The sequence below is a fragment of the Choloepus didactylus genome, chromosome 9, assembly GCF_015220235.1.
Source record: "Choloepus didactylus isolate mChoDid1 chromosome 9, mChoDid1.pri, whole genome shotgun sequence".
NCBI lineage: Eukaryota > Metazoa > Chordata > Mammalia > Pilosa > Megalonychidae > Choloepus > Choloepus didactylus.
In genome coordinates, this window is record NC_051315.1 from 128154441 (window position 1) to 128226529 (window position 72089).

Here is a 72089-nt window from a genome sequence, read left to right on the forward strand (position 1 = left end):
TCCACACTTCTCTGCAGGAAGGGGAGGCACTCCACAAGAAGTCGTGGGCATGGGAGAGTGCGTGGGGAAATGGGTTGGCTGGTAAGGCTGAGCAGTCTGACTTTCCATACCAGTCTTGGGGTTTTAATTTAGGACTTGACCAGCTATCTAATCACAGGTGGGCATTGGGATTTTAATTGACGCATTGAAGAGGTAACTAATTGCAGGCGGGCATGGGGATATTAATTGAAGCATTGACCAGCTAAATAATCACAGGCCAGCCACAAAGGTGCAGCCATAAATTTCACGGCTCTGAAGCACAACCTTAAGCATGGTGGTTAAGTGGTTAAACTTTGCCACCGCAGCCACCACCACCCCACCCACCCCCTGCTCATCCCTCGACTCCCCTTTCCTTTCTTCTTGTTTTCCCATCTCCCAAGGAGTCTGACGTTCTTGAATTGCACTCTAGCTTCCAAAAATGTCCACTCTATACAGAGCTTCATTCCTGCCTCCATCAGAACTGGTTCCCAAGCCCTAATGACCTTTAGATATTTGAAGGCAATAATTCACAGGAGCCCAGGGGTGTGGCCCTTCTGGGGATATTAGCATCTAAAGGATAGCTTCTTGTCCACAGGAATCTCTAATCGCTAGAACACACGCAAGTGGACGTACTGTCCAGTCTGACCGAGGTGCTGAGAGGACCAGCAGATGTCCGTGCAGAACTTCAAGTCCCAGCAATCCAGCCATGCTAGGAGGTGAGCCGAGGAAGGCCATGCAGAAGCGATGGGCGGAGGAGGTGCATTGGGGGTGTGGAAGTAGATATGGGCTCATCCCAGCAAGACTGGGATGGAGGAGAGCATGGCAAGCCTCCGGAACTGGCTTCCAGGACAAGCTGCCCAACCCCTGGAAGACGTGACTTCTTTCTGCCTCTTTGTATATACGTCTGTATTCCTCTGCAAGAAACATTTGTTATTCATATTATTTTTAAAATGCAAAAGCATGATTTGGGCATGTTTTGCATTTAACAAACAACAAGCTGGTTTCCATGGTATTTCAAGTATTTGTTTTATCTCATGCTTTCATTATTACAGAATGTACATTAAATATATTAAGCCAAATGATACATATTGCCTGTTGTTATTAGGGCAGTGTGTTTTAGGCTTTATATCATAGAGCCTAAAACATGTGTGAAGGCATAGGGCACTCTCAGAAGAGACTTCCAGTTCGACCATCAGGTGACTGCATAGCAGCGTGACGCCCCAGCTTGTCAGCTGTCACATCCCAGGGGTAGTTGGTCCTTGGAATGAATAGAGAGGAGAGTTCGTTCCTCCCAGAGGGCTTTGGCTATCCTGCTTCCACAGCCCTCCACAGGGACCTTCTCTGCCCTGAGTTTCTAGTTGGTGCCACATACTGATTTCCATGCCTTCCCCAAAGAGTGGGGATAGCCGACTTGGATGACATGTGGTACATTTTCACTGGAATTTGCTGTGAAGAGGGGAGGGCTCTCTGAACACTTGGCTAAATACCACCCATGTTAAAGCAGCACACATAATTCAGGAAAAGATCCTGTGTCTTGGTAATTGGCAACAGGTCATTGCATTTGGCAATGTCTGCCTGGTGCTTGTTAGTGGCAAGGTTCTCAAGCTCACTGGCCTGGTGTGGGGGCCACTCTTCCAGAACGTTGGGGGTGGGCAGGCTGGAAACCATGGTGCCTGCTGCCAAGGAGCCCACCTCCCTGTGACTCACATCTGACCAGCCATAGCCGCAGGCTCTTTCTCCTTCCTGCTTCCTTTCTGCACGCTGCTACTCTGCGCTCCGCCCTTGGGGCAGCCTGACTCCCCAGTGTGCCTTGCTTCAATGCTCCTGCCACACTTTCAAGATTGTCAACTCGTGGTTCTTAAAGTGTGGACCATGGACCTGTAGCCCCAGCACCACCTGAGAGCTTGTTAGAAATGCACAGTTCCAGCTGACCTCGGAACAACTGAGTCGGACTTGAATTTTACATTAAAATCCAAGAAATACTAATCCATGCCAAGGGATGGCAAGCTACATCCCCTGGGCCAATTCCAGCTCACTGCCTGCTTTTGTATGGCCCGTAAGTTAACAATGGGTCTTTACATTTTTAAATGTTTGGGGGGAAAAAAATCACAAGAATAATGTTTCATGACATGTAAAAAATACTCAAAATTCACACTTCAATGTCTATAAATAAGTTTTTTGGAACACAGCCCATTCATTTACATATCATCTATGACTGCTTCCACGCTACAGTCCCAAGTCCAGAAGTCATGACAGAGACGACATGATGCTCCCAAAGCCTGGAATATTCACTCTCTGCTCCCTTGCAGGGAAAGTTTGCTGACCTAGACCCTACAGACTCATCTTACCTTATTTCCCATGATTTCTCAGCACTTGCTCCCAGACAAATTAAAACAGAGCCTAACTGTTTGGCCTCCTCCCCACTTCCTGCAACTCTGATAATTTCCATACAGTTTCCCACACTCCCACCCTGCTCTACTTCCCGGAGAAGCTTCTGCCAATATCCCTCGCCCACCTCAATCTCTCTCCTTTTTCTAAACTCTGACCTCAGGTCAACATGCTGCTGGATTGTCTTATTCAAACTTTGTTTTTCTGGATTGCTCATCCTTGAGAGTCTGAACCACTCTATTTTTGTAATCCCAGCATTAGTGGAGTCCTTGGCACAGAAAAGGTGCTCAATAAATTGTTTATTGAGTAAATGACTGAGTAAATGGCCCATGTCATTATTTCTGGGCACTCTTTACAGGCCCAGCACAGCTATGGGCACACAGTTCTCAGAAGAACAAGGGGTTGATTTCCCTTCAACACTTCCAGAATAACTTGTCTGTCTCAGTCACCCATTCCTTCTGCAAAAATACATTAAGCATTGATGCTGTACTGGTTTCTAGGGTTACAAAGATGAAGTTAGGTAGAAGCCACCTCTTTGTCATCTTACAAATTGTATGAGAGAGAGGCAGCTATGGTAAACAGTCCTAGTGTGGCTCTTTCTGCCTATGCAAAGATCACTCCCCCAGCCAAGTATTTCTGGGTGTCCACAGTGTGGTCTCTGGTGTACAGAAAACATGTTGGCATCCAAACAGATGGACATGGCAGGTGAAATTCTGCTGCCACCCTGCCAGGATGCTGTTTCTGGCACCAAGTTCTCCACTGTGGCTCAGGGCTGGTCAACCCACCTGGCAGGACACAGCATGTGTTTCATTGCTCTGTGCCACCTCTTGGGATTCCACAGTCACTCCTGCTCTCCTGCCAAGACAAAGGCCCTCTCCTGGTGGCTACCAGAATTCCCAAGATGCCTGGCGTCCTGAGGCCTGGAATGATGTGATGTGCCTTGTCCCCATCGTGTTACATCATGTTGGAGTGACCCCAAGCACCCATGCCTGAGTCCCAGTGTTTCACACAGTTCAATGACCCAGCTCATGCAGCTGGTACTTGTAGTCGTCTCTCTCCCCAGGACATTGATTCAGGAAGAGGAGCCATCATTGGCTCAGTTAATATCCAGGATGCTATTCTCAGAATCTCTGCTTTCACTGACAACCAAGATTTCATCATGTCAGGCTTATCCTGTCTGACTCCTTCCCCCTTACAAGGAATTCTCTTCCCATGGGTACTTCAGCCCCCATCCCCACCAACTGGTACCTGTAGGAAGTTGCCCATTTGCCAGATTGATCGAGATTGGTCTGATCCCCAACAGGGGAAACAGCATGAGTGTTTGCCCAGAATGTCCCTTATCCCCTGTGCAAAGGCTAAGGGACCATTTCACCAACCTGCTCCCACATGCCCTGGGAAACTGGCAGTCGAGAGAGTAGCTCCAGCTGGGACCCTCCATAGGTGTACAAGGAAGGAGCGAGACAGACATAACAGAAGCATACACAATGTGCAACAGTGGTGCAGAGGAGGAATTGGTAGCAAAGCTTCATGGAGGAGGTGACTCTTGAGCAGGAAGTGGTTTAGGAGAGGAGAGAGAGATGAGCTGTCCCATGGGGAAAGAACTGGTATAAAGAGCAGTTCAAGGAGCATGGAGTCACTTGTTACATAGGCTTTAAGGGAGGTTGGGAGGAGCATAGCCTGAGATGGGGTGCATGGTGATGGTGGGCAAGGCCAGATCAGGAAGGGCCGGGTAGAGCACGCTAGGGGTGTGGGCTCTGCCTTATCTGAAAATGAGAACGAGTGCATGGCTTGAGACTGGAAGCAACATGATTAGAATACATCCAGAAAGAGGAATCTGGAAGGAAGTATGCTTATCTGAAAGATCACAGCCTTGGTTCACGCTTTGCTTAGAATGTGCTTCTTCCCACACGCACACACAGACACACACACTCTCTCTTTTCCCAACTTCTGCCTGAAAAACACTTGCACAGTCAAGAATTGGTTCAAAAGTCACGCCCTGGGCAAAACTCTTTGTTGTTCAGATGGAGCAGGGCAAATATCTTCACCTCTGAGATTTAGCCTCTGCTCCTGTCTAATGGCTTAATGGCAAATATGCTGTATTTGCCTTCAAGATTACTATAAGGGTGAAATTAGATTATGATATTGTAAAATATTTTCTAAATTGGTGTGAATTTAAGGAATGTCAGTGAGGAGGAGGGTGATGATGGTGTGGATGGTGATGATGATGGTGATGATGACAGTGATGATGGTGATATGATGGTGTTGATGGTGATGATGATGGTGATGATGGTGTGGATGGTGATGATGATGGTGATGATGACAGTGATGATGGTGATGATGATGATGGTGTTGATGGTGATGATGATGGTGATGATGGTGTTGATGGTGATGATGATGGTGATGATTACAGTGATAATGATGGTGATGATGGTGAGGTGATGATGGTGATGATTGTGATGATGGTGATGGTGGTGATAGTGGTGATGATGGTGATGGTGGTGATAGTGGTGATGATGGTGATAGTGATGTTGTTGATGTTGATGATGGTGTTGATTACGGTGATGATGATGATGATGATGGTGATATGATGGTGTTGACGGTGAAGATGATGGTGATGATGATGCTGTTGATGATAGTAATGATGACAGTGATGATGATTAGGATGATACAAAGGCCTGGCAAGAGAGTGTTATCTTCCATGTGCATCTCTGGCTATCTCTCTATGGTTTCTTTCTTGCTTCATATTTTAGAGGACCACATAATTTATCATCCAAACTGGGACATTTGGGAGTGCTATTAATATTTACATTGGCAAAACCACAATGAGATATCACTTCACACCCACAGAATGGCTTTCTTTTTTTAAAGGAAAACAACAAGTGTTGGAGAGTCTGTGGAGAAATTGGAACCCATCATGCATTGCTGTGGGAAGGTAAAATTGTGCAGACCTTGTGAAAAGGAGGGTGGAGCCTCCTCAAAATAATAGACCTAGAATTACCATATGGCCTGGCAATGCCACTTCTAGGTATATACCCAAAGAAATTGAAAACAGGGACTCAAACATACAGCTGTACACCAATGTTCACAACAGCATTACTCACAATATCCAAAAGGTGAAAACAACCCAAGAGTCCATCCATAGATGAATGGATAAACAAAACATGGTACATACACATGGCCTCGTATATTCAGCTATAAGAAGGAATGAAGTTGTGAGACATGCTGCAAGATGGATGAGTCTTGAAAACATTATGCTGAGTGAAGTAAGAAAGACATATAAGGACAGATATATGAGTTCATTTTTATGAAATATCAGAAATAGCAAATTTGTAGGGACACAGAAAGTAGATTAGAGGTTACCAGGGGAGAGGGTGGTGTTGTTTGGTTGGTATAGAGTGTTTATAAATTCTGGAAATTTTAAAATAAAAATTAAAAAAAAATTTTTAAATATATTTACACCAGGACAATGGTGCATGAACAGCCCTCACTCATCTTTCCTGCTTCACCTCATGAAATATACTGGATGAATAAGACTGTCAAAGAATCTAGAGACAGAGGTACAGTCTGTGCTGAGTGCCCAACATTTCAGCCAGTTTCAAACTTGGACCTCAAGTACTCAGAGAGGGACTTGGCCAAGGATGGAGAAAGTCAGTGCATCCCACCTTCCAGGCTATTGGGCCCTTTGGCTTGGGGACTATCTTATGCTGCTGGAAGAGCAGCTCTTTTCCCTGGATATCCCACCCATCCCACTGCCAGAACGTGCAGGCCCTGCTTGCTGCTCTCCGGGTCTGCATCTTTCCTTCAAGAGCTTGTGCCTCGCCCTTGAAGGTAGAGTGAGGACCGCCAAGAGCATCCTCCACCTGCTAGGCCCTCGTGTTTCTGAAGGGTCCTTTACTCAGTGGAATCGAGGGGATGGGCACATAGGCTTTCCTTCCTGGTGGGCAAGGTTGACCCCATGTGACCAACTCATGGTCTACTCCAGGGGGCCAAATTCGGCTTGGCCAACAGAAATGGAAATTCTGTGTTCATTCCTTTGAATTAAAAAGTGATGAATGGTCCCCAGCCTTAGTCATATTCTTTCCCTTCTGTCCAAGAAATCTTAGTCTTGGGACAAGGAAAATGCTCTTACTCAACCCACAAAGGCCTTAGGACAAATTCTGAAGACCTCAAGGCCTTATTCAGCAGCTTTCTTTTCCCAAGGACATTGGCTCTTTTAAAGGTTATCACGTGCAAACTGGATATTTTTGGCTTATTGGAACAAAAGTGAACTTCTAGAATGTTCCATATATTCTGTTTTATAAAACAGGTTAAATCCAAGGAGAAGGATTAAAAACAAATGCCCGTGGCCTGAGGTGAGCCATTAGTTAGGGCAAACAAACGTCTTGAAAAGATGACAGGCAGGAGGACGGGCATGTTTCTCTTGCATTGGAACTGGTTCTCTCACCCGTGGCAGGATCCTCAAAGCAAGTGGAATAAATCCTCTCCTAAGACAAGCCCTTAGGGTCCCATGTCGGAAGTCCCACTAATCACTTCCCAAGCTTCCCACCCCCATAGCTGAGCCTGGTCAACAACATTTACAGCTAAGAATGTTATTAAAAGTAAAACCAAGCAGTTCTTGCCAAACCCCGAGGGAAAAGTAGCTGGATATGAATAATTCTGAAAAGATCCTGGGCATCTGTGTCCACTAACCACAAATGGCCAGTAAATCGCAGCAGTGAGGGAAGGGGGAATCAAAACTCCCCCTCATGTGACATGCTGGCTGCCTCTCCCCTTGGCCCATTTGGGAGGTGCCAAGGACTGGGTCCCCACCCACAGTCTCAGCCTGGGGGGCTCCCTCTCTCCCTTTTGATCTCTAAAAAGGAACTAGCAAATTCCTTCTTTGCAGTTCCACCACAAAGCTGCAGCTGTCATTGCCGGGGGCCATCATAAGGCCCTAACAGGACCCCACATGGCTGAGACTGGGTGGGGGGCAGCAAGTAAACACTGCAGAGATGAAGTGGCCCTTGTAGAAAGGGCAAATCCAGCCTGGGCCATGGTGGAGTGTGGAGTGTTGCAATGTGCTCCAGCCTCAAGGTGGGAACAGTTTACCAGAAAGTTCAGCTTTTTTTTTAGCACTGCCCACCGAAGGCCAGTTTTCCAGGCATTGCTGTCTACAGGGAGACAGCCCATGCTGAGCTTTGGAATCCCCCTGGGCAAGTTGCTTAACCTTTCTATGCCAGTTTGGATGTATTATGTCCCCCCAGACGCCATGTTCTTTAATGCAATCTCGTGGAAGCAGATGTATTAGTGTTGATTAGGTTGAAATCTTTGGATTAGGTTTTTTCTATGGAGATGGGACCCAACCAACTGTGGGTAAGAACTCTGATTAGATTATTTCCATGGAGGTGTGGCCCTGCCCATTCAGTGTGGGCCTTGATTAGTTTACCAGAGCCCTATAAGAGCTCAGAAAGGAGTGCAATATAGCTACAACTGAGAGACATTTTGAAGACGGCTGTCGAAAGCTGACGTTTTGGAGAACGCCATTTTGAAATGCAACCTGGGAGCAAACAGACACCAGCCACGTGCCTTCCAGCTAACAGAAGTTTTCTGGATGCCAATGGCCTTTCTCCAGTGAAGGTACCCTGTTGTTGATGCCTGACCTTGGACACTTTATGGCCTTAAGACTGTAAATTTGTAACCAAATGAACTCCCTTTATAAAAGCTAATCCTTTTCTAGTGTTTGGCAAAATGGCAGCATTAACAAACTGGAACACTCTCCAAACCTCGGTATTCTCATCCATCAAATGGGAATGATCCCCTTTTGGTTGCAAGAGCAGAGACACATACAGTTTACATCAAAAGAGGTGAGAAGACCCTTGGAGAAAAGCATGGCCGGGATCTTGAACGTGGGGTCATATTGCCGAGAGACTGGCCAGTGTTAGGGTCAAGCAGCAGCTCCAATAGCCCAACAACTCAGCTGCTGATTGATGAAGAGCTCTGGGGAACGTTTCTTCCCAATGGGGTGTCCACTTCTCCAACCCTATTATGCCACAATCACCATGACTCAGCTAATTTCTCTGCCTTTCTCCATCTGCTCCTGGTTCCAGCTGGCCTTCCTGGGGGAGCTCTCTGTTTCAAACCATGTCACAGGACATTGGCCGCTGGGCCCAAAGGTCCCTGATCTTGAGCCACGTGTCTGACCCTGGTCCAATCAGATTGCAGGGCTCAGGGCCACATGCAAAAAACAAAAATGGCCCTGAAGGCATAGGAGGTTATTTGGTGCTACCCACTCAGAGGGGAGGCGGGGCTGTGGCAGTGCTTTCCAGATGTGCCAGGTCAGAGAATTATCAGGGACTCTTGTGCACCTTCAAACTTCTAGGTCCCTGCCCTGGAGGTTCTGATTAAGTCTCAGGTGGTCAGAAAAATCCTGAATGTTTAGCAGGTGCCTCTAAGAGATTCCTGTGTTCCCCTGAGCAGGGCTGGCTTCCTGGGCACGTACCAGTGCAGCCCACAGGGCCCCGGAGGAGGGCCCCAGCTCCGAAGGACCTTACATTCAGTGTTTGATGCTCTGTGGTCAGCGTCTTGCTTTTGGATTTGTGCTTTGGAAAGAAGGTCTGTAGGAGCTGCAGTCTGTCTGCCCTGTCCTCCCAGCCTCCCGGGAAGGGTTCTTGGCTGCTGGCTCTCCAGCCCTAATCTTCTGGGCCCTGCCAAGAGCCCCTCGCTGCCCCAAGACCACTGCAGCCCTCTGCCTAGGATGACAACAGGGGCACACTGGTGGGGGAAGACCTGTGCTCTGCTATCATACTCTGCCCCTGGTGGGGGCCTGGGCATGAACACGGGGAGGGGCAGGGCCACTACACATGCCCTGCAATGTTTGGGGGCAGGGCAGGGCATGGCCACCCCACCCCAGGCTAGCAGCTCGGCTGCACACTTGTTGGATAACTCAGCCCACATACCGAGTGCTTGCTGCAGGCAGGTTGCTGTCCCTAGGGGGTCGCCTGTCCACTGTGGGTTTGGCCAGCAGGCCTTGGAAAGGGGAAATTGGATTCCCTGCCTCTGGCCGGGGCACGGGGCATTGGTGTGGAGACTGGGCAGCTGGCTGTGTGTGGGCCCCGAGTTGTAGGGTCTGCAAGAATCCCTGTGCCCAAGGGAGCGTGACATTAAATAGCAAAAAAAAAAAAAAGCAAAACACAGGACAGGTCAAAAGAGAGACTATGAAAGAAAGGAAAGTGTTTTATACGTTAATACATTTAACAGCACTTTTTAGCTGCTAACAAGGGGCTCCGGCATTTTCGTTTTGCTGTGGACCCACAAACTACGTAGCTGGCCTTGCCCCTGAGTTTGGAAAATGTGGCCTAGAGCAGAGGCTCCCAAACCTCTAGTCTGCCCATTAGCAACACCCGGAGAACCTTAGAAAGCTGTCGCCTGGGTACCCCCAGCCACTCTAATTTGTCTGGGAGACACCCAGGCATCAGGCGGTTCTTTAACGTCCCAGGTGATTCTAACTGGCAGCAAAGTTTTAGAACCAACATTTGTGACCCTCAAACTTTAATGTGCACACGGATCCCTTGAAATGTGGTTTCTTGTTTGGTGGGTCCAGGAGGGGCCTAAGAATCTGCATTTCTAACCAGTTTCAAGAGACTCTAATGCTGCTGGTCCTCAGGTCAGACTTTGCAGAGCAAGGTTCTAGACTCTAGGCTCTAGAACAGTGGTTGTTAACCGTGGATGCACATCAGGATCACCTGGGAGCTTTAACATTCTGATGCTCAGATTGTCCCCAAGACCAGTTAAATGAGCACCAGGGGGTGGGAGCTGGACATCCGGAATTTTTAAGGCTTTCCTGGTGACTCCACTGAGTGGGTAAGGCTGAGAGTCACACACTTCTCTCCAGCGTGAGCCTCGAGGGGGTTGACCGAGATCGTGTGTACCCCTCACCCAGCACAGGTCCCACCATGCTAGGCACAGTCCACTGTTGGTCCCCTTCCTTCCTGCTTCTGAAGAATCGGGGCGCTCAATGCCTCTGCCCATTCCCCAAGTTCTCAAGCCTGACCCAGACCACACGGTCAAGGCCAGAGCCCACACCCCACCGCAGCTTCCTAATGAGAGTGGGAAACCAGAAGAATGGCCTGGAAGGTACAGTCGAGATAGGTGTCCAACCACCCATCCCCAGTCCCCAGGGGGACAGGGCTGGCCACCACCCAGGACCTTCTCCTCTATGGGGCCCTTTTGCAAGTCCCAGTGTGGTCATTCAGCTCTCTGTTGAAAATCCATCAGGGTCATGGACAAGCGGCCAGGGGTCCTCACACTTTAGTGGGCATCCAAATCTGATTCCTGGACCCCACCCCAAGAGTTTTGGGTGCCATAGATCTGGAGCAGGACCTGAGGAACAGCTCCATGGAGCTCCCAGGTGATGCTGATGTGGAAGTTGGGTTCAAGGGTCTTGGTTGGACTTTTGCTTCCATCACTGCTGCTTGCTTTTGGACCAAGCGCTTATGGGCTGATGGTATGTAGGTCGTGGGCTTCTCGGGAGGGACCGAAGGGACCAAGACAAGGTGTGTGAAGTCCTTCGGGAGGCAGTGCTCAGCCCTGGACTGCCTGGAGTGGGTCCATTTCCCAGGATGCTTTCAGCAACAAGGCCACGTGGGACCCCTGCTCTGGTCTCCCTGGAAGTGGGAGGAGGACCAGCCTTTGTGGGTCAGTTAGCAGGAGCTTCTGCAGGTGCCTGCAGCTCCCCCAAGAAGACACCTGGTTGCACTGTGTAGCCACAAATGTTCGGGGCATTTGGGGTTCCCTGGGGTGTATGTAGATTCTCTGGAGAGTCAGAGGAGAGACCTCTGCTCAGACCGGTGCTGAGGCCTCCTGCCCCATTCTGCTCGGGGCAGCTGGGGCCACCTCTTCCTGATTGCTCTCCTCAGAAGCCTCCAGAAGCAGTGCCAGAGGGATCCTTGTAAACTTTGATGTAACCTATTCCTGGGTGATGCCTCTAAACCCTGAGGACTCCTTCCCAGCTGTTACCAACAGGACTCTGTAGGAAGCCCGGAAGCAGCTGCTGTGGCCCCTGGGGAACTCCCCAGGCTCAGCTGCTCAGCTCGGCTGTGAGAAGTTTCTTCTTTTCTACCGTCCCCTCCTCTGGTCTCCTTGCCAGTGGCTTCACACTTTGGGTCTGTGTCTCTGCCCCTGGACATGTGCTGGAGGGCAGCTTACTTGGAGGGTCGGGCCCCTGCTTCCTGTGCAAGGAGAAGAGGAAATTGTGGACAAGAGGAGGAGAGAGTGAGCTGGGAGGGGGAGTGAGGGGAGCCGGCAGAGTGGGAGGCCGTGGGGCGCGGGTGCAGGACGAGCCAGAGGAGGCTTCCCGTGGAGAGCAGGCACAGGCGAGCAGAGCGTCACGTCCTTCCAGGGTTTGCTTTGTGGGGCCTGTCGTGCCCTGTCCCAGGGAGCCCCACACTTCAGCGTTTTAAGCAGGAATCTTTGAATGCTTTCATGCCTTCAGAAATGATGCCAACAGGTTGGTATTCTCCACAGCCTGGCGATTATCTTGGGATGTTGGTGCACTCCCTGAGAGCAGGTTTGCCCCACTTGCCGAGATGAGCCTTTTCTTGGGAGAGGGCACAGCTGTTTCTACAGAGATGGGTCTCTCAGTGGAGCAGAGGCTCCAACCAGGCCCCCTGACCAGGGGCATCTGTTTCCATGGCACCCATCGGCACAGGGCACGGCTCAGAGGGATCCTTCCTACACACCAGGGCAGGAGAGAGAATGGGGGAGAGCCTGGGCACAGGAACAGCAGCTTTGTTAATGCTCTTTCATCACCAGCCGTGTACTGAGAGGGCTCTCTCTGTTTTGAGAGCAGGTAGGGTCCTTAGAACACCCCACCCCACCCCCACTTTGCTTCTTAAGAAAGATCTTGCTTCAAGTAAAGCATGGAAATAAGGTGAGGTGCTGAGACCCATCCAGAAGGCTCGAGCAAGTGGGAGCCATGAATCACAGGCTGGCGCAGGATGGGCTCAGGCTTCGTGCCATCAGCCTCAGCATCACGGGGTGGCTGCGAGTCACTGTGTAGATTCCACAGGGGATAGAAAGACACTGAAACATGATCTCATCTGGGGCCCTTAGGATCTGAAGGGGCAGGAGAGCTAAGCGGATTGTGGGCATCAGTGGTCAGTTAGCATTAGAATGAACACAAACCAACCCCCCACCTGGACCTCCAGGCTCAAGCAAGCTGGGCTAAACAACAGCACAAGGAAACTATTAACCCACCGCATATGCAGAACATTCTAGAAACTTCTACCTGAAAAACTCCTTTGGGGGAATATTTCAGCTTAGGAGAAATGGAGTATCTCCACAATTGGAAATTTACATTCTCCAAAATGATATGCTACATTGGCTATATTATATTTGGTTCTATGATTGTGATAATTTTAAACAAATTTTATTATTCAAATAATGCATGTACATCAGAGAAAAGGTAGAACATTTAGAAAATGAAAAAGGAAACATTGAAATCACCCATTGCTGTACACCCAGAGACCAAAACTGCTAAGATTTTAGTGTTTGTCCTTGATTTTTATCTTTCTTTTTATAAATATGTATTTATAATATAAAATGTAACTAGGCTCAAAATGTATATGGATTTTTTGATGTAATATTATATTATACACAAGTTTCCATATTATTAAACATTTTTAACAACACTTTAAATGACAGCAGAATATTCCATCCCATGGATATACTATAACTTATTTGACTAGTCCTCTACTGTTGGACATTCATGTGACTTTATTTTAATGCAGTTTTATTGAGATATATTCATATACCATAAAAATCATCCAGAGTATACAATCAGTTGTCCACAGTATCATCTTATAGTTGTGCATTCATCTCCACAACCAGTTTTTGAACATTTTCATTACTCCAAACAATAAAAATAATAATAAGGGTACGCAGACTGAGGGACAGAATGGTGAGCTGTGGTGTACGCATACAATGGAATATGGAGCAACTACGAGAAAGAGGGAAGCTGTGAGACACGCAATGAAGTGAATGGATCCTGTGGACAGCACGTTGAGTGAAGCACACCAGAAATAAAAGCAAACACTCTAATGCCTCACCAATATGGACTAACTACAATGTGTAAACTCAGAATTGAACCTTAGAACACAGCCTAACAGGGAAATGATTATTGTAATGGTCCCTGGACTGTAAGCTCTTACAGCGGTCAACTCTATTCCTGAATTGTAATGGCTATCTCCAAACTTTGAGATGCTGATCCGTTAGTGTATAACCTGATTGGTCTCTGGAACATTGGGTATCTGTGACACCTAAAACTCAGAGCTAGAGCTCGGCAGATAGGAATGTCACTATTAGTGTATACAGCAATTGTTAAAAAAAAAAAAAGGGCTGAAAAAGAGCCCAGACTTCAATTAGTGATATGAATGAAGCAGATCTGGTTAAAACTAGGGCAAACCAGGCCAAAGGGTAAAGGTCGAAATTGACTGTGTTTTAAAACTTCAACTTCCATGTGAGACCAAGGGAAGAGATGTCTATTTGGTGCAGGATCTGTATTTTCTAAACAGTATAACTCTACAGTAGGTTTGTTCAAACACCACAATTACATGGAACTTTCAATAGGAAGTGAGATATGGTAGGTTAGTATAGGTTAGAGTGAAATAGTGACACATCCCAAAGTAATTTGGGCAGAGAATAAAAATATATTTACAGGGCCCCCCTGAGGAGCTGGGGGAAGGTGCGGATGTGTTGGACATCCTCACCTGGACTGATGCTGATGTTGTCACAAACATTAGGACTGGTGGTTTGATGTGCTGAGCCCTCTATCATGGGACTTGCCCTTTTGAAACTCATTACTGCAAAGGAGAGGCTAAACTTGCATATAATTGTGCCTAAGAGTCTCCCCCCCTGAGTACCTCTTTGTTGCTCAGATGTGGCCTCTCTCTCTCTCTCTAACTGAGCCACCTCAGCAGGTGAACTCACTGCCCTCTCCCCTACATGGGACCTGAATCCCAGGGGTGTAAATCTCCCTGGCAATGCAGGATATGACTCCCAGGGATGAATCTGGACCTGGCAATATGGGACTGAGAACATCTTCTTGACCAAAAGGGGGACGTGAAATGAAATGAAATCTTCATTGGCTGAGAGATTTCAAATGGAGTCGAGAGGTCACTCTGGTGGACATTCTTATGTACTATATAGATAACACTTTTTAGGTTTTAATGTATTGGAATAGCTAGAAGTAAATATCTGAAACTATCAAACTCCAACCCAGTAGTCTGGACTCTTGAAGACAATTGTATAACAGTGTGTGGATCACACTCCCTTTATCTAGTGTATGGATGGATAAGTAGAAAAATGGTGACAAAAACTAAATGAAAAATAGGGTGAGATGGGGGGCTGATTTGAGTGTTCTTTTTTACTTTTTTTTTTATTCTTATTCTGATTCTTTCTAATGTAAGGAAAATGTTCAGAAATAGATTGGGGTGATGAATGCTTAACTATACGATGGTACTATGAACAGTTGATTGTACACCATGGACGATTGTGTGGTATGTGAATGTATTTCAATAAAACTGAAAAAATAAAAATAAAAGTAAAAAAGAACACCCAAAACATCTCATATCCCACCCCACCTCCCATTATTCATTTATTTTTTGTCCCCATTTTCTTACTCATCTGTCCATATACTGGATAAAGGGAGTGTGAGCCACAAGGTTTTCACAATCACACGGTCACACCATATAGGCTATATGGTTATACAATCATCGTCAGGAATTCAGGTTACTGGATTGCAGTTCACCAGTTTAACATATTTCCTTCTAGCTATTCTAATACACTAAAAACCAAAAAGGGATATCCTTGTAAGGCATAAGAATAACCTCCAGAATGACCTCTCAACTCCATTTGAAATCTCTCAGCCACTGAAACTTTACTTTGTTTCATTCCTCTTCCCCCGTTCGGTCAAGAAGTCTTTCTCAATCCCACAATGCCGGGTCCAGGCTCATCCTCAGGAGTCATGTCCCATGTTGCCAGGGAGGTTTATACCCCTGGGAGTCATGTCCCACACAGTGGGGAGGGCAGTGAGTTCACCTGCCAACTTTGCTTAGAGAGAGAAGCTACATCTGCGCAACAAAAGAGGTTCTCTGGGGGTACCTCAGGCACAATTATAAGTAGACTTAGCCTCTCCGTTGCAGTAACAAGCTTCATAAAGGCAAGCCCCAAGACTGAGGGCTCAGCCTTCTAAACTGGTAGTCCCCAGTGCTTGCAAGAATATCAGGAATTCCCCTGGTAGGGAAGTTTAATATTTCCATATTTTTCCCCAGTCCCTCAAGGGGGTTTTGCAAATACTTTTTATTCTCTGCCTAAATTACTCTAGGATGTATCAGGGCTTCATGCTAATCTGTACAAACCAACCAGCTCTCATTCTCTATTCAAAGGTCCATGTCATTATGGTGTTTGAATAAACTGACCATACAAATTAAATTATATAGTGTGCTACAGAAAATACAGATTTTGCACCAAATAAATATCCTTCCTTTGGTTTCACACAGAAAGTGAAGTTTTAAAACACAGTCAATAGCATCCTTTACCCTTTAGTCTGGTTTACCTTAGTCCTAACCACGTCCATTTTGTTCATATCTCTAATTGAAGCCTAATCTCTTTTTCAGCCTCATTAACGTTTGCTGTATGGGGTAATGCTGACATCCATAGCTGCTGGACTCTGGCTCTGAGTCTTAGTGTCACATAGATACCTGAAGTTCTAGGAACCGACCAGGTTATACACAAAGAGCTCAGCATCTCAGAATTTAGAAATAACCATTAATAGATGCAACTGCTTTAAGAGCTTACAATCTAGGAACTTTTATAATAAGCCTTCCCCTGATAATCTGTGCTCTCAGATTCAATCCTCAGAGTTTGCCCATTATAGTTAGTCCATATTAGTGAAGCATTATAATATTTGTCTTTTCATTTCTGGCTTATTTCACTCAACCTACTGTCCTCAAGGTCCATTCACCTAGTTGCCTGCCTCACAACTTCATTCCTTCTTGCAGCCACTCAATATCTATTGTAAACATACACCACAGTCCAACATTCCATTCATCAGTCAAAGTGCCCTCAGGCCACCCCCATCCATTGCAATCCTGAATACTGCTGCCATCAACACCAGTGTGCAAATGTCTCATGTGATTTTAAATGTTACTGTTATAAATTATTCTGTGATAAGTATCCTTACACAGAAATCTTTTTCTACATTATTCATTCATTCAACATATATTTCCTGAGCATCTACCCAGCATCCCTCACAGTTTTACATACTGATGATCCAACAGGGTATGAGATCAAATCCTTACCCTTATGGAATTCACATTATAATGTGGAAGATAGACCATAAGTAAGTGAACGAATAATGTGATTTCAGATAATAAGTGCTTTAAAGAAAATTAAGCAGAGTAATGGGATGGAGAGTGACCTTGAAAGAGGGGCTATTTTAGGTGGGGCTCTCAGAGAAGGTCTTTAAAGAAGTGAGGTTTGGCCAGAGATTGTATGATGGGAAGTAGTCTGTGGCATTCCAGACTGAGGACATAGGAAGGATAAAGGCCCTGAGGTGAAAGTAGCATGGTGGATTTTGTAAGAACATCAAAAAGACCAGTGTGGCTGGAACAAAGGGAGAGAGGGAGAAGGTGGCGGGAGAGGAGGGCCAAGGAGTGAGATGGTTGAGGCCTTGGAGGTCCTGGTGAGGAGTCTGGAGCATGAGTGTGATGGGCAGCCATCAGCGGTGGGGGTCAGAACATGATGACATGATTTATATTCTCAAAAATTCTCTAGACAAAGAACTTAAAATTGACTGTGGGTGCAAGAGCAGAAACCGATCAAAATCATTCTACATGGCCATTATTACCCAACCCAGACAAAGACATCACAAGAAAAGGAAACCACAGATCAATATCCCTATGAACATAGATGCAAAAATCCTAAATGAGATCCATCACCATATAAAAAGTTTTATACACCATAAGCAAGTAAGATTTATCCTTGGAATGCAAGTTTGACATCCAAAAATCAATTAATGTAATATACCATATCAGCTGCGTAAAAGACAATGCCGCAAGATTGTCTAAGATGCAGAAAAACATGGACAAAACCCAACACCCTTTCATGACAAAAAAGCATTCAACAAATTAGGAAGACAAGGAAGCTACTTCAACCAAATAAAGGGCATCTACAAAAAACCCACAACTGACATCGTGCTTAATGGTGAAAGACTGAATGCTTTCCCTCTAAGATCAGGAAAAATGCCAAAATGTCCATTCTCACCACTTCTATTCAACACTGTAGTAGACGTTCTAGCAGGGCAATTAGGCAAGGAAAATAAACAAAAGGCATCCAGTTTGGAAAGGAAGAAGTAAAATTATCTCTATTTGCAAATGAAATGATCTTGGATACAGAAAATCCTAAGAATCCACTAAAAACAATTAGAATTAATAAACAAGTTCAGCAAGGTTGCTGGACACTACACCAAAATACAAAATTCAATTGTATTTCTTTGTATTGGCCCCATTGATTCCTTTTTTGTGCGTGTTATAAATTTTGTTCCTTTTATTTCTCTTTTATGTTACTGGTAGGGCACTGTTTGTTTTTACGTTATATATGTGCACAGACTATATTATCTACCAATTTTATTTAAAGATAGTAAATGATGCATGGCAGGCTCAATACACATAGGTGTGGTATGACTAAAACGTTTGGGGAAAACAAATTATTTAGACTGTGCGGGGACTGAGCTTGTGCCTCGACTTACCAGGCCTGGGCCAGGGGACCTGATCACCCCCTGGGGAGGGTAGTAGGTACGGGCGTGAGTGCCCTCTGCAGCCCCCCCGAGCCTGGGGAGCGAGGTCGAGGCAGCTCCCTTTTCCTCACCCAAAATGCCACTGGCAGGGGAGGCTTGCCGGAGGAAACCGCCTTTCTCCCAACTGCCCTTTCCCCACTTCCTTATCTTACCCACATACTCCCTTGTGCCAAGGCCACTCCTGCCACCGCCAGCGCGCATGCACCGTGGCCAGAACAACCCCCGCCCGCTGCAACGGCTCCTGCGTCCTCTCAGAACCAATCCTAGCCCCTCTTCCTTCAGTATTGCCATTTTAGGCTACTTCACCTCCTTTCCAGCCCTGCCCCTCTTACCAGCCTATATAACCTGTAATCACCCCTGAATAAATCTCTTTGGCGCATACCCCTACTGGATGAAGAGTGTTTTTGTCCTTATCGCCGCCCTCCTTGCACGCCTCTCGCCGAGGACTCTGGCCACGTCCTCCGCCTCGCCCTCGCCTCCGGGAAAGAGCCCCCGCCGCCGGTAACCTTTAAGCAGCCCCGAGAGCTGAGGGCTCGGCTACCGGCCGCCACTCCCCCTAGAAGCAGTAACCTCGACCGCAACTGGTGCCCCGTGTGAGGAACGTCTCCACACGACAGTTTGGCAGGTCACCCGCTCGCCCGGACGCCCCTCCAGCTTCCCATTTCCTCGCCTGCAAGGTAAAGGGCCGCCTCTCCCTCGCCGCTTCCGGAGCCGTGGGAGGTTCCTTGCTCCGAAGCCGCTCCTCCCTTCCCCCACGCTCTCTTCATCCAGTAGGAACTCCTCCCTTCCCCCACGCTCTCTTCGTCCTCTTGTATGCGCACTTCTATGACCCCCGTTCCTCCTAACACTCCCCCTCTTCCCCTCCATTACTTTGCTGTAGTTCTTTGTATCTTTATTTCCTCATTTGGTGCCGTGTGCCTCTTTGCAACTGCCCCCCCTGACTGCTCTCGTTGCCAAAGGGCACTGCTTTCTGCTCTCGCCGTCTCCTTCGGCCTTGCAGCCACAGTTTATCTCATTCTCTCTGCTCAGTAAACTACTCCTCCTTCTCCTCCCCGCCAGCCGGCCGGCCCGGCTCGGGAACAACTCCCCCTCCTCTCCCCTCAGCTATGGGTAATCGTATATCTACATGTCAGGCACCTCAAGTTCGTGCTCTGGTGGGTCTCCTAGACACGCATAGCTGTAAAGTGTCTGTCCGGCAGCTGCAGATATACTGGGATCTCCTGCTGCCCTTTAACCCATGGCTCACCACTTGCCATCTTTGGGACCCTGTTACTTATGATCGCCTTATTGATCGAGTCACTAATGCCATGGAACATGAGAGCAAGCGCTTCCCTCCCGGCTTGCTCCCCACCTTGATAACCATCCGCTCCTGCCTTCAAGGCTCCCTCCCCCCTGATAGAGGCCCCGTTAAATCCAAAGAGGCCCTATCAACCCAGCCAACAGACTCAGATAGCAATACTAATTCAAATCATGACTCGGACACGGAGTCCTTAGTCGAGCAGATTAACAACGCGCTCGAGGTGACTCCCAAAAAGCAAAATAACACTGCGCCACGCCAAGATGGCGAACTTCCTCCTTCTTCTTCCATCGAGGGGAGGAAATGCTCCGGTGATGACATCAGCCCTAAGCTGGGCCGGAAACCGCGTACGCTTTACCCCGCCCTTCCACAGGGCGGAGCTAGTCCACCATCTTATGCCTTGGGCCCCACCCTTTCACAGGGCGGGGCTGATCCACCATCTTGTGTCTTAGCCACGCCTACCACGCCGCCATCTTGCGACGCTTGGGGCCTCCCACTCCCGCCTCTCCCTCCGGCGAGCTCCCCCTCGGAGCCGCTACCGGCAGCTGCCGCCGCTCCTCCCACCCTGCCGACTAACAACCCCTGGCTGCCTTCAGCACCTCAAGGCAACCCTTGGGGCAACGCTCCCCCTACCCCCACTCCCGCGCCAAGTCCTCTGCAAGCGTGTCCTCCTTTCTCTCGTGCTTTTCGCTGTTTTCCTCTTAACCTTGCCCCCACCCCACAGAGGCCGCATGACTGGTATCCCATTGACTTAGATGCTATCAAGCAGCTTCGCAAGGCCGTCAAGGAGGACGGGTTAGGTAGCCCATATGCTTCCCAAATACTACAGGATCTCGCCATGAACTATTGCATCCCCCAAGACTGGGCCTCGCTTGCCCTTTCAATTTTTAACCCCGGTCAGTTTGTTGACTGGCGTGCTCACTTCCAGGCAAAAGCAGCTAAGCAGAGTGAGCAAGATGCAGCCATTGGAGTCTATCATCCCCCCGAAGCCTATTTGGGCACGGAAGCGTTTCTAAATGCGTCTGCTTATATTAATGCACCTGCCACCTTTTGGCCTATCCTTTGGGAAATTGCCTTACGAGCATTTGCCAATTGCTCTGCCTGTCGGCCTAATAAATTCACCAAGCTCTTCCAGGAGCCGAGTAAGCCTTTCGCCACCTTTGTCTCCAGAGTCGAAGAAACCTGCGCCAGGAAGGTAAGTAATCCCCAGGCCCAATATTACATGTGCCCATCCTCAAATCCTGGAAAATCGTACTGTAATTCCCCCAACGAGTACTACTGTGCATACTGGGGGTGTGAAACATTAGCCACTAATTGGAAGCCTCCTGTTCCTGATCATTACCTTACCCTAAAATGGGCCCCTACAGGGTGCAAACTCCCTACTGTTAACTGGCTCGGCCAAGAAAGTAAGGATCCTGCACACATCTTAATTTTACAGTGCAGCTCCCCACTGATCCCTCCTGGTTACTCGGTCAAACTTGGGGCTTCAGAATCTATGAGAAAGGAGCCGACCGAGGATCACTTATTCTAATAAAAAAGAAGGCTGCAAACCAACCAGGCCAAAATACTGCATTGAAAACACTCTCTGCCATTGGTCCCAATAAAGTCATTAACCCCCTTTTTCCACAGCTCTCCAGCCGCACCTTAGTTCCAACTAAACGCACTTCAACTACATCTCAAACACCACCACCCCAGCTTCCTCTGCCCCCTTCTCGTTATTCCTCTCCCCTCCTCAGCCTCATCCAAGCCGCCTTTGCCTCAGTGAACTCCTCCAACCCCAATTTTACCTCCTCCTGCTGGCTCTGCCTCTCCACCTCTTCCTCACTGTACGAGCCCATTGCCTCCAACCTCTCCTTTTCAGAAAGCACAGAAGACAGCCCCTCGGAATGCAGTTGGAATACCTCTGCCGTCCCCCTGACCTTTCATTCAGTCTCCTATACGGGAAAGTGCGTCCGCCCTCGCTCCAGTAACTCTCCCGACCTCACTGCCTGTGCCAGCTACTCATCTCCCAGTAGCTCGGCAAAATTTCTCATTCCTCATAACTCCTCCCAATGGCTCTGCTCCTCTACAGGACTTACCCCCTGTCTCAGCACGAATATCATCAGCGAATATAAAGAAACTTGCCTCCTAATTGTCCTTATCCCTAGGGTCTTATACCACAGCGAAGAAGACTTCTTCCTCCGTCTTGAAAGAACTGCAGCTCCTGCCCTTCTGCAAAAGCGAGAGCCCATCACCGTCCTTACAATTGCCTCCCTCCTAGGTCTTGCCGGCGCTGGCACCGGAATCGCTGCGTTAGCCAGTCAAGGCTCCGCCCTAACTCACCTCAGGGCGGCTGTTGACGAGGACATTCGTCACCTACAAAACGCTATTTACCATTTAAAAAATTCTGTCAATTCCCTCTCTGAAGTCGTGCTCCAAAACCGCCGAGGTCTTGACCTTCTCCTCCTCAAAGAAGGAGGCCTCTGCGCCGCCCTAGGAGAAGAGTGCTGTGTTTATGCCAATTCCACAGGTCTCGTCGAGGACAGCCTGAAAAGGGTCCGAGAGGGACTGGAAAAGCGTAAAAGAGATCGTGAAGCCACCAATTATTGGTCCAGTTTTTTCACTCCCATCCTCCCATACATCCTTCCTTTTCTTGGCCCCCTATTAATAATTATTCTAGCTCTCATCTTAGGACCCTGCATCATCCGCAAAATTGTCCAGCTTGTAAGAAAACAAACAGATGCCATTTTTTCCTCGTTCGTGCAAATCCAGTATCAACGACTCGCCACCTCTGACGCCCCCCACTCCGAGATGACAGCCAACCCTCCGCGACCTCAACGCCACCGGTCAACCCGCCGACCGCGAGGCCCTTCTCAATCACCTGAACATCGCTCTCGCCTCGAGTTCCAGCTTCTCTGAACCCCTGAACTTTAAACCCCTGAACTTTAAACCCCTGAACTTTAAACCCCTCACCTTCTCCCAGCCCGCTGCAGCGGAGCCATTGTCAAGCGCCCGGGCACCACACCAACACTGAGCTCCAGCCTCGCTGAGCCACCGTCAACCCCTTTTTCCCTTCCCTGACCTCCCCCTTCCCTCACCCTTAGCGGGCCTCTCCGGTAAAGCCTCTTCCTCTAATTAGAAAAGAAAGGGGAATTGCGGGGACTGAGCTTGTGCCTCGACTTACCAGGCCTGGGCCAGGGGACCTGATCACCCCCTGGGGAGGGTAGTAGGTACGGGCGTGAGTGCCCTCTGCAGCCCCCCCGAGCCTGGGGAGCGAGGTCGAGGCAGCTCCCTTTTCCTCACCCAAAATGCCACTGGCAGGGGAGGCTTGCCGGAGGAAACCGCCTTTCTCCCAACTGCCCTTTCCCCACTTCCTTATCTTACCCACATACTCCCTTGTGCCAAGGCCACTCCTGCCACCGCCAGCGCGCATGCACCGTGGCCAGAACAACCCCCGCCCGCTGCAACGGCTCCTGCGTCCTCTCAGAACCAATCCTAGCCCCTCTTCCTTCAGTATTGCCATTTTAGGCTACTTCACCTCCTTTCCAGCCCTGCCCCTCTTACCAGCCTATATAACCTGTAATCACCCCTGAATAAATCTCTTTGGCGCATACCCCTACTGGATGAAGAGTGTTTTTGTCCTTATCGCCGCCCTCCTTGCACGCCTCTCGCCGAGGACTCTGGCCACGTCCTCCGCCTCGCCCTCGCCTCCGGGAAAGAGCCCCCGCCGCCGGTAACCTTTAAGCAGCCCCGAGAGCTGAGGGCTCGGCTACCGGCCGCCACTCCCCCTAGAAGCAGTAACCCCGACCGCAAGACTGGTTTTTATTTTCTAGACTGATGTAAAAATTCAATCTTTTTCATTGGTACAGAATAAATAGAAGAGTGGAGTGGATACTATTTCAAAATTTACAGGCCTAATTTTATTTATTTCAATTATATTTCTTATTACATTATTAGTTACAGGATGTTCCAGCTGTGTGTGAGTGTGTGTGTGTGTGTGTGTGTGTGTGTGTGTAAATAAATGTTGACTCATTGAATCCCTGTAGAATGTGGCCTATTCATTCATATGTTAGTCTCTAGTTAAATTCCACTGCTAAGGTTAAATTAATCACCAAGGTAAATAAACATTACCAAATTGTCCTAGCCAGATTCAGTAAGACATATGTCAATATCAGACTCCAACTTTTTGGTGAAAAGACAAATAAGACAAAACAAATTAGTCATTTTTAACAAACACTTTTGCACCCTTAACTCTGTCTCAGCATCTGCCTCTTGGAGAATCTGACCCATGACAAGTGTCGAATAACCAAAAGATTCCTTTAGGCAACTGGAACCGGGAACTCAAATGTCACCTCTATTCTCTTTTTTCTCGTTTTCTCCCCTCTGTGAGAGAACTTGGTCTTACTTATTACAGACCAGCTTATTTTACCAGGTCAAGAAGTTTCACATCCTGTAACCAGTGTAATAGTGCAAAAAAGAAAAAAAAAAAAAAACCCAATTAAGAATTCAGAATATTCTGGTTTCTGTTGCATACCCACTCCCAGAATAAGATAGCACTTCTTTCAAGCAAGGGGGAATTGTAGTTAGGTATTCACCCCAAGAAGTGTGTACTACAACATCTGTTTTGATGTTGTATCACACTGTTTTAAAGATTACAACTTCATAATAGCATCTAGTTTTGATCTCAAAAATCAGTTAAAGTATTGGTATACAATCTAATGTTAATTATTTACAAACTGTGACATCAAAGAGGTAGAGTACTGAAGTAGCAGCTTTTATACTACCAAAATTGTAAAATATACTGAAATTATCTTTATCTTCCTATTTAGTAATATATGTTTAACATGTTATCAAATTTTTGTGAAAATGTAATCTATTAAACTTATCCTAAGCTATATAAACATTATAATTTTACCTCTTCTCTTTTTTCTCCTTCTTCCATTGAAATGTCATGATCTGCGACATTTTCAATGCAAGGTAATTCTGAAGAAGAAATCACCATTTCTTCAGGCTCTTGCATAAAACAAAGGTTTTTCCTCTTGCTGGATCCATTCTTGATACACTTTTACCACTTTTCTCATAGCTGCTACTTCACAAATTGGTAGTAAAAATGCTTGCTGTGAAACTTGAATGGTCCCCATTCAGCTACAAAACTCAGTGATGTTTACCTGAGGAAATATCTCTGTAACAAAGTTTACATTACTTCTTCAGGAAAAAAAAAAAAAACTCTGCAAACCATTCAGTGTCTGTGAGATGTTCCTCATCAATTCTACAGAGACTAGATGAGCTGGGTTCTGGCTCCGTCAAAGTACTTGTATTGGAATGATATTGTTCTGGTTCTGTAGTTCTGTCTGCTTTATCGGCATTATCATTTTTGCTTTCTTCTCTGGATACTGAACTAGCAGCTGCTCTCTGAATATTCTTTGGGAAGACTTTACCTTCCATCCCAGGAATATGAGGACCTGTATATGGTTTTGGTTCAAGCCAGAAAGAAACCAGCCAAGCAGTGACAGTAACACGGGATTTAATGAAAGGCTCCTTTGTACAATAGACCGCTTCCCCAGTTTCAGCATCCTTCTTTATCATTACGTAATGTGGCTTTGTTCTCATCTGTAGGATGTCAAGTACAGGGTGATATAAACTGTTCTCCTTGCAGATGTTTGGCAAAATACAAGGTAAGCAATATTTCTTAAAATGGGAAAACAAAAATGAAAACCCCCTTTCTTGCTTTTCTTTGTTCTCCTATTCTAAACTTTTTTTACCTGAATTACTATATATTTTCAAAGTGCTTCAAGAAAGTAGCTTGTTAGATCTTCTTGTCTTTTATCTCCTGTTTGTGGAGGAACAAGAGAAGTGATTTCCTCTATGGTGACTTGAGTTTCTTGAAGACTGGATGGAGGATTAATGAAATTATCTCAAGTTCAAGGTCCATGTTCAGATTGTGGAGCTGAAAATCCTGGGATTAAGCATGAAAACATCCACAGTTCTTTCTTACAGTTATTCTGAAGAGCTTGTAACCATAATAAGAAAAGATGAACATCTTCTCACCTGATCTTCAAGGAATTTCCTGTGTGTAGTTTCTATAAAATCAATCCAATACTATGAAACTGCCATCACTGATGGATTCTTCCTGGAAGTATTTATAAAATTTTCTCAAAAACAAGAAGTATAGCATCCAATTCCTCCCTTTGAGACTTGTGACCTTTCTGTTTAAGACTAGCTTCAATAGTCACAAAATCTTCAAAGAACACATAATATATATGTGAAAAATGTTGGTTGAAAAACCGTTTAAGGTCGATAAACTGCGTTCTCGATAACAATGCACAGGTGCTTGAGACGGGGCAGCGCGTCCTTCTTGGTGTCCAGCAAGCGGCTTCTTGGAGAACATCTTGCGGGCCGCAGAGAGTGGAGACAGTGGGCGGGAGGAGACAAGTGAGCAGCTCCTTCGGTCCCCAGGCTGGTGGCCCGGCAAAGCCAACTCCTTCCGGACTGAGGCCAGGGCCACCGCTGCCCACCGCGCACCACGTCTCAGAGACACCTCAGGCTCCAGCTCCCCCACTGATTCTTTTTAAGTGAAGGTAACTTACAGCCTGTCTGTAGAAGACATATTCCTAAGTGTTCAGAGTTTGGGAGACATATCCTGTGCACACAAAGTAGCTCTAAATGTAATCTGTGAACACCGTGAGAAGAACGAGACTGCGTGACGGCCTGCAGTTGAAGATGAAACACACACCCACCCTGATGTTTCCTGGGGACATTCATTTTCAGAGAAGAAAAACAAGAAGAAATAAAAGTGCACCATGAAAGAGAGAGAAAGGCCACATTTCTCACATTATCTTGGATGCTAGTTACACTTTACTAATTGGCATTAACAGGAGATTAGCCAGGTCTTCACTGGCTTTTCTCAAACAACTGGTCTGGCGGAAATGGAAGAAAGGTTCCCAGGGAGGAAGCAACTGGTGGGAAGGTTTTGAGTGAATATGTTGTGTGGACAAAAGGCTCTTCAAAGGAGCCGCAGAGATGGTCCTTCAAGCATCTTGACTCTAGAACATCCCGCGCTGAAAAGAAGATGCAGAGGAGAGAGAGAGAGAACGCTCGGCTGGGAAGTGTTGCTGAATATGATCACAGGAATAAAGACATGGACCACAGAGCTTCTGTGCTACACGAAGCCTGCTTTTCCAGAACAGAAAGCATGGCATCGTGAATCCAGATGATGAAGGACTTTGGTCAAACATGAACAAATTCCTAAAACAAAAATTATTGGCTGTGCACCAAGGACCAGGCCTCGTTAGGGATGCTGGAGAAACAGCAGAGGGCAGGCCCCAGCGTCTGCTCCCGAAAGGGAAGCAGAGGTGATGGAACATGGGACAGTGCTGAGACGGGACGCCCAGCCCAGGGCCCCGAGCGGCCGGACTAAGCTCCACACGAGGAGCCCCAGGGAAGGTGAGGGGAGCCAGGCTGACGGTGCCCACCCCAGGGTCCGCTCAGCTCCTTGCTTTACAGGGGGAGGGCAGCCGAGGCTGGAAACCCAGAAAGTCAGAGAGGAAGGAAAAAACTGTCTGCCCACTTGGGCTGTGGCCCCTCACCCCTTCTCCAAGGAGAAGCCCCTCCTCACCACAGGTCTGTGAGCCTCTGACGTGTGGGTATCGAGCTCTGTGACTGCTGCCAAACCTCAGCTTAAACTGCATTTCATTTGGGAAAATATGTTCCCCAATGAGATATGGGGCATGCGAAGCAACGAAGCAGGCTTTGGCTCCTCGGACTAAACACACAACAAAGCTAGTGCCATGCTGTTAGCTCCTCTTGGGAGCCTGTAGCTGACAGAGGTTAAAAATGTGGACGCCACGGATTAGGGTCAAATAGTCAAAGGACCCCTTTCGTTAACCTCTGCTGATCACACTCTTTGGAACTGCAGGAAAACGAAGGCTATTATTATTCAAAGGGAGAAAGGAATCCTATCATTTATTGTATTCTGGAAATAATAAGTCAGACTCCCATTCTTGGGAGGCCCTTAACACAGAAATGAGATCATGGCACTACCTTCCTCACCCTCCGGATGAAATTAAGTCACGAAATTTTTGAAAAACAGAAAATAAGCATAAGGAAAAATGCCAATGTTCTGATATTTTTCCAAGGTAACTGCTCAGAAGAGCTTTGTTTTTAATATATCAAATTAAACTTTACATTAAAACGTTCTTGTTCTGTTTTGGAGTGACCCAAGCCTGGCCTTACCTGCATTCGGCAGCCCTGAGGGTGGGACACATCGGCCTCTGGATGATTCAGCCCCTTCTGAGCTGGGTTCTGATCATCCTGACTCTCTTGGGTTTGAGTACAGGTTGATTCTCCTGGTGGGTGCTTGGAGATTTCAGCACTTGACTTGTCATTTGCATAAGTAAAATAATATTTGTTTTTAAATTAGACCATGAATCACAGGAATTACAACACATTTCCAGTTGTCCCCAGCTACCTCAGAAGGTGGTCAAGGATGACACTGATGGAACGAGTGGGTCTAGTCCCCCAGGGCTGCCATGCAACACTACCGCACCCTGGGGGCTTAAACCCACAGAAATGCTCTGCCTCACAGTTCCCGAGGTTGAAGTCCATCTGCTGCCTCTGAAGTCCATCCCCTGCCTCTCCCCTGGCTTCTGGTAGTGACTGGCAATCCTCAGCCCTCTGTCTCAGTTGTCCCACGGCCTTCTCTTCCCCGTGTCTGTCTGTGTCTCATTCCCCTTCTTCTAAGGACACCAGCCATACTGCATTAAGGGCCCATCTCACTCCAGTGTGACCTTCTTTTAAAGTGCCTAAGTCCATCTGTGAGGACCCTATTTCCAAATAGGATCTCAGTCACTGGGCTGGGGTTTGGGATTTACACATCTTCCCGGGAGACACAGTTCAACCCATAACAAGTGGGTTCCCTGGCACATCGACCTGATATTTCCTACTCGGAATGAGACTCTCTCTGCTGAGGAGTTTAAAAAAGCTGAGCCATGCTTTGGTGGATGCTGCAGGTGGGGCACACTGCTCCATCAGGGGTCTGGCTTTGCAGTGACAGAGGATATTCTTTGACACAGTTGTTAGAAGGCTCAGTGGGAAAGAAAGTTTAGATTCCAGGAAAACTTCACAGACTTGCCATCTTTTGTAAATTAAGCCACCATAATCTTGTCATTAGACTTTTCCAGTTTCTCAGTGAAATCGTGGACCAGAGTTTCACATGTGGGTGATGGGTTCTCCTTCCTGCCTCCTGAGATGCAGCCAGTTGAGCCCCAAGACAGCCTCCCCTCTTCTCTATGTAGCAGAGCACAGTGAATCAAGAGGAGGCAAGGAATTTGCACATGTTCTGTCTGCATTTTTTCCCTGAGCCCTTCTATGCTAAGACACCTTTCTAATTGGAGAGTGTTTTCTCTGGACACTCCTCTGTAGCTCCCCCTCCCAGAAAGAGTCCTGCAGGCAGAAGTGGTTTGCAGACAGCTAAAGTAGTGTAAGAAACAATCAAAGTGGCCTGTGGCAAAGAGTCACCTGCTTTAGGACACAAAAAAGAGAAGCTGAGAGGCTGGAGGGGAGTCTATTTCATAAAGAGAAGAGGGCACATCTGCTGTCCTGTAAATGGGGGAATCGCTGAGGCCAGGATAGGCACAAGCCCAGGACAAGAAGCCGATGCAGAAGGGGACCCTGGGATTCACTTTTGCCTGAGCCTTTTCTTCTTGATAGGAGGGCAAAACTCTGAAGGAGAACACACCAATGCAGAGCCAATCTGCAGACTGTAAAAGGTGTTTTTTTCCATTGGTTTGTTTGTTTTAATTAGTTCCTGCCAGTCAAAGAAATCCCTGACATATCACTAGCTGATGTAAACTTAAATAAAAGGCAGCTCAGGGACTAAATCCTAGACTTAAAACATTAAAATATTAAACTGTAGAGAATGCAACAAAAAATTACAAGACAAACAAAAAATAGGAAATGATGTTCCATCCAAAGGAACAAGATAAAAATTCAGAAATCATCAATGAAAAAGACCAGACTTTGGACATACTGGACAAGACTTTTAAAAAATGATCCTCAGTATGCTCAAGAAGATAAAGGCAAACATAGAGAAAGAACTAAAGGATATCAGGAAAACAATGAATGAATAATGTGAGGATCTCAATAAAGAGAAAGAAATTTTGAAAAGGAACCAATCAAAAATACTAGTGTTGAAGGCCACAATAACTGAAATAAAAAATTCCCTAGAAGGTTTCAACAGCAAATTGAAGTTGGCAGAAGAAAGAGTCAGTGAAGATGGGACAATCGAAATGATTCAGGCTGAGAAGTGGAAAGAAAAAAGTGAAAAAAATAAAAAAGTGAACAGAGCCTAAGAGACCTGTAGCACACTATTAAGCATTCCAACATCCGCGTTATTGGAGTCCCTGGAAGGGAAGAGGGAGAGAAAAGGGCAGAAGGAATATTCAAAGAAATAATGGCAGAAAACCTCCAAATTTAACAAAAGACATGAATACACACATTCAAGAAACCCAAAGAATCCCAAGAAGGATAAACTCCAAGAGAACCATAGCCAGACACATAGTGGTCAAACTGTCAAATGCCAAGGACAAGCAGAGAGTTCTGAAAACTGCAAGAGAAAAGCAAAATGTTATGTATAAGGGAGTCCAAATAAGATTAAATGCCAATTTCTCATCAGAAACCATGGAGGCTAGAAGGTAGTGGAATGAAATATTTAGAGTGCTGAAAGAAAACTGTTGCCAACCAAGAATTTTATATCCAAGGAGACTGTCTTTCAAAAATGAGGGAGAGATTAAGATATTCCCAGGTAAACAAAAGCTGACGGAGTTCATCACCACTAGAGCTGCCCTACAAGCAATGCTAAAGGGAGCTCTTCAGACTGAAAGAAAGGGACACCAGACAGTGGGTTGAAGTGGCATAAAGATGGAAAAACTTGCAGTAAAGGTAACCATAAGGGTAATTATAAAGGCAGGACCATTTCTTTTTTTGGTATATAACTCCTCTTTTCACTTCTTACAGGTTCTTCAATGTAAAGTCATAAACAACCATGACAAATCTATGCTGTTGGATGAAAAATATGTAAAGATATAATTTGGATCAAGTACAAAAAAAGACAAGGGATGGATGGTATAAGCTATTGAAGTTAAGCTGGTATCAAATCAAACGTAATTGTTACAGATTTAGGATATTAAATGTATGTCCCATGGAAGCCACAAAGAAAATATCTCAAAAATATATACAAAAGGAAATGAGAGGAACTCAAAACAGTACACCACAAAAAAGTCAAATAAACATGAAAGCAGGCATTAACAGAAGAATTGAAAGACATAAAGTTGTAAGACTCACAAAGACCTCACAGGAAAATGTCAGAAGAAAGTCCTACATATCATTAGTAACTTTAAAATGTATATGGATCAAACTCTCCAGTAAAAAGGCAAAGATTTCCTGCTAAAAGCTGAAATTTTCATATGAAAAATCAGTCCGTTCTTTGGATTTGAAGATGCTTTTATGTAATCCGAGGCAGGATGCTTATAAGGTTCAGTGGGCCTTATGCCCCCTTCTGAGGGCTCCCTGACTCTGCATTCCCTGGGGACGGTGCCCCTCCCGTGGGCTTGCTAATTTAGCTCAGTGCTTCCTTTTTCACTCCACACATCCTTACTGAGCATTCACAAAGCTTAAAGACCCACATGGGGCCTATTATAACGTCTTGTCTCTACCTGTAAGTTTCACACCCACCAGGGATAAAACTAGATGCAAGCTCCACCTTTGGGTACACAACCCCTACCTGCTCTGAGACACACCTGCTGCATAGCTGTGCTGATTTTCCCATGGGGCTGTGCAGCCAGGTATTTCTGAGAGCAGGTACAGAGGCCGGGAGGGCAAGGTGTTGCCAGTGGGCACCTACCAGGATGCCTGGGGGGCTGCAGCTTCATGGAGAGCAGGCCTGGAGACTGGACACCACTCAGCCTCCACCTCCTTCCATCCGAGGGCTGAGTCCGCTTGTGGAGACTGACTTTCCTCTTTGGGAAATGCTGACTTTTGGTCCAGAGAAGCAGCAGAACGTGGCTGGGCATTTTCAGAGCAAAGGACCCAGATTTAGCCTTAAACCTTCTGAGTGCTGAATCTGCATGACTATTTTTAATCGATCTGCTTCTCTTATTCCCGTGCCATTTGCTGAAGCTATTGAGATGGAAGTTCTGTGCTCTGGAGAGAAACTCATTTCACCAGCGAACAAGCTGGGGACCGTAGACCTGGAAATTAAAACAAAACCCAAGGTACCAACAACCCAGCCTTCTCACTCACCATCCTTTCTCTCTCCAAAACGGGACGTGTCCATGTACTTAATGCCACAAGTAAATACTTCGATGAGAGATGAGCATCTTGATATAACAGAAGTGCTTCTCCCAAGAAGCCAGAGGCGGGGTGCATGGTTGGAGCTAATCCTGTCTTTTCCTTCCCTTATTCCACAAAGATTTGCTCTTTCTTGATCTTGATCTCTCCTGGGGGGTCAGAGGTGCTTTCAGACTCTGCCGAATGACTCGCAGGTCCGGCTTCGTGGATGCACGACCCACGCGGTCACCCAAGGCCCCACCCTGAGAGGGGCCTGCGCCTGGTGTAATGCTCTGCGGTTACCATCGTGAAATTCTTAATACTTGTTGAACAGGGAAGGGGCCTTGTATTTTCACTCTGCTCGGAGCCCCACAGCCCAGTGGGCTGGCCCTGATGCCTGCGGTCCCATGCAGAGGCGCTCTGTCGGAAGGGCAGCCTTGCAGTGCCGGTGAGTGCATCCTGGGCACTGCACAATCAAGTGTCCATTTACATGTGATGAAGCGAAATGGAATCCAGAGCTTGTCCAAAGACAGCTCCCGGCTGCGCCAAGGACAAGCAGCCCTAAGGAGCGTAATTACTTCCCGAGAATGCAGAGGCTTATTGAGTGAACAGGCCAAAACTCCTTGGGGGATGGGGGTGGGTGGGAGAGTGCGTGGCAGAAAGATCCCAAATTAGACCGCCAGTGTTTTCCTTAAGGAGAAAATTGGGAGCCACGTCCCTGTGAGGGGGCATGGCTTCCCAAGCTCTGCTGCCGGAGGAGCTTTGGGTACACTGAAGGGAAATGCTGGGCCGAGGCTGGATCCTATTTATCTGAGAGCTGGGAATGGACGTGAGAAAGCCCTCGTTGGATCCTGTGGGTGGGGAGGACGGGGTGGGAGGTACGTGTGGCATCACCTGCACGTCCCACAGACGGAGAAAGTGTGCACAGAACCGCAGGAGGATGGGGCCGAATGGTTCATCTTTGTGAATAAACGGAGCTCAGAACCACCCGCGTCTTCTCCTGTGACAAACATCTGGTCATATTTGGATAAAGTCAAAGATCATCATAAGAGTGTGGTGCCTTGTTTACAGTGCAACCACCCCCAATGTCTCCTTTCTTTTCCTTTGCTTCGCTCTCCTCCTTCTCTTCTCTCCTGGAGAACTTGATTCCCCTCCCGGCTTCAACTCTTCCGGTCTCCCCATCTCAGTGAGGGCCATCCTCGGCACCCTTCCCTCCACTGTCCCCCACCCCATGTCCACCTTCCTCCACTGTCCCCCACCCCATGTCCACCCTTCCCTCCACTGTCCCCCACCCCATGTCCACCCTCCTCCGCTGTCCCCCACCCTATGTCCACCATTCTCTCCTCTGTCCCCCACCCCATGTCCACCCTCCTCCACTGTCCCCCACCCCATGTCCATCCTCCTCCACTGTCCCCCACCCCATGTCCACCCTCCTCCACTGTCCCCCACCCCATGTCCATCCTCCTCCACTGTCACCCACCCCATGTCCATCCTCCTCCACTGCCCCCCACCCCATGTCCACCCTTCCCTCCACTGTCCCCCACCCCATGTCCACCCTCCACCACTGCCCCCCACCCCATGTCCACCCTTCCCTCCACTGTCCCCCGCCACATGTCCACCCTCCTCCACTGTCCCTCACCCCATGTCCACCCTCCACCACTGCCCCCCACCCCATGTCCACCCTTCCCTCCACTGTCCCCCACCACATGTCCACCCTCCTCCACTGTCCCCCACCCCATGTCCACCCTCCTCCACTGCCCCCCACCCCATGTCCACCCTTCCCTCCACTGTCCCCCACCCCATGTCCACCCTCCTCCACTGCCCCCCAACCCATGTCCACCCTCCTCCACTGCCCCCCAACCCATGTCCACCCTTCCCTCCACTGTCCCCCACCCCATGTCCACCCTCCTCCACTGTCCCCACACCCCATGTCCACCCTCCTCCACTGTCCCCCACCCCATGTCCACCCTTCCCTCCGCTGTCCCCCGCCCCATGTCCACCCTTCCCTCCGCTGTCCCCCGCCCCATGTCCACCCTTCCCTCCACTGTCCCCCGCCCCATGTCCACCCTTCCCTCCACTGTCCCCCACCCCATGTCCACCCTCCTCCACTGTCCCCCACCCCATGTCCACCCTTCCCTCCACTGTCCCCCACCCCATGTCCACCCTTCCCTCCACTGTCCCCCACCCCATGTCCACCCTCCTCCACTGTCCCCCACCCCATGTCCACCCTTCCCTCCACTGTCCCCCACCCCATGTCCACCCTCCTCCACTGTCCCCCACCCCATGTCCACCCTCCTCCACTGTCCCCCACCCCATGTCCACCCTTCCCTCCACTGCCCCCCCACCCCATGTCCACCCTTCCCTCCGCTGTCCCCCGCCCCATGTCCACCCTTCCCTCCACTGTCCCCCCCCCCCATGTCCACCCTCCTCCACTGTCCCCACACCCCATGTCCACCTTTCCCTGCACTGTCCCCACACCCCATGTCCACCCTCCTCCACTGTCCCCCACCCCATGTCCACCCTTCCCTGCACTGTCCCCCACCCCATGTCCACCCTCCTCCACTGCCCCCCAACCCATGTCCACCCTTCCCTGCACTGTCCCCACACCCCATGTCCACCCTCCTCCACTGTCCCCCACCCCATGTCCACCCTTCCCTCCGCTGTCCCCCGCCCCATGTCCACCCTCCTCCACTGTCCCCCACCCCATGTCCACCCTTCCCTGCACTGTCCCCACACCCCATGTCCACCCTCCTCCACTGTCCCCCACCCCATGTCCACCCTTCCCTGCACTGTCCCCCACCCCATGTCCACCCTCCTCCACTGTCCCCCACCCCATGTCCACCCTTCCCTGCACTGTCCCCACACCCCATGTCCACCCTCCTCCACTGTCCCCCACCCCATGTCCACCCTCCTCCACTGTCCCCCACCCCATGTCCACCCTCCTCCACTGTCCCCTACCCCATGTCCACCCTTCCCTCCACTGTCCCCCACCCCATGTCCACCCTTCCCTGCACTGTCCCCACACCCCATGTCCACCCTCCTCCACTGTCCCCCAACCCATGTCCACCCTCCTCCACTGTCCCCCACCCCATGTCCACCCTTCCCTCCACTGTCCCCCACCCCATGTCCACCCTTCCCTCCACTGTCCCTCACCCCATGTCCACCCTTCCCTCCACTGTCCCCCACCCCATGTCCACCCTTCCCTCCACTGTCCCCCACCCCATGTCCACCCTCCTCCACTGTCCCCCACCCCATGTCCACCCTCCTCCACTGTCCCCCACCCCATGTCCACCCTTCCCTCCGCTGTCCCCCACCCCATGTCCACCCTTCCCTCCGCTGTCCCCCGCCCCATGTCCACCCTTCCCTCCGCTGTCCCCCGCCCCATGTCCACCCTTCCCTCCACTGTCCCCCGCCCCATGTCCACCCTCCTCCACTGTCCCCACACCCCATGTCCACCCTTCCCTGCACTGTCCCCACACCCCATGTCCACCCTCCTCCACTGTCCCCCACCCCATGTCCACCCTTCCCTGCACTGTCCCCCACCCCATGTCCACCCTCCTCCACTGCCCCCCAACCCATGTCCACCCTTCCCTGCACTGTCCCCACACCCCATGTCCACCCTCCTCCACTGTCCCCCACCCCATGTCCACCCTTCCCTCCGCTGTCCCCCGCCCCATGTCCACCCTCCTCCACTGTCCCCCACCCCATGTCCACCCTTCCCTGCACTGTCCCCACACCCCATGTCCACCCTCCTCCACTGTCCCCCACCCCATGTCCACCCTTCCCTGCACTGTCCCCCACCCCATGTCCACCCTCCTCCACTGTCCCCCACCCCATGTCCACCCTTCCCTGCACTGTCCCCACACCCCATGTCCACCCTCCTCCACTGTCCCCCACCCCATGTCCACCCTCCTCCACTGTCCCCCACCCCATGTCCACCCTCCTCCACTGTCCCCTACCCCATGTCCACCCTTCCCTCCACTGTCCCCCACCCCATGTCCACCCTTCCCTGCACTGTCCCCACACCCCATGTCCACCCTCCTCCACTGTCCCCCAACCCATGTCCACCCTCCTCCACTGTCCCCCACCCCATGTCCACCCTTCCCTCCACTGTCCCCCACCCCATGTCCACCCTTCCCTCCACTGTCCCTCACCCCATGTCCACCCTTCCCTCCACTGTCCCCCACCCCATGTCCACCCTTCCCTCCACTGTCCCCCACCCCATGTCCACCATTCTCTCCTCTGTCCCACACCCCATGTCCACCCTCCTCCACTGCCCCCCAACCCATGTCCACCCTCCTCCACTGTCCCCCACCCCATGTCCACCCTCCTCCACTGCCCCCCACCCCATGTCCACCCTTCCCTCCACTGTCCCCCACCCCATGTCCACCCTCCTCCACTGTCCCCCCACCCCATGTCCACCCTTCCCTCCACTGTCCCCCACCCCATGTCCACCCTCCTCCACTGTCCCCCACCCCATGTCCACCCTCCTCCACTGCCCCCCACCCCATGTCCACCCTTCCCTCCACTGTCCCCCACCCCATGTCCACCCTCCTCCACTGTCCCCCACCCCATGTCCACCCTAATGCAAGCCTGTCTCCTTCCAAGGGGTGGAAGGCAATCGTTTCATACCCGCAACCCTGAGCACCTCCTACAGCAAATCCCACAGCCCAGCTCGGTGCACACCACTCTGCTGCACAAACCCCCGATGTCTCCCATCCCTCAGGAACAGGTCCCCCTCCCCACTCCTACTGTGGCCCCAGAGCCTCTGCCATCGGGGCCTCCGCCCACCCCTCCTCCTGGGACGACACCGTCTACAGCTCATCCCCAACCAGGGGCTTGGCCCTTCTGCCTCTTCCTTGGAGCTCTCCCCACTCAGAGCCCTGGGCCCAGTCCCTCCTTCATCAGCCTCCCCAGAGGGCACCTCCTAGCCCCCCATCTCATCACTCTGCCCCCAACCCTGCTTTATTTTCCTCATTGTGCTCTCGCCACCTGCAGTTATGTTTTCCGTCTGTCCATTGTTGACCTGCCCATCCACAGGGCTCGGCCACTGGGATAAAAAAGGCGCAGGGAGGCCTGCCCAGCCTTCAGGCCAGTTCGTATGGTGGCGCCCCTTTGCTGATGCCCAGCTCTGCCCTGACCCGCCCACAGGTCCGTTCCCACTCAGCCATGCACCGCCCCCTGCCCCCTGCCACTGCGCATGGACACCTGCCCTCCACGCCAGGCACAGGGCCCTGGTCCACCGGGCGTCACTGCCCTGCATGTCCCCAGGCCAAGCCTTAGCTGGACGGAGGGTGGGTGGGTCTGACCTTGATTTTCAGTCTCCCCTGGGCCAACTCAGGCCACGTTGTGGATTCGGTCCCGCTGCGGGTCGCCACCCCCTGGATAAGGGGGAGCTGGGCTCCGGATGGGGTGGCCTTGGGCTTCCGGCTTGTTTCCTGGGACCAAGGCGTCCCTGGTCCTCCGGCCTCACTCCCTGCCCTGCTCCCTGGCTGAGCTTCTTGACTCACTTCCGTCTGTCTAGACCTCAGAACTCCCTCTGGCCAGACGCCCTTGTGTCTGACCCCTTCTGTGGCTTGCTGCCACGACACGTCCCGATCACTCAGTCACCTGCCAGCCCGGGAGACGTGGCTGGCCCACGGGTGTCTGACCCCATCAGTCCACCAGTCCTGCCACTAACTGAGCCCCATCCCCGGCTACCAGCCTTCCATGTTCATTTCCAGGAGCTCTCAGCAAAGTCTTTCTCTATTTGTCATATATGTGCATCAAGCTCTCTCTTTCTCGTTTAGTAGTGCCATTCCTAAATGCTTTAAAAATAGACAAACAAGCAAACTAATCTCCCGTCTCTAAAAACAAGAAAGATGTGGAATGGCATCACTTAGCTTCTCAGATCCAGTAACTAAAATAATAATCTTTCACGATAACTTTAAAGGCACATGTTCTTAATCCCCCTGAGGATAGACAATTGGCATGTCAACGCCATGAGAAAGCTGGCATGCTTGGATTCAGCCCTTTCAGAGGGAGCACATGGAGAGGAAATTGGTGCTTTCCAATTGCTCGAGGTGGCAGCCCCTGGGACCCCTGTGTGGCAGGCCCCCCATCTGCTGGAACCCCCCTCCCCACTGCCTGAGGATGCTCAACCTCCTGCCCACCGTGTGAGGGACCCAGCAGCTGGCACCAACCAGCCCACACTGCTGCTGAAATGAAAGCAGCCCGAGGGGATAGCAGTATTTTATAAACATGATTTTTTCCTAGCTTAAATCCGGTGAATTAGGTCCAGCTGTGTTCGTTCTTCCTGGTTCTTTCATTTCAACGCTGCTCCGGGTGCTTTGATCTACAGAAGTCCAATCTGTTGATGTGTAAGTTGTTCATTTTGATTAATGATTTGCTTCTTCATTCTGATTTGTTCTAGATTTGTTCACTTTGCCAGGCCACTTGGGCATCTTCTCTGTTTGAAAGGATGATGAAAGAATGACGTGTGTTATACAATGTGTCTTCCTTGCCCATTCGACCAGTTCTCTCTTCTGACTTGCCCCTCCTGTCTCTTTCCGAAGCTGCCGAGGGAGTTGGGGGACACGTGTGCATAGTGGGGGGGGGGGCACCTGCCCCAAGGACAGGAGGACAGTGTCCTGGGCCCCCAGGCATTAGCCAACTCCAGGGGCTCTCTCAGGGAAACTTGCCTTCCAAGGATGAGGTTTCGAGCAGAACAACCTTGTATACCTCCACTCAGCTTCTACCAAAATTACTAAACCCAGCAGAGTCGCTTTTTACTCAGGTCTTTATACTTACCCCAAGGTGCTCATTCCAGGGGCAAACACCCACTGCTGGAGAACTTGTGATTCTTGATACCCCAATGTCTCCACCACAACACTCATGAAGACACATGCACACAACCTGCACACTCACAAACATACACAAAAACTGCTTATCTTCCAGTTTCATCCAGGGCTGTTCTGGATCCCAGGACCACTGATCAATCATGAGCAAACCACCAGCAATGGAAGAGTCTCCATCACTTTGCTAAAGTTCTGATCCTTACAACAAGCGGTAAAGCTGGCGGCATGATGTCCATTTTACAGATAAAGATTCTGACACTCAAAGAAGACAAGGCACTTGCTTGAGGCCACTGGCCAGAGAGTGCTGGAGCTTCAGATCTGTGTACAGATGTGTGTGGCCCTGAGGCTCATGCTCTTTCTGCACAGCCAAAATCCTGTTCCAGGGCTCAGTGAGGAATGGGAACCCACACTAGACAAAACACTCACCTTCATGGAATTTACAATAAGGCATGCACGTTTCCAGGCAGCTGGTCCTTCAGCATAGAAATTAAAGTTCTGTTCCTATGCTCCTGTGTCTCATCTCCTACATATAAGGAGAGAAACACCAGGTCACTTGTGAAGATTAGGAAGGCTCTGACGTCACGCGCTGATCAATGTGGATCATTGTTTTGTCATGAGAACACGGTCACACATACAGACGCCAGTAATCAGTGACACAGGCTTTGCTTTGGGGCTCATGCAGTCAGCTTTGGCAGATGAACATGCTATTTCTGGTTATCAAATAAGTTATTCTAGACAACTCTGTGTGTGCGTGTGTGTGTGTGCGTGCGTGTGCTGAGGTGCTGCTTGTATCTCCTGTATGCCTACCCCACCATTCATTCGTCTGCTGCTCGGCATGTGCTGATCTGTCACTATCTACAACCTACTCCAAGAGATAAATCAGCTCTTGAAGGCAAAACCCTAACACTTATTTGCACTTCAGGCACCTTCCTTTGTAAAGACCTGGACAACATGCAAAATTCACCCTTTCCCACACTGAAATTTTAGTTGAGGATCTTGGTAGATGTGAACACACATCTCTGACAACCTCGTAGTTGTAGATAAAAGATCTGTCACTGTGTATCGGGGTTCAGAGTTGACAACACCCTCAGCAGAGGTCCCCAGGCAGGCGATGAAAACCTCGTCATGGTCAGCGAACAAATAGGCTAGAAGGAGCAGGACCGCAAGGGGCAGAGCTGGGATTTGGGCCAGGAAGTGAGATTCTTGTTTAAGAACAAAGATGGAGCCCACGGCTAGAGTGAGTTCAGGAAAGCAAAGCAGGAAAGTTGGGAATTCTGAGCACATGTGGGATGTTTGGGTCCTGGCTCTCAATGTAAGAGAAGCAAACTTGAAACTGTGAACAACTGATTGTACACTTTGGAGGATTGTATGTTATGGGAATATGTCTCAATGAAATTGCATTAAAAAAAAGAAAAGAAAAGCAAACTTGAAGTCCAATTTCTCATTCCGAATGTCCCCCTTCTCCATGAATGCCCCACCAGACACCTGGCAGTCATCGCTGACCCTCCTCTCTCTCCCTCAGACCTTATCCCAGCTCTCACCTACCAATTTTACACCCTCCCAGTACCTGCCCAGCCTGCCTCTCGCCCCCTGCACAGCTGCCAGCTCTCTCCAGATTCCCGCCACACCCTGCCTGGACTAATTGTGATGTTCTACCTCCTCTCCACCTGCACTCTCTCTGGTTTAACCCAACATAGTATCCCCGCTGCCACCCAGCTGATCTTTGGGAAACATGCTGTGCTTGTATGCCTTCTCTGTTAGAGTCACTTCTATGGCACCTATCTTTCTTACGCTAAAAATGCACACCTTGGGCGTGGCTTCTGGCACTGTGTGGCTTGACCTGTTTGCCTCTCTTTCCCCATCCCACTGGGCTGCTGCAACCTCTGCCCACTGCTCTTTCAGGCCCAGGGTTCACCTCGTGCTCCCACCACAGGACCCTTGCATGATCTACCCCTCCCACCTGGAACCCTTTCCCTCCCTCCTTCCTCAGGTAAGTCCGCTCACCCTCCAGATCGCAGGGCAGCTGTCCCTTCCCAAGGTTTTCCCACCTCCCTGAGTCAACTCCGCATCTCAGGCTCACATGGGACTCCATGCCTCTCAATTTAGGGATTAGTGACTAGTGCCTGTTTCCCTCTGGACCACCTGCTGCACAAAGGTAGAGGCTGTGAACACACCTCCTGTCCCCACTGAAACCCCAGCACCTCTGGGGGTACCTGGGGTGGAGTAAGATGCAACAGACACTGTTGACTGAAGAAAAGCTCTTTCTGTACTCTGCGGTTGGAACAGTGCTGAGTAGTTACTGGTACTAGGGCCCCTCGGGTGGTCAACCCAGCTGACAAATACCTAGAAGCTTGATTCTCCGCCTGTGGCCAAACAGGCGCACACCAGCTGGTCACACGGCTGTTAAGGCCATCTGAAAGGTTGTATTTTAAGAACGCAAGGATCCCTTTGCCCAGTAAAGCCTCCCCCAATTTTAGCCTCACTCATGTCATTGGATAGCAGGGTTGGGGTGGGGGGGCCATGACATCGCAGTGCCGTTACCCAAAGCACAGGTTGTTGTCAGGTGGTAGCAAATATTTTTACGGTAATAGAAAGGTATTTATTTGTGTGTGTGTGTGTGTGTGTGTCTATGTATATGTGTATATATATATATATATATATATATATATATATATATATATATATATATAACCAGCATGTTCAAACTGGAACTTCACAGATATTACTGCCTAGAATAAAGATCAATAAGACAGAAAAAAAAAAAATGCTTAAAGTTTATTTAGAGAAAAAATAAACTAAATCAAGTGTCAGCAAACTATGTCCTGTAGGTCAAGTTTGGCCCCCAACCTCTTTTTGAAAGGCTTGTCTGCTGAAAGTGTTTTTTTAAAATATATATACTTATTTTTAAAGGGGATGTAAAAAAAAAAAACTCAAAAAAAATACGTGATAGAGACTATATGAGGACCTCAAAGCCTAAAATATTTGCTTCCTGGAACTTTACAGAAAAGTTTGCCATGGCCTGAACTAAATAATCGTGGTAACAGGACGTGCAGAGGGGGCACTGATGGGAAAGCCAGCGTGTGACAGGCCTTTGGGCTTCCGGGTACTCAGGAAGGCAGGGGCAGTGGGACCCAGGTCTCCAGGTATCTCGCGCTGCGATCTTGGGTGAGTGTCTACCTTTCCTACACCTTAATCTCCTCCACTGTGGACTGGGAACGATACCAGCACCTGCTTCACCAGAATGATGTGGAATTAAACGGGACGATTCCTAGCAAGCACAACTTGGTAATGCCTGGTGCGCGGACGGCATCAACGACTGTCAGCTGCTGTTACTTTGGCCATTTTCTTACAGAGTAAAGTTGACGGGGTTTTATTTCCCCCCATCACAGACATTTGGCAAATATCTCACTGCAGCAAAAGAAGAACTTCTCAAGGACAGCCAGTGTTGCCATTTTGGTGTGTGGCCCATGGCTGGCTTATTCCGCTCATCCACTCACTTGTTCACTCCCTCATTCATTTTGCTTAATGTGATGGTCCTCCAGAGGCAGATGCTGAGATGGCGTCAGATATACAAGATGATGTCAAGAGATAACGCCTATGATGATTCCTCAAAAAGTTAAAGATGGGGCAAGATGGCGGCATAGAGAGGAGTGGAAGCTAAATAGTCCCCCTGGAACAACTACAAAAAACCAGAAACAACTAGTAAATAATCCAGAATAACTGCGGGGGGACAAACGAGACCATCACTCATCATACACCAACCTGAATTGGGAGGAATGCCCGAGAACACAGCATAAAATCTGTAAGTAAAACCTGCGGAACCAAGTCATGAGACGCCTCCCCCATAGCCTGAGCTGCAAAGCCTTGTGGTGCCAGAGAGAAGCTCTCTCCCAGCAAGCAAATACAGCTCAGCTGAGCTCCAACTGGGGTTTTAAGTAGCGAGTGTGAACTGCTCACTACAGGTACACAGCCCCAAAAAACAGACAGAGGCTTTGGGTTATGACTGACCTGGCAGAGCCGGAGGGTCGTCTTGGACTGGGTCTGAAGGGGACTATCTGTTTCTTTTTTGGCTCAGTGGAGAAAGCCCCAGTCATTTTCAGTTTCCAGGGCTGTGACTCTGGGAAGGGTGGAGACAGCACAAGCAGAGAGTGAGACCACTGAAATGCTAATGACCTCCACCTGGGGGGTCTGTCTTCTCTAGGAGGAAAGGGGTGGGGCCCTTTCCATTCAGAACCAGACCCCAGAGCCTGGGGGAACACGGCCATACCTCCTCACACCAGTCAGAATTATAGGCTAACAGGCATCACCTGCTGGGCAGAAAAGCACAGTGACCTGAGGCATCAAAGGGTGGAGCAATTTTCTAAGACACACCCGCAGGGAAACCAGATACTGAATATTTCTTCCCTCTGGGACCTGAACCTGTTCTGGTCTGGGAAAACCTGATTTGGATAACCAAGGAAACCATGCCTAGACAACAGAAAATTACAACCTACACTAAGAAAAACAAAGTTATGGCCCAGCCAAAGGAACAAACGTACACTTCAACTGAGATACAGGAATTTAAACAACTAATGCTAAATCAATTCAAAAAGTTTAGAGAAGATATTGCAAGAGAGATAGAGGCTGTAAAGGAAATGCTGGGCATAAATAAGGCAGAAATTGAAAGTTCAAAAAAACAACTAGTAGAATCTATGGAAATGAACGACACAACACAAGAGATGAAAGACACAATGGAAACATACAACAGCAGATCTCAAGAGGCAGAAGAAAACACTCAGGAACTGGAGAACAAAACACCTGAAAGCCTACACGCAAAGGAGCAGATGGAGAAAAGAATGAAAAAATATGAGCAACGTCTCCGGGAACTCAAGGATGAAACAAAGTACAATAATGTATATTCATTGGTGTCCCAGAAGGAGAAGAGAAGGGAAAGAGGGCAGAAGCAATAATAGAGGAAATAATTAATGAAAATTTCCCATCTCTTATGAAAGACATAAAATTACAGATCTAAGAAGCACAGCGTACTCCAAACAGAAGAGATATGAATAGGCCTACACCAAGACACTTAATAATCAGATTATCAAATGTCAAAGACAAAGAGAGAATCCTGAAAGCAGCAAGAGAAAAGCGATCCATTACATACAAAGGGAGCTTAATAAGACTATGTGTGGATCTCTCAGCAGAAACCATGGAGGCAAGAAGGAAGTGGTGTGATATATTTAAGATACTGAAAGAGAAAAACCGCCAACCAAGAATCCTGTATCCAGCAAAGCTGTCCTTCAAATATGAGGGAGAGCTCAAAATATTTTCTGACAAACAGACAATGAGAGACTTTGTGCACAAGACACCTGCCCTACAGGAAATACTAAAGGGAGCACTACAGGGTGATAGAAGACAGGAGTGCGTGGTTTGGAACACAATTTTGGGAGATGGTAGCACAACAATGGAAGTACACTGAACAAAGATAACTATGAATATGGTTGAGAGAGGAAGGTGGGGAGCATGTGAGACACCACAAGAAAGGAGGAAAGTTAAAGACTGGGACTGTGTAACTTGGTGAAATCTAGAGTATTCAACAATTGTGATAAAATGCACAAATATGTTCTTTTACGAGGGAGAACAAGCAAATATCAACCTTGCAAGGTGTTAAAAAGGGGGAGGCATTGGGGGAGGGATGCAATCAGCATAAACTAGAGACTGTAACTAATAGAATCATTGTATTATGCTTCCTTTAATGTAACAAAGGTGATATACCAAGGTGAATGCAGATAAGAGGGGGGGATAGGGGAGGCATGTTAGACACTTGACATTGGTGGTATTGCCTGATTCTTTATTCTACTTTGATTTAAGGTTATTTTTCCTTTTGCTGCTTCCTAGCTGTCTTTTTTTTTTCCTTTCTTTTGCCTCTCTACCTTCTTTGACTCTCCCTCCTGCCTTGTGGAAGAAATGTAGAAGCTCTTATATAGATAGTGGTGAAGGTGGTGAACACATAAATGTATGACCATGCAGAAAACCGTCGATTATTTACTTGGGATTCAATGCATGGTGAGTGAACAAGACCATACTTAAAAAAAAAAATGGGTTGATGACAAAACCTTGAGGGCAATATACTGAGTGAAATAAGCCAGACACATTAGGACAATTATTGCAGGGTCTCACTGATAGGAACTAATTATAATATGTAAACTCATAGACATGAAATATAAGGTACCAAGATATAGGACGAGGCTTAAGAATGGGGAGCGGTTGCTTAGTATGAGCAGAATGTTCAATTAGGATGAACTTAAATGTTTGGAAAGTGTTGGTAGCAAGATGTGAGAATAACTAACAGCACCGAATGGTGTGTGAATGAGGTGGGAAGGGGAAGCTCAGAGCCATATATGTCACCAGAAGGAAAGTTGGAGGTCAAAAGATGGGAATGTATAAAACTGAATCCTATGGTGGGCAATGTCCATGATCAACTGTACAAATACTAGAAATCACTTCCATGAACCAGAACAAATGTATGACAATACAACTAGAAGTTAATAATAGAGGGGCATATAGGGAAGAACTATATACCTATTACAAACTATATACTACAGTTAGTAGTATTTCAACATTTTTTCATAAACAGTAACAAATGTACTATATCAATACTACGAGTCAACAATTGAGGGGGGTTGGTTAGGGATAGGGAAGGATTAGAGTTTCCTTTTCTTTTTTTCTTTTTTCATCTTTCACTTTATTTCTTGTCTGGAGTAATGAAAAGTTTCTAAAAATTGAACAAAAATTGTGTGATGGATGCACAGCTGTATGAGGGTACCCAGGGGCAAGTGATTGTACACTTTGGATCTTTGGATAATTGTATGGTATCTGAACAATCTCAATAAAAATGAAAAAAAAAATAGAAAAAAAAAAAAGTTAAAGATAGGATTACCATGTGACCCGGCCATTGCACTTCTAGGTCCATACCCAAAAGAACTGAAAGCAGGGGCTCAAGCAGACACTTTCACACCAGTGTTCTTAGTGGCATTGTTCACAATAGACGAAAGGTGGAAAAACCCAAATGTCCATCAATAGACGAATGGATAAACAGAATGTGGTATATGTACAAGGGAATATTCGGGCATAACAAGGAATGACAGTCCGCTACATGCACCAACATGGATGAACATTGAAGACACAATGTTGAGTGAAGTAAGCTAGGCACAAAAGGATAAATATTGTATGATTTTATTGAAATAACTAGAATATGCAAATTCATAGATAGGGACAAAGGGAGACTTAGTGCTTACTGAGAACAGAGTTTCTGTTTGGGTTGATATAAAAGTTTGGGTAATGGATGGTGGTGATGGTTGTACAACATTGTAAATCTAATGAACACTACTGAATTGCTAACTTAAAAGTAGTTAAAATGCAACATTTTATGTTGTGCATATGTTACCATGATACTAAATAAATAAATATATGTATATATATATATATATAAAGAGAGAGCACCTGTGACAGGCAAAAGAGGGAAGAAGTGGGATTGAGCAGGGAAAGCCTTCAGATCACGATGCGGATCTGACAAGATCTCGGCCAGCCAAACAGGGTGGAGTTCCCACACTGGGCAGAAGCTGCCAGGCCCTGGTGCCCCCCTGGGCTCAGTCATTGCCTGGAGCTGCCCAGAAGGAGTATGGCCTCTGCTCAAAAGCTAAGATGGAACTCAAAGTTGCTAAGAGTAAATGCTAAGAGCTCATTGCCCCCATCCCAACCCCGCAGCTGAATGGCAAATGGGATATCCCAGCCTTGCCTTCCCGTGGCCCCACAGTCCACCCCTTGCACCTGGGCCTCCTCTTCTCTGACACGGGCCAGGAGAAGCCTGTCCAGGGGCCAGGGGGCCTTTCTTCCTGAGGGGAAACAGAGAGGGAGGCTACAATTGGCGCTCACCCTCTCCCCCTCTACTGTCGATCATGAACTCCCGTCACCATCAGCTATCGCCTTGGCAGGTCCAGATGACTCACCAGGTGGTAGGTTACAGACCCTCCTTCCTGAGGAGGCTGCTGTTGCTGCATGTGACCCACCCGTAGGCACAGTGGGGCAATACCAAGAAGCACACGTGTGGATCGGCTGAGTTCCAAGTGTACTTTCCCCAGTGTCCACTGCATACAGACAGCCCTGCCTTCTCTTGAAGGTCAGGGAGGATTTTCCCTGCCATGATGGAGACTCCTCTTCCTGCCTGCTCATCCTTGGGTGCAAGGGCTCCAAAGTCCTTTGGAGGCAGCTGTAGCTGGTGGTTCCATGGAACCCCTGCTGCATCCGCTGGCAACAGAATGCCCACTAGGGAGACCACAAGGTCTAGTCCTGAAGATCCCTGAGCTTCAGGGGAAGGGAAACGAGAAGTCTGCTGGTCAAGCACTTTGGAATGATGGTTGTTTGGGTCCTCTGGGAAGCAGATGCCAAGATGGGATTAGATGTGCAAGAGGGCAAAGGAGAGAGGGCAGGAGCTAGAGGGGAGAGTTGTAGGCTGCTGAGCCCATGGAGCTGAGCAGTATGTTCTTTCTTGAGGGGACATTTAAGCATTGGGCCACTGTGACCCATACACTTAGCATTATTATATAATCGGCTTCTATTTCATTGCCAACATTAAACTAAATGGCTGCTTATTTTCTTTATAGTTAATAAAAGGAATGCTGAGTATTTTAGGTGCCTTTTTGTAAGTATTTATACTGCTTAGGAGAGTTTCCTCAAAATGAAATTTCAGGGTCAAAAGTATGACCATTTTTAAGATTTTTGGTACATGGTGTTAATTCTTTTCACAACATCTGAACCATGTTATGCTTCACACAGCAACCTAAGAGCAAGCTTAGCTCCTTGAAAAAGGCCTGCTCAGAGTAGTCTTTTAAAAAGAAAAAGAAAACCTTTCATCAAGATAGCTATTGCAACTTGAATCGAATCTTTGAATACTAATGAGGTTGGACATTTTTTAGTTGTTAAACAGTAATTCTGTGTTGTTAAACAGTAACTCAATGTTGTTAAACAAAAGTCATAGCAGAGATAGTTTCATTAAAACTTCCTTAGTCTGTGCCTTCTGAGAGGCAGATACCAGGACAGGAGAGATTCAGTGAGGGGCACCCCAGCAGGGAAAATGGGGTGGGGGCCGGGGCAGGCTGGGAGGGCCATCCAACAAGGCAGATGTGAGCCCGGGGTACGTCAGGGAAGGAAGGAAGGGTCTGTGGTGGCGTCTTCAACTGAGATGTGGTCTCACCGGGTCCAGCAAGGCCACTGGGAGTCCTGGGGCCAAAGATGCCCAATGGAGGAGCCCCAGGTCTCCTGGGAATGGCCTGCCCGTGTCCTGCCGCCCTCCGTCACCAGCTGGGAGCTGCTCGTGGGAAGTGTGGCCTCTGTGCAGACATGATGATAGATTTAGAAGCCAGCAGCTAGGGCCCTTGGTCAATTACACTCTCTATGGTTGGAGACCTGAGGGCCACAAAATTCTTGATATGTTTTGCCCACCTATAGTTAACTCAGTGCTATTTAATTGATTCATATGCAGCTTTTATGTAATTACTAGTTGTTTTCTTGTGAATAATATCTAAGATATTTTCCTCAATTTATAGTTTTCTTTTTGTTTTTTTAATAGATTTTTTAAAAGTTGTCAAATATATCCACATTTTCCTCATCTTTTTTACATTGCAATCTCAAGAAAGAAGTTTATTTTGTTTGAATTTTTATATGCACTTTTGAATAGTTCTGGCATTTATTTTCATGTAGAGCCTAAAGTTAGGATACAACTGGATTGTTTTGAAATTCCAAATCATTAGCCAACATTTGTCCAACAGTTTATTGAACAATTCTTCCCTTCTCTATTGATTCAAAATGCAACTTGCATCAAATATTATCATCATGTATGAGTTTCTTTGATATGAATTCATGCATGTCTGTGTCTATTATTCCTATTTGATGATGACTCGACAATAACAGTCACATTAATTGCATGTTTGTTATGTGGTAGACACTGTGCTAAGAACTTTATCAAGCATTTCATTGGATCCACAAAACTAATCACATCACAGATATGCATAACTACCTCCATCTACAGAAGAGAAATCTGAGGCTTCCAGGGAATAACTGACTTGTAAACACACATAGCTGGCAAGCAGGGGAAGCAGAAAGCAAACCCGGGCAGCTGCCTTCCATTGTCCAGCCTTTAACAACTGTGACCCTGGAGTCACACCCTCAGTTTCTAAATATACACAAGGTTTATATTTTTGTTCTACTGATCTGCCTACTCTTAGAGCAGTGGAACATTCTTTTCATGACTGAAGCTTTAAGACACATACTCATATTTAGTTGGGCCAGTCAAATCTTCCTCCTCCCCTTCCCTCCTCCCACTCTTCTGCCTCCTCCACTTTCTGTTTCTTTTTTAACGTCCTCACTCATCCTGAGTGATCATGGATTAAACTCAATGGGATGGGCTCAAACACCGAAACACCAGGTGTGGAGTGTTTGGTTCACTTCCTACTCCTCCTGGGAGAGGAGAATATGGGGTGAGGGGTGCAGCCTCTCAACCCCGCAGCAGGGTGCTCCTCTCCAAGGGGAGACCGGACCCCAGGAACAGGTCTGCTGAGCGGCTCAGCCCCCCGGGTGCACTCGCTGGCTTCCCCCCTGGTTCCCGTGAAGAGGCGTCTTCTGCGGTGCTCCTGCTTCCTGGGCTCGGCTCGGTGGACTCGGGCCCGGCCTGCCCTCTGGAGCAGGGGGGTAAGTGGGTCTGCCCTGCAGACCCAGGCCCCTGCCCGGATGGTGGTCCCGAGGTGCTGACGGAGGCCAAGGTGTTGGGAAATAGCCTGGGTGTCTGGATCCCAGCTTGGGTCTGTCCCAGTGGGAAAGCTGATCTGTTATCTCGAGACACCTGAATCCTGTGTGTGGCCTTTAACTGATTAGGGATTTGAGAGTGAGAACATTGATGAGGTGGCTGGAAATCTTGAGAAATAGTTTCAAGGATTGGCATTTGGGGGCCAGAATCCATGTGGAGAGAGGGAAGCTTGGGCTGGGATGGGGCAGCAGCTTTAAGCTTCAGGCTTCCCTGCCCCTTTGACCCTGAGCATGTGACAGAGTGTGGCAGGTGAGTAACAGGTGAGGACGCGAGTGACCCAACAGCTTACCTGGATCTCACCCACCCAGCTTGGCCAAGGCAGGGACCAAAAAACCAGAACGAAAGTCTCTGCAGGCACAGCTGAGCGGAGCGGCAAGACAGAGACTGTTCCGGCAATGGTGGGCTGTTATTTTATTAGCTTTCTCCTGTTTCATAGCCAGGTTGATATTCAGCCTAGGAGATATTTTGGAATTTTCTCTTCATCCTGTCTGATCTTCATCGAAGGCCAAAATGGAGTTTCTTAGTAATTGAGCAATTTCTCTGCATTCACTCGGAGACCTAGAAATGTGCTAATTATGACTCTGAATTTTGGAGATCAGAGATTGAGATGTGGGAGATTTTACTAATAAACAGAGCTGCGTAAACACCCATATTGGAGAAGGATGTGGAAGTGAAGTTGAATGGCTTTAGCATAAATCCAAAGGCCCTGATCATCCTCAGGTGAGATGTGCACCTGGGACTTCTGAGTTCTGAGAAGAGGAAGGTGAGACCCTGCCAAGAGCCATCCAGACGCAGAAGGAATTAGGGGGGGCGGCCGCTGGAGAGCCCAGCCCTCTCCTGCCCAGGACCTCGAGTCCCAGAGTGGAATGCTGAGCAAGGGAAGGTTTCAGGAAAGGGCAGGAGGCGTTTGTTTCACCAGACCACAGGGGCACTTCAAAATCATGGATGGCATCCACTATTCAGGGATCTGCTGAGGGTGATTCTATTACCAAGATAAATGCTGAGAAGGAGAGAGAAATTAACCCCCAGGAGTTAGATTTCACCAGCCTGAGCAAATCCACAGTGAGAGACTGGCCCTGGGTGCTGTCACTATACAGCCTGCCCACAATGGTACACCCAGGTGTCAGGAGCACAGGGCCAAAGGGACACTGAAACTGGAAGTCTTTATTTACTCAGAATATGGGAAAAGGAATCCTAATCGAAGACCTGGAGATTGGGGTGTCATCATGACACTTCCTAGATTTTGCAAGAAAATGGGTAAATCTCAAATGTCACTCTTTAATAGCAGGAACATGGGTTTTAAGGTTTTTTTTAGAATTTGTGTTAGGCAGCTATTGCTTCAATCATGCTGCTCAACAAACACCCCAAAGCTCAGTTTGTTTTTCTTGTTCACAGGTTTGTACACAGGCTATGGCTCTTTGGGGCTCAGTTGGAATTGACTTCGGAGTGTGGGCTCGTCGCTGGTCTGGCCCATGTGTCTCATCCTCTCCTTAGAACAGTGGCTAGCCAGGAATGTTCCTTTTATGGCAGAAGAAAGAAGTGCAGGAAGCCAAGTCACATCGTGCAGGCCCATGTGAGGCCTCTATGCACACCTGCTTTGCCAACATTCTATCAGCCAAAAAACACAAGTCATGTGGCAAAGCTCTAAATCAGCAGGAGATGCAGATTTTCCTCTGCATATCCCACTGAGAGACCCCATAAAGACACATGAAAAAGGGGTGAGTGCACAGTCTATTTCAGGGAAGGGGTGAATGACTGGTACCCATTATCCAACCTTCCTGATAGGGAATGTTGCTCCAATGAGTGTAAGGCCGCAAGAGCAAAACCAAGAAGAACTTTCTTTCCCGTGCCCTCTGTCCTTCTTTCAGACACACCAGTCTCTGTGCTGGCCATTGGAGAGACCAGCTTTGCATTTTTTGGAGTACCTCAATGCAGTCTTTTCTTTTTTCTTTTTTCTTTTTTTAACAGTTTTATTCACACACCATACAATCCATCCTAAGTATACAATCAATGGCTCTAGGTAATCATAGTTATGCATTTACCACTACAGTCAATCTGAGAACATTCTCTTTTCTTCCAAAGAAAAAAATCCCATACCCCTTATATCTCCCTATTATTGACATTTAGCTTTGGTATAGAGCCCTTATTACAATTAATGAAAGAATATTACAATGTTACTGTTAACCATAGATCTTAGGTTACATTAATTGTGTTTTTCCCGTATAACACCCTATTATTAACACCTTGTAATAGTGACATACAATTGTTCTAGTTCATATGAGAAATTTCTTATATTTGTACAATTAGCCACCATCATTGTCTACTCTAGGTTTTGCTAAGTTATACAGTCACAGTTTTTAATCTTCTAGCTTTCCGTCTGGTGACATATACAACTCTAGCCTTCATCTTTCAACCATACTCATGTTCAGCCTTGTTAATTACACTTAAAATATTGTGCTACCATTATACAATATTGTACTATTTCCAAACCTTTAAAATCAACCTTATTGAACATTCTATACTCCTTAAGCATCAATTGCCCAATCTCTACCCTCTTTCTATCTCCTAATAACCTATGTTCTCGAATTTATCTCCCAGAGTTTGCTCTTTACAGTTGGTTCATATTAGTGAGACCACACAATATTTGTCCTTTTGTTTCTGGCCTATATCACTCAACATAATGTCCTCAAGTTTCAATCACATCATTGCATGCCTCACGACTTCATTCCTTTCTGCAGATGCACAATATTCCATTGTATGTATACACCACAGTTTGCCCTTCTGCTCAGTGATCCATGGACCCTTGGGCCATCTCCATCCACTGTAATAGTGAATAATGCTGCAATAAACATCAGTGTGCAAATATCTATTCGTGTCCCTACTTTCAGTTCTTCCAAGTATATACCTAGTAACAGTATTGTGGGATCATATGGCAATTTTATACTTAGCTTCCTGAGGAACCACCACATTGCCCTCCAGAGGAGCTACACAGTTCTATTTTCCCACCAACAGTGACTAGGTATATCTCTTTCTCCACATTTCCCTTGGCACTTGTAGTTTTCTGTTTATTTTTTAATGCAATTTTATTGAAATATGTTAACATACCATACAATCATTTGAAGTGAACAGTAAGTTGTTTGAAGTATCACCATATAGTCATGCATTCATCACTACAATCTTCCAAACATTTTCATTACTCGAAAAAATAAAGGTAAAAATAAGGATAAAAAGTAAAAAAGAACACCCAAAACATCCCATACCCCTTTCTTCCCCCATTATACATTTACTTTTTGTCCCCATTTTTCTACTCATCTGTCCATACACACACTGGATAAAGGGAGTATGAGCCATGAGGTTTTCAAAATCACATGGTCACACCATGTAAGCTATAAAATCATCTTCAAGAATCAAGGATACCAGATCGTAGTTTCAGGTGTTTCCTTCTAGCTTTGCTAATACACTAAAAACTAAAAAGGGGTATCTATATAATGCATAGGAATCGCCTCCAGAATGAACTCTCGACTCCATTTGAAATCTCTCAGCCACTGAAACTTTATTTTGTTTCATTTCTCTTCCCCCTCTTGGTCCAGAAGACTTTCTCAATCCTATGATGCTGGGTCTAGGCTCATCCCCAGAAGTCATGTCCCATGTCACCAGGGAGATTTATACCCCTTGGAGTCATGTCCCATGAAGGGGATAGGACAATGAGTTTACCTGCAAACTTGGCTTAGAGAGAGAGGCCACATCTGAGCAACAAAAGAGGTCCTCTGGGGGTGACACTTAGGCACAATTATAAAAAGGCTTAGCCTCTCCTTTGCAGTAACAAGCTTCATAAGGGCAAGTCCTGAGAGCAAGTGCTTGGGCTACTAAACTGGCAGTTCCCAATGCTTGCAAGGATATCAGGAATTCCCCAGGTGGGGAAATTTAATATTTCCATATTTTTTTCCAGTTCCTCAAGGGGAATTTGCAAATACATTTTATTCTCTACCCAAATTACTTCAGGATGTATCGGGGCTTCATGCTAACCTGTTCTAACCAACCAGATCTCACCCTGTATTCAAGGGCCCATGTAATTAAGGTATTTGAATAAACTGACCATACAAGTTGAATTATATAGTATGCTATAGGAAATATAGATTTTGCACCAAATAAATATCTCTTCCTTTGGCTTCACATAGAAGTTGAAGTTTTAAAACACAGTCAATATCATCCTTTACCCTTTAGTCTGATTTACCTTAGTCCCAACCAAGTCCATTTTGTTCATATCTCTAACTGAAGTCTGATCTCTTTTTCAGTTTTTTAAACAGTTGCTGTATGGGGTGATGCTGACATTCATAGCTGCCAAACTCTGGCTCTGAGTCTCAGGTGTCACCCAGATACCCAAAGTTCCAGGGACCAACCAGGTTATGCAGAAACAGCTGATCATTTCAGAATTTAGAAATAACCATTGCAACTCATGAATAGATGTGACTGCTGTAAGAGCTTATAACCTAGGAACCTTTACCATAAGCCTCCCCCGATAACCTATGCTCTCAGATTCAATTCTCAGAGTTTGTACATTATAGTTAGTCCATATTAGTGAGGGATTATAATGTTTGTCTTTTTGATTCTGGCTTATTTTACTCAACATACTCTCTTCAAGTTCCATTTACCAAGTTGCATATCTCACAACTCCATTCATTCTTTTGTTTTTTTTTAAATTACTTCATTTATCAAACAAAAAAAAAAAAACATTTCCAAACAAAATAAAGCAAAGCAATGGGAAAAACAAATATCCTGAAATAACTTCAGTGTGAAATAGCTGGTGCGCCATTGTCCATTTGTGTCCCTGCTCTCAGATCTTCCAAGAATAAATCTAATAACAGAGTTCCAGGACCATATGGCAAACCCATTCTCAGCTTCCTGTGGAACCACCTCACTGCCTTCTAGATGGGCTTCACCATTCTACTTCCCCACCAACAGGGAATAGATTCATACCTCTCTCCATATTTTCTCCAGCACTTGTATCCCTCTGTTTATTTTTTAAAGTTTTATTCACATACCATACAATCCATCCTAAGTAAACAATCGATGAATTCTCAGAATAATCACAATTATGCATTCACCACCACAATCTATGTGAGGATATTTCCATTTCTTCCACAAAAATAGAGGAAGAGGAGAAAAAATGAACAAAAAATAAAAGATGGAAGGAAAATAAAAATGCAATACAATACAATACAATACAATGAAAAGATCAGACAACAGCAACACAAGAATCCCATTTCATTCCCTTATATCCCTCTTTTACAGACATTTTGCTTTGGTATATTGCCTTTGTCACATTTAATGGAAACATCTTACAATGTTACTGTTAACTACAGACTCTAGTTTTCATTTCTTGTACTTTTTCCCATAAACTGTCCAACTTTCAACACCTTGCAATGTTGACATTCATTTCTTCTCCCTCATGTAAAAACATTCTTTTATTTGTACACTGAATCACCATCATTGACCGTGCTACATTTTGCTAAGTTATAAAATCCCAGTCTGTATCTTCTGTCATTCCTTCTGGCGTCCCACATGCCCTAGCCTCCTCGTTCAACCATACTCACACTCATCTTTGTTCAGTGTTCTTGAAATATTGTGCTACCACCATACAGGATTCTGCTATCCATTTCTGGATCTATATAATCAATCTTGAGGAAACTTCCGTACTCCTTCAGCATCAAATGCCTGATCTCTAACCTCTTTCTGTCTCTCATCTTTTCAGCTCTGGTATGGGTAAATCTGTTTAATGTACTTGTTCTGCACCATTTCAGAGCCAGCCTAAGGAAAAGTAAGAGTCCCAGGAAGGTACACACAGAAGCGGTGGTTAAAATCAGGGAGCAACCTCAGGATGACAGGAGGTGCCTTCATTTCCCAGCTGCTGTGACAAATACCACCCAATGCATTGGCTCAAACAACGGGAGTAAATTGGCTCAGCGTCTCAGAGGCCAGAAGGCTGTCTTCCTCCCGGGGCCGGTAGCGTTCTGGCTGGCCGGCAGTCCCTGGCTTCCTTGGCTTTCCCATCACATCATTGTCCTCTCTTACGGCTTCTGGTTCCTCCCTGTGGCTTTCTCTTCAGAAAAGTTTCCTGTAACAGGATTAACATCCATCCTGATTCAGTGGGCTGCAGCTTAACTAAAAATAACATCTTAAAAGGTCCTATTTACAGTGGATTCATAATCACAGGAGTGAGCTTAAGATGAAGAACATGTTCTTCTCTGGGGTGCACAGTTCAGCCTCACATAGTAGGGCACTGTGAACAGCTCTGTTCCCCTGAAGGGTCCAACTACAAACCCATGGAAGACATGGTGTTAAGCCCAATGTCTGATTTGTTCAGATGAGAACTTACTCTCCAGTTCTCACATTTCCACAGATGGGAGATATATTGTTCAGGGTGGGCTGGGTTACGCTGCAGTAACAAACAGTAGCAAAAATTTCAGGGACTTCAAGAAAAGTTATATCTTGTTTGTTCTTCATGACTGCCTTGTCCTCACTTAGGGGCAGTGGTGATGGAGGAGACCCCGTGAGTGACATGTTGCCCATCCCCATGCAGCAGGAGGGACCATGGTGATTCATGTGCTCGCTCTTAAAGGCTCCCACCCAGAAGCCACACACAAAACACACATGTCTCTTTGTTCAGAGGCAGTCAAATGGTCACACCAATCTTGAAAATGGTGGGGAGGTGAGATCTGACCACGTGCCCAGGGGGAAGAGAACCAGAATGTGGGGAATGTCCCTGCTGACTGCTGTGGAAAGAATTCCCAATTTTCTTTCCAGGAAGGGAAAGCTTGGGAGACCCTTTCTGGCCTCCTTCCTTATCACGATTCACTCACATTTTCCAAAGACTTCTTGACTGGGGAGACTGGAAAAAGGACCCAACCACAGCACTGGGTCACTTCTGTGTGATAGAAGGGTATCGTTGCTCCCTTCTGCTGCAGGAGGCACACTGGCACCAGGTGCAGGCCAGGAGCCTGTCCCTCTTCCCATCCCCCATGTCAGCACCCAATGGAGAGATGCAGGCATTCTGAGCCTCCTGCTGGGCAGATCCAGCTCTCCATGTGAGTCAGCCCAAGGGTGGGCTTTGGAGGGAAGCTGACAAGAAGCCCAGTTGGGGCCATAAATCCAAATTGAACTCTCCAGTATAAGTTTATCTGTAAAACAGCAAACAGACAATAATCCCTTGTGTTGGTTTTAAAATTCAATCTCTATGATGTTATTCCTCAGTAGGTTCTTAACTCAGATGAGATCTAAAGCTTATAAGTAATTAACACCCAACCCCAACAAGTCCCTCTTCATTCTTTTGTGTTCTCATTTTTAGTAAACTTTTTATTCAAGTATAACACATATGCATAAAGATACACAAATAGTAAGTGACTAGATCAATGAAGTCTCATAATTCATTAGTAAACACATCCATATAGCCAACCCTTAGGGCAAGAAACAGAATTTTTATCAACATCCCAGAAGCCCCCTCATGTCCATTTTTGTTAACCACCGGGCTCCTTCCACTAGTCAGATTCTGAATACCATAGATTAGTTTTGCCTGTTTTTGGACTTCAAATAAATAGAATCAGATAGTTTATATTTTGGGTATCTGGCCTTTTTAAGTATACCCATGAGTTCCATTTGGTGTTGTTCTTGTGAATAGGTTTAATTTGTCCATTCCCATTGCTGTATGGTGTTTCACTGTATTCATCCAGTCTTCTTTTGACAGAGTGTGGTCTTGGTTCTAGTATTTGACTAGTATGACTCGTGCTGCCGTCAACATTATTGCTTTTTGACAAACATTCATATGCATTTCTGTTGTGTATATACCTGAGAGTAGGATTTCTGGGTTACAGGGTATGTGTATGTTCAATTTCCAGAAGGGTTGTGCCTCATTACATTCCCACTGGCATGAAAGGATTAATTGCTCCACATCCTTGTCAACACTTCTTATTATCTGTCTTCATTTTAGCCATTCTGGTGAGCATAATGGTGTCTCCTTGAGGTTTTCTTTTATATTTCCCCTGATGACTAATAAAGTTGAGCGTCTTTTCATATCTGAGTTCGTATTTGGATAGTCTTTGTGACAAGGTCTTTTGCCTGTTTCATGGCTTTTTCTTGTTGATGTGCAGGAGCTCTTTATATTTTCTACACATGAGTCCTTTGTGGGTATATTTCTTAAAAATTTCCCACTCCATGGCTTACTATTTCCCATTGTAGCTAATAATAACTCTGACAGAGCTATCTCCTCAATGCATCGGAACAACCCATTGCATCAAGCTTTTTTTTTTTTGTACCATTGGTACACTGATCCTAACTTCTCAGATTATCATCCCAGTACCCTGCATATTGGTTTCTGTATGATCCCTTCCCACCCCCATCAATTTAGGCATTCTTCTTCTCACATAAATTAATGCCCACAGTTCACTAAAATGTGTAAATTCTTCATCAGGACCGTAGTGGGAAATACATTTTTTTCCTTGAATATAGATATAGATATAGTCACATGCCATACAATCATCCAAAGTGTACAATTATTCACAGTATCATCATGTAGTTGTGCATTCATCACCACAATCAATTTTTGGACATTTTCATTACTCTAAAAAAAGATAAACATAAAAGTAAGAATAAAAATAAAAGTAAAAAAGAACACCCAAAACAGGGAAATACATATTTAGTCAGAGGTATCATCCAAGAGTCATCTCGATCTGCCATAAATCCAGCTGTCTGCAAAGATGCTTCCATTGAAATAACCTCCCCTTCAATCATGAAAGTCTATGAATCAGTCTGTATACGGGTGGAAAAGAAAACACTTAAAACATTTTCCTCATTCTAGGATCATCTTTAAAGACCCCTGTGCTGGTTTGGATGTATTATGTCCCCCAGAACTCCATGTTCTTCAATGCAATCTTGTCGGGGCAGATGTATTAGTGATGATTAGGTCGAAATATTGGATTAAGTTGTTTCCATGGCGATGTGACCCACCCAACTACAGGTGATAACACTGATTAGATAATTTCCATGGAGGTGTGGCCCCACCCATTCAGGGTGGGTATTGATTGATTTACTGGAGTGCTTTAAAAAGAGCCACACAGGGCCAGACTCTTGCTGCAACCAGGAGGAGCACTTTGAGGAACGCACAGGAGCTGAGAGAGGAGCTGAAACACAATGCAGGAGCAAGCAGACGCCAGCCACGTGCCTTCCCAGCTAACAGAGGTTTTCCGGATGCCAATGGCCTTTCTCCAGTGAAGGTACCCTGTTGTTGATGGCTTACCTTGGACACTTAATGACCTTAAGACTATAACTTTGTAACCAAATAAACCCCCTTTATAAAAGCCAATCCATTTCTGGTATTTTGCATAATGGCAGCATTAGCAAACTGGAACACCCCCTCTGTTCACACATGGTATCCCCATGTCACTTACACACCAAACACAAAATGGACCTAATTTTGCTTCTGTGAGAAAGAGACAAAATAATACATTCTTGTCTCTTTCCTAAACCCAGGAGTCCACACAGAGGTGTGTAGGGTGGGCATTTGTTTTGGAGCGTTTTTCACATTGCAGGTGGGACAGAGAGCAATTCTGACTTGAGGCTATGGGCACCTTGGGGTCTGACCCATCTGTCAGCGAGTGTCTGCCCAAGTGGGAAGTGGATTGGAAAGGTGATGATTGCATGGCGACAGACAGCATCTGAGGGGGTCAGTGAAGAAAAATGAAGCAAACAAAATTGCCTTCTCTAGATGAAGAGTGCATTCACAGGGCCACCACCAGAAACCCTGGAGCCTCCTCCCAGAACCAGCTCAGAAAATCCATCTCAGCTCACAGTCCTTTCAAAGCTACCTCACAGCATAAACAAAGCACCCTGCAATTGTCCAGGAAAGCTCACGGCCGCTACTGGGAATTCAGGATTTCAAGGGCAATGTCAACAAGATATGATGTCTTGATCTTGGGATCCTCCAGAGCTCTTGCTTCTCTTCCTGGAAGCCTGAGTGCTCCATCCCATCTCGTGTTGTTACCAACCATGAAATGCCTGAGCCCAGCAGGGCCACCTTGGCCAGATCAAGGGCACATTGCAAATATGCAGGTAATGCAGAGAGGTGGGGATCAGGGAGACAACAACACAAAGAAAATCAGCTTGAAAAGGAATCCACCTGCAAGCTTCTTTCTTAAAAGCTTGCCTTCATTTCCCAAAGCTCTGGTCTTCACTCTGGGAAAATCTGGTTATGACCAGAAAGGCAGATTCTCCCATGCTTTCACCACATTCCTTCTTGATTCAGACCTTGCTATCATGAAATTTGTCTTTTGTATGTGTTTTCTCCTTTCTTTCATTTTGGAAAGCTTTGCGAATACTCATGTTACTGCCAGAACTTCTCCCAAATGGAGGCCCCACGTGAGGGCAGTTTCTCCAGGCTGATTCCACAGAGTCAGCCAGCAGCAGATCTCCTTTCTTGGACATTCCTGCAGTCCTACTGTTTGATCTTTGGGAAGGGGAGGGTTGAGAATTTTCGTCCTGCTCTTTTGTTTTCATGGACCAGAAGGAACTGAGCAGAGACCCCTCCCACATTTAAAAATGTTTCTGTACAAGTAGAACACTACCATCTGCATCAGCAAGGGATGACACCACATATATATTCATGAAATAATACATTCCTGAAGGGCAGTAATCATTCCTTACATGACTTTATAGCCCTTCCCCAGACCAAGACTGTTCTTGAGTTATTGAATTGGATTATTAAGAAATGAATTGAATTGCATTGAATTGATTGCCCCTTCTATCATGAAATGAACATCTAAGGCACTTGATTGCATCTGTTGAAGACCTTGTCTGGGATTTCTTTGATGGGCCGTAACATCTTTTTCCCAATACCGGGTTCAGAAAGCAAAGGCCACAGCTTACCGACAGCACACCTTTATAAACTCATTAACACAAGAAGGAAGAGCCTCGTCACCTGTCCTTATACTGCTCTGCCCTTCCCTTAAAAGGACTTTCGTTCATTGCTGCCTCCTGTTAGCCTGCTATCTCTAAGGCCAGGAAACCCATGGAATTTCCCCCCAAAGATTGGCTTTGGGACTCTGGCCATTCCCTCTAACTTGTCATGTGGTATCCTATCAAGGCTCATTTGCCATCCAAAATACTTTCACCAAATACAGTTGCAGCCAGCAAGTTTGTATAAAACATCCTATCTTTCTTATGCACCATGTTCTGGTTTGCTAATGCTGCCTTTATGCAAAATACCAGAAATGGATTGGCTTTTATAACAAGCATTTATTTGGCTACAAAGTTATAGTCCTAAGGCCATAAAAGTGTCCAAACAAAGGTATCAACAGGAGTATACTTTCAACGAAGGAAGGCCAATAGTGTCCAGAAAACCTCTGTCAGCTGGAAAGGTACAGGCACATGGCTAGGGTCTGCTCTAGGGTTCTGGTTTCAAAATGGCTTTCTCCCAGGATATTCCTCTCTAGGCATCTGGGACTGTTCTCTCAGTTTCTCCCAGGTAAACTCTGGGCTAGCAAAAGTCTGTTTTCAATGGCCGTCTCCAAAATGTCTCTCTTGGCTGCTCTCCAAAATGTCACTCTCAGCTGTTCTGTGGTCCTTTTGTTTGTGGGCTCTTTTATAGGGCTCCAGTGATTAAATCAAGACCCACCCTGAATGGGTGGGGTCCATATCACCTTGAAATAATCTAATCAAAGGTATTACCCACAGTTGGGTGGGTCACATCTCCATGGAAACATCCAACCAAGAGGTCACACCCTAATTAAAACGATTACTCAATCTGCCTGCACAATATTACATCAAAGAACTTAGCTTTTTCTGGGGGACGTAATGTATATGCAAACTGGCACACACCACCTGTAGAACTTTGTGGATTGAAAGGATTTTCATAATGGTGAGTCCAGACCCTTTATTCAGCGCCTGAGGACACTGTGATCCACAGGGGTAAGGACACTTGTCCCAGGCTTGTACACCTTCTTTCATTCCTAAGCAGCTCCCCAGAGTTGCCATCTTGGGCTTGAGATTGTCCATCTGATGGTGTATTCTACGGCTGTTGATCAAAAAATGCTTAGTATGGAGCAAAAACCCAGTTGGAAATCCTAATAGAGCAAAACTTCAACTCCACACTTGGTTTTTGAAGAGAGGGGTTTCTACCTCTTGTAAAAACCCCACAGCAAATAAATAAGCTCACTGAATTGCCAAATATGAAAACATTTCTTTCAAAGAATTCTTCTTTCAAAGGATTGAGTGATCCTGGATGGAAAATGGTCTCCGTTAGGCTGGAGGTGTCACCCCCCTGCCCCCTTGTCCTGCCCCTCCACATGTGACCAGGGGTTAATGTGAGTGTTCCCTGGGATCCAGTCAATTACTGCTCTAATGATTGGAGCCCGGCTGGGGGCTGGGGGCTCCTGCCATCCCTGGTACCTCTAAGAAAGTGGAAATGTGAAACTCTCCTGCACCAGGTTCCTGGGCCTGAAGCTAGGGTGGACGCGAAAGGAGACAGAAGTCTCCCGGGTACTCAAACCACGGGCTCCTTGGCAGCATGCTCGGGAATTCAGTGGGGAGGTGCAGATGCAATTCTTGGGTGTTTGCAGCCATCCCTTTGCCAATTCGCAGATGTGGCCCCCAGGGAATCACTCACGTCACCTGCCCTGGTGGCTCTTCTTCTCCCCACCACCAGCACCATCCACCTTTGCACTGTCCTGTACTTCGCTGGGTTGTGTCCCCCACCAAATTGGAAGCCTATGGAGGGCAAGCCTCCCCTCTACCCCACCCCCTGAGCTGTAGGTGCCCTACCCAGCCCACACCTGCACCAGACCCCACTGCTCTGCCCAGGGGCTCCCACCATGGGCACCACCTGAGAGTCTGACCAAAATCCTTCCAGAATGATTTCCTTTTTAATCCAGATGCAGCTGCAAATGGATACCGGTTGGTTTTCATATGAAACTTCCAAGCCCTCAATGAAGATTTTATCATGGGGCTACAAATTTACATTTACCCTAGTAACAAAAGAAGTCAACTGCATTTCCTTTGCAGATTTAGTACCGAGTAAGTGCTGAGCAGCAGGGAAAAACATCACATTTTGTCTAATCTTATAAACTCATCTTGATTCAATAACCCAGGTGGTCTCTTGGCTAGCTCAGTCTCTTTCAGATCACTCAGTCTTCAGAATTCCTCTCTCTCCCTGTCCCCCTCCACGACAGTCTCTGAGAAGGATGGGGTGGCCTTGGAGGAAAGGTGGCCAGGCCTGTGCTGGAGCATGGTTGTGCAGGGCCCGGTGTTCCCTGCGGTGTGTTTTCTCTGCCTCTGGGTGTCTGCTGGATGGTTCTGCTCTCTCTCCACTGAGTCCTGGCCTTGGGGCTCTCTCTGCTGACCTGGCGCCATGTCCTCCCTAACCAACCTAACCATGTGTTTCCCCTGAAGTCTGGCTATGATCCCATTCACTCCTAAGCTTAGGTGTTTGAACCTGGATCAGGCTATGGGGCCACTCCTCGGGGAACCTTCCCAGCTGAACCTCCGAGTGCCCCACAGGCATGAACAGGACAGGCTTTCTAGACGTCTTCCATGCCAGGTCTGGGGTCTCTCTCCGCCTGGCTGTGCATTCTCCAACCCAGGTCCCTAGCGGGGTGTGACACAGAAGCCCCTCTGCTTTAACTTCGCCCGGCCTCTCTCTATTAACATACCTCTGTGTGTTCCAGTCTCCACTGTGGGATCTTCTGGACTTGAACCTTCATCGTAACACGTGTCTGTCTTTTTCTTCCTTCCCCTGGCTTTCTTTGGGGCTGTCTACAGTGGTGTGATAGAGCAGACTTGTACCAGTTTGAAAGAGCTGACTGTTAAGGTTTCAGGAATTTTCTGTGCTGTTGTTAAACACAGGCATTAGTAAAAATTCAATGGTATGAAAGTGCAACTAAATACATGTTATTAAAAGCAAGGGTAATAAATACTTAAAATGTATCAATTTCTAATTATTTCACTTTATTTCACTGTTATCTGTGCCCTGGAAGTTCTTTCCATCTGTTGGATCTCTCTGGTGGAAGTACTATCTGTTTGATGGTTGCTGACTAAGCCCGTGGTGGCGGGAGGGTTTACACCACGGTTACTGGCAAATGCTGAAAATTAGGAGTTGATTCATTATGTTGTTGATTGTCCAGACTCAGGGAAGTGATGGAAAAAATTAATAAGACAAATCAGATCTAAAAATATCTCATGTCTGTAGCTGTCATATTGTGAAAAGCACAAAAATTTGAGTATATTTTTTTTCAGTGTTTGAAAACTATGTCCAATTCAGCAAAGAAGCCACTTACATCATTTATGAAGGTATGACGTGTCTTCATTGTTTCACTTTCTTCTTAATCATACAGAAATGAAAATAACCAACATCGGTGCCAGATTTACCCTTGTTCATTGGTTGCAACCATAAGTGGCTCCAGATATTGGAGTTTGGCAAAAAATCAACAAAAGCATTCTGTGAGAATCAATTGGCTATAAGGAATTTTAATAAAGAATATTGTATAATCTATTAGTATCTGTAAATACAGATGGCATGTTCTTTATATCAATAACTTTATAATAAAGTTACATTCATATACATAGGCAACTTTTTCCAGACAGTCGCTTTTTCCAGCCTTGTACTAGCACACCAATCACTGGACATAATGGTGGATTGGGTGCAGAGAATGGAAAGCAAGTTTGCCCATAAGGAAACGTAAATTGAGAAGTATTTCAAAAAGATTATGTCTGTTTAAGATCCAGAAGCATCTCTGTAAGGAGTGACTTGATCCTAAGATGAGTTAGGAACAAAAGTGAAAGGAAAAAGAGACACCAGAGCTGTGTATAGGAAACTTTTATTGTACTTTCCTACCCTTTTCCACCAGTCAATCTGGGGGATAGAGAACAGACAGAGAAGGAAAGGGGAACGGTTATATCACGTGGCTGTTTCAGCTTTGGCGTCCTGGTGACCGTGGTTGTTGAGCATCTATTGTATGCTCATTGGTCATTTGGTTTTCCTCTTTTGTGATGTGCCTATTCAAGTCTTTTGCCCATTTTTCTATTTGAATATCTGCTTTTTGTTTACTGATTTCTCATTTCTTAAAAATTTTATCTTGTTTGGAAAACTTTTTTTAAAAATCCATTCATTCTGTTGCTTTTTTTTTTAACATTTAAACTTTATCTTTTTCCAAAGCTTAATTTTTAAATTTTCACACCTTTTTTCTATGAGCTGTTTATATCAATAATGATTCTTTAGTTGGTTTTAGATGTTTATCCATAAATCTTTTTAACCACAGCTTTCTCTTTCTCAAATCCTTATCTGATCTGATTTTTATAGACCAAAAAGATTGTTTAGTAATCATTATAGAAAAGGTCACTTTTTATGTAGCATTGCCATATATTAATTATTTGCATTGTAGCATCTGATTTTTTCCTTGCTTATTTATTCCCTGTTCAGTGTCCATCTTCCCCCACTAGGATGTAAGCTTCACGAGTAAAGGGCTCCACCCTGTTCTCCCAGTGCCCAGACTTGTGAATAACAGATGAAGAGGGCGCTCAAAATTTTTATTGAATGAATTAAAGAAATCTGAAGTTTTTTTGCTAAGAATAGATTCTCTTTTCTATTTTAAAATTTAAATATTTACCATAATTTCCTGAGAAAATTTCTGTTGTTTTGCCTGGAATACGGTGAACTCTTTTTATATCATATTTTACTTTGGATTACTAATTCTGATCCCAAGACAAAAGGATGCATTTTTGGCTCTATTTTCCATCCCTGTAAATTTCTTTTGCATTTTATGTTGCTTTTTACAAAATTATACACATAAAAAACAGATTTACTCATGCTTATGATTAAACTTCAAATAATATAGAAGTACAAAATATATAAAGTAAAACTCTCCCTTCACTTGTTAGAACTAACCTAAGTATGAGGTTAGTTATTTTTCATATCTGCATAATATTCCACCAAATGCATGTTTTACAATTTATTCAACCATTTCCCAATGGGCATAGGGCATTTAAGTGTTTAGTAGTGTTTCACACTAGTTTTTCACAGAAAGCTGCATCATACATTTCTATGGCCTATATCCTTTTGCATGTGTATGAGCATTTCTAACAGATATTTTCCTGTAAATAAAATTACAGGGTGAAAGGGCTTAATGCTGAATTAAACTTCAAAAACACTGTACCAATACCTAGGCTCAAAACCCTGGCCAACATTAGTATCACATCTGATGAGTAAAAATCTTACCTTATTCTCATTCACATTCTTTTTGTATCTTAATAAGTTTCTAGTTTATGAATATTTTCTCAATTTTTGTTTTCCATGTTGCTAATTTAACTTCCTAAAGTTAAATTAAATGCATCTCTTTTTTAATTTCTTCCAACAATATTGGTGTTTGGTTTATACATGTTTTATTCTACCCTTACCCCAACATGTTTTTGCTTAAAAATGACACTTTTTAAAAAATCTCCTCATCTCTTTAGAATAGAAAACCACAACTTTATAAGGTTTTTCTTGGCTCCATGAAATAAATTTATTTCAGAGCAAACATTTTCCTCTTGGTTGTTATAACAGTTACTTTTTCATGTTTCATAATGTTTATTCTAAGTCCTTATTTCTTGTTGCTGTTGGTTTTTGCTTTCCTCATCCTTGAAGCTGATAACATTTTCTTTTATTGTTGTCATTTAGGAATATTGAAGACCTGTTTGTTTTCATTATAAGAATTACCAAATATCACAAAAGTATCTCTACAATGATCCCGTATACCACCACCCAGAATTCAAATATGACCAAGAAATTGCCGCAATTCATTTATCTATTTTCTTTCTTTCTTTTTCTCCTCCCTTCGCACCGTCCATCCTGCCTTCTAAAACATTTTACAGCAACTTCTAGATATCAGATCATTTCACCCTTACCCTCTTCAGTATGCACTTCTTTTAAAATATGGACATTTTCTTACTTAATCACAATGCTCTTAATACATAGAATAATTAATAATAATTCCTTGATATCATTCAATACTCATTTCCTATTCAAATATCCCTAATTGTCTCAAAAATGACTTTGAAACCCTATTCTCAGCCTCCTTGAATTTGGTAGGCCCTGAGCTGGCTCAGGACCACAGAAAAAATTAAATGAAGCCCCCCACGCCACCCCAATTCCAGCTACTTCATCTATCTGTTTCTCGGTACTGAGTAAACTGCAGATGCTGAAAGAAGAGTATGAAGTACTACCGCACAGCTCTTAGGATGAATATTTTATTTACCAGCTTCATTTACTAAGTGCTTCCATTAAGGACCATTTTCACAGCTGTCAATCAGCCCCAGTAAAACCCCAGTGATGTGACAAGCAAGCCCAGATGCTTAGAGTGGAGATGATAAAGGATGGCTCATTTTCTTAAAATGTATGTCATAACCACTTAAGACATTTCTGAAACCTGGAAAACACTTTCATTTTGCAAAAGGTTAAAAATAGAGAACTTAGACAGAAGAGCATATTTCTAAGGAGAAGGCAGTTCGGGAGATCAGAGTGCAGACTATGCAAATTGCAGAGATAGATTTAACATTTTCCCCTGAAGGTCACAGCAGCCTATAAACCAGGAAATGTGATGATGCATCTGAAAATATCCAGATGAAGAACTGGCTAGTGCTAGTAGAGTGGTCTGATCTCCTTTAACCTTGACCCACTGAGGCCCTTTGAAGAGATCACTGTTATAAAAACAGTGGAGGGGACTCTGGTAGTTCGAGAGCCATGTGGGATCTGTGGGTTTTCAGAAGCACCGGATGTGGGTCCAGTTAAGAACTAAGAGCTGAAACCACCTCCAGTGAAGACACAGTTTCAAGACAGAGAGTTGAGAGTTCAAGGCTCTATTCTACGTCCTGCCCACCCTTATTTTGATCTCAGACTCACCACTCGGCACTCTGTGAGCGCATTCTTCATGACTCTGTTTCCCATCTGTGCTTCAATTTGTTACCTAGCAGGTACGATGCTGTCAGATCTGCAGAAAATAGGAAAATCTTTACCATGGAAATACTTCTCTTCTACGGAAAAGGAACCAAGTCTTGTCATCCTTGCTTTTTAAAATTCTTCCCTTGCTTTTCCCCCATCACTACTAAATTTGAGCAGTCCTCATGGGATAGAGAGAGAACAAGGTTTTCTTGGCCAAGTCACAGTATTTCGCCAAGGCTATCCCCCTTTTCTGAACAAAAGGGACCACAAGCCCTACCTTCAGATGATTGTGGACATTAAGTGAAATAATGTGGGCACTCGATAACTGTAACTCCTGGTCTCCTCTCGTTCTCCCTTTCATTTAACCTGCGTATGCCTGGCTCTTCCCTGATGTACAAACAGCCTCACCAATGATGTAGGAGCTTGATAGTCTCGGTCTCAGTGGCCCCATTGCCGGTGGAGCAGGGCCCCCTGGGTCCAGCTGTCATGGAAGGGCTTGTCATATGCCCCCGTTGCCCTTTGCAAACCTTACAAAACCAGATCCTTTTCAATGCCTGCCTCATCTGATGGGGGGATCTTAAGGACCCACTGACTCCAATGTTGCTCTCTGCCTTGCTGGGCTTATGTGGGAGAATTGAGGCCATTGGCAAGAGCTCCCCATCTTTGTCTCACCTGCTGGTCTGACAAAGGTGTCAGGCTGGTCTGGACCCACAAACCAAACTTGGGGGCAGCAAACAGACATCAAAGGCAGGGGGCACAGATTGTGCTGAGGGTTCACAAATCTCATTTCCCTCCCACCCTGCAAGTCTCCCCATGGTGGGGCACGGGGTGGGGGGTCGTATCCGCCCTCATTGACTTAGGCCACATGCCTCTCTGTGGCCGGTGCAACTGGGCAGAGAGGATAGCGTCTGCTCGGAGCAGATGCTTGAAGAGACATGGTGGGGTCCATTTAGTCCCTTTAGCTCCCATCGTGCCTCTGCCTATCAGTATCCAAAATCCTCACATTGAAGAGTTCTCCCTTCTGTTCAGGTGGTAGGTCTCTGGTATGCATCTATTTGACCTAAATTCAACACCAGCCCTCACTTTGCCATGCCCCGTGGCAGGAACAGACCCCACCATGCACCTTGGGAGCCATCTGCAGCCTGAAGCCCAGGTCTGAGGTCAGCTCCCAAAGCCCTTTCCCTTCCCACTGCCCTCTGAGGACATGGCCCACAAGGCTGTAGGGATGACAGCTGCTTGCAAGTCCCATGAAGTTTCAGCATCACTGGTTTGCTCTGAATGTGTCACTCCCCTGTCCCCCTTTAAATTGCAGACCCTGGCGATGGTTAATTTTACATGTCAACTTAGCTGGGCTATATGGTGACCAGTTGTTTGGTCAAACATTGGCGAGATGTTTTTGTGTAAAGTCAACTACAATCAGTTGACTTTAGATAAAGGAAATTATCTTCCATAATGTGAGTGGGCCATACCCAATTGCATGAAGACCTAACGAGCAAAAAACTGAGGTTCCCTAGAGAAGATGAAATTCTTCCTCAACACGACAATGACTCTTGTCTGTGTTTCCAGCCTCCAGCCTGCCCTATGGATTTCAGACTTGCTAGTCCCCACAGTAGAATGAAACAATTCTTTAAAATAAGTTTCTCTCAGATAGATTGATAGATAGAGAGATAGATAGATAGATAGATAGATAGATAGATAGAGGGAAGCTGATCCTGAGAGAGACACCAGAAGGTAGAAAATGTTAGGGCAGAGGTAGAGGTGACCTCCAAGACAAATGTGTGCCCCTTCTTAAGTCTATATTGCCCTCGCCTGGAGGATCTCCTAGTAGGGGATCCCTTCTAATTCTTGTTATGCTGTCCACTTTACCCTATCACCCACTCTGTAATCTGTGTCCAAGATGTGGGCACAGCCCTCCTTTTTGCCCTTTCAGAAGGAAGATGCCAAGTTTCTGATCCCGTTTTCCTGGCACTGAAAAGGCGAGAGCAGAAGGGGCATTTTTAGAAGCCCCGATGCTGACACCAAACTGCCTGGTTCGAGACCTCCCTCCTCCACTCAGCAGCTTTGTGACCTTGGGAAATGTACGCGACTTCTCTTGGCTTCTGTTTTCTCACGAGTCAAGTGTGAATAATGAGAAACATTCCTATATTTTCTGTAGGGTGAGCTCCTGGGCCGGGTGCCCGCACAGCCTGCTTTCCGCCTGCTGTCCTGGAATGATTACCGTAGCACACCCTCCCTCTCCCAAGGGTCCAGGGGTCGTAAGGACTCAACTGGACCAAGAGCTACAGCACTTAAAGCAGCACCTGCCACCCAGGACAGGCTGCATCATGGTTTGCTCCCGATAGTCCTTCTTCAATAATACCTTCTGCACGGAGCCAGTGAAGAGAGCTTCTTGGGGGTGAGGTGGCTGCTCTCCCCACGGAGGAGCGGAGGGGGCTGATTTCTCCTGCTCACTATCATGATGCGCTTTAATTATTTCCTGCACAAATCCCAAAGAAGGGAGTTTTCACGGGGTCTGTGCTCCGGGTAAGTGGGCAGGAGAGGGAGAGATTATTCGAGGGCATGGGAAGGTGGCGGGGGCTTGGTGGTGAGGAAGCTTGAGTGGACTGAGGGAGCAGCGGGCAACGATGTAACAGGACACACATCACCTCTTTCACCATCGCACTGGAAAAGCCACTGACAACCTACGAAAGGGGGAGTGAGCCATCCCCAAGTCTGCCTTAGTGCATCACTTCCTTTCATACAACTGCTGGGAAAAATGGCCTGAAAGGAGCTTGTGTCTGAATTGGTGCCCCGTCCCTGGCCATAGGTAGGACCCAAGAGGCCCAGCCAGTGTCTCTTCCGAGCTCAGCCCTCCACGCCCGGCAGAGTTCTCCACGGGACAGCAGGACGTCAAGAGCCATAGGGACAGCTTTATACCAGCCAGGCTGTGACCGGGCCAGGGCTGTGGGGACTCGGGGTAGCACAACCCTGAAACCGGGCTGATGGTTCAAGGCCACAGGTATCTTTGCTCCTTGAATAGGTTGGATTTGCTTTGGAGACAGCAGCAAAGCAAGAAATGAGATTTAGCTTCCGTTAATAAGACCAGTCATTGTCCGCCTGGGGAGCAGGCAACGAAGAGAGAAGCTCCAGTCCAGCCTTGGCTGAGGAGGACCCCTTCCCATCGCCGACCAATTGCTGTTGGAAGAATTCTCACAGGGTGCAAGGGGGTGAGGAGGAGGGAGATGTAAGCAGGGTCTCTCTCAAAAGTAACACTTTAGAAAGGAAAGGATGGAGAGTTTGAGTACATTCAATACGAAAACAAACCTTGAGGATCAGGTAAGGATTAGGAAATCAGGGCAACATGATAGGAAAAATGCTGCAAAAACAAAATGCACGAGCTTGACTGTTCATCCAAAACATGTGGATTGCACCTTTCTCTCCCAAAATGTCGCATGTCAGCATTGCTATGGCAACAGGAGGGGCGTGCAGCAGCAAGGTGAACTCAAGGTCACCTCTCTGGTCTCTGCAAGGAGAAAGACACCACGGAGTCCAGGCAAAGGAGCTGGGCTTGGGCTGCCCGCCCTCCTGCACGGAGACGTCAGGCCACGGTAACCCTCTGTGAGAACTGACTTCCTGATCCCCACACTAGGACAGGAAGCCTGCCTTGCAGGGGTGTCCTGGGGCTGCAGCGACAGATTGCTGACACAGGACAGGACTTGTTAAGTGTCAGTCCTTCTTCTCCCCCTTTTCAATATAGAAAGGAAAAGCTATATGAGAGGAAGACTTACAAGACCTAACTCACAGTCTCCATGACAGAGGAGAAATCCCCTAAGAATTTCCCCAAACATCTATAGACTGGAAATTAAAAACATACATCTGCCAAATATGTCTGTTATTGACTATTTAATAAATAGGACAAACATGCTCTCAGTATGGGCGATAAATAAAAACAGCCTTGTCTTTGATTCAGACTTGTCAATCTTTTCCAACAGCCAAGAAATCCTCCTTTTAAGTGTTTGTTTTTCAACATTCTCCCTACAATTATTTTCTGTTCTGCTGAACACAGCCAATGGGAAATTCATCTTGTTTGTTTTTTAACACAGAAGTCAATGGCATATGCATTATTTTGGTTCTTCTGACAGCTCTCTCTATGAAATTAAAAACTATATGTGTTCTTGTGCTCTCTCGAGACCACTGAAGAAATATTATATATAAACTATAAACTTGCCCCTCTATGGAGCTTGCCAGTTACACACAGTGGGAAAGTACCCCTAGTCCAGCCTTGGCAGAAATTTTTGTTAATATCGATTAAATGGCCAAATTTATAGATTTTGTTCAAGAGTCGCTGCCTGATTCGTTGCCTTCATAACAGACAGATTCAGTGCAGGTGTACAGGGCCAGTGTAATGACCTCCTGATTTTCCTTTTGATGTTTTGCTGTTCTGTTTATCAAAACATTCAGTCTTCCTTCTCATCTGAGGTGGGGAGGGGCAGGGGAGGGGAGCACTGAGAACTTTACAGCCAAACCCAGCAGATGGGGGATAGCAGTGCACATCTGGGGGAGATGTCCTATATTGTCACAATGTGAGACCGTGCATCTTGCTTAATTCAGTGTAACTACAGCAACTACCTGTAACGGGA

General features: G+C 46.6%; 1 pseudogene; it reads right to left on the reverse strand.

The window, feature by feature from the left end:
- Positions 1-494: 494 nt before the first annotated feature.
- LOC119543864 lies at positions 495-25492 on the reverse strand (annotated as a pseudogene).
- Positions 25493-72089: the final 46597 nt, after the last annotated feature.